Source organism: Siniperca chuatsi, linkage group LG18, assembly GCF_020085105.1.
Source record: "Siniperca chuatsi isolate FFG_IHB_CAS linkage group LG18, ASM2008510v1, whole genome shotgun sequence".
NCBI lineage: Eukaryota > Metazoa > Chordata > Actinopteri > Centrarchiformes > Sinipercidae > Siniperca > Siniperca chuatsi.
In genome coordinates this window covers 14282838-14351893 of record NC_058059.1, presented here as the reverse complement: position 1 = coordinate 14351893, position 69056 = coordinate 14282838, and the positions used below count along the sequence as shown (strand labels likewise).

General features: G+C 39.2%; 7 protein-coding genes across 11 annotated transcripts; 4 read left to right on the top strand and 3 right to left on the bottom strand.

Moving 5' to 3' along the window:
* Positions 1-1697: 1697 nt before the first annotated feature.
* scarb2c (scavenger receptor class B, member 2c) lies at positions 1698-13508 on the top strand. The gene is made up of 12 exons (XM_044175214.1): positions 1698-1940; positions 2600-2757; positions 4441-4585; positions 5466-5657; positions 5870-5961; positions 6761-6880; positions 7401-7579; positions 7742-7860; positions 9617-9690; positions 10153-10204; positions 11499-11651; positions 12153-13508. The coding sequence occupies exons 1-12, from the start codon at positions 1818-1820 to the stop codon at positions 12189-12191; spliced, it is 1446 nt and encodes a 481-aa protein (XP_044031149.1). The 5' UTR covers positions 1698-1817; the 3' UTR covers positions 12192-13508.
* Positions 13509-18317: 4809 nt separating this feature from the next.
* Positions 18318-19989, top strand: LOC122866067 (liver-expressed antimicrobial peptide 2). Its single transcript, XM_044175213.1, has 3 exons — positions 18318-18475; positions 18631-18770; positions 19139-19989. The coding sequence occupies exons 1-3, from the start codon at positions 18410-18412 to the stop codon at positions 19170-19172; spliced, it is 240 nt and encodes a 79-aa protein (XP_044031148.1). The 5' UTR covers positions 18318-18409; the 3' UTR covers positions 19173-19989.
* Positions 19990-21363: 1374 nt separating this feature from the next.
* Positions 21364-33521, top strand: LOC122866065 (iporin). The gene is made up of 10 exons (XM_044175209.1): positions 21364-21675; positions 24931-26296; positions 26611-26905; positions 27043-28059; positions 29213-29289; positions 29437-29611; positions 29751-29856; positions 29963-30009; positions 30645-31314; positions 31522-33521. Exons 2-10 carry the CDS (start codon positions 24986-24988, stop codon positions 31631-31633), a joined length of 3810 nt encoding a protein of 1269 aa, XP_044031144.1. The 5' UTR covers positions 21364-21675; positions 24931-24985; the 3' UTR covers positions 31634-33521.
* Positions 33022-38209, bottom strand: fam166b (family with sequence similarity 166 member B). 2 transcript variants are annotated; one of them, XM_044175210.1, is made up of 7 exons: positions 38058-38209; positions 37782-37904; positions 36978-37186; positions 35859-36013; positions 35203-35329; positions 33872-34084; positions 33022-33729 (listed from the first exon to the last, which is right to left on the bottom strand). In XM_044175210.1, exons 2-7 carry the CDS (start codon positions 37844-37846, stop codon positions 33635-33637), a joined length of 864 nt encoding a protein of 287 aa, XP_044031145.1. In that variant the 5' UTR covers positions 37847-37904; positions 38058-38209; the 3' UTR covers positions 33022-33634. The 2 variants fall into 2 exon arrangements, with proteins under 2 accessions (XP_044031145.1, XP_044031146.1); XM_044175211.1 differs by having other exon boundaries at positions 33860-34084; positions 37782-38194.
* Positions 38210-39619: 1410 nt separating this feature from the next.
* Positions 39620-44318, top strand: si:dkey-106l3.7 (golgin subfamily A member 3). Of its 2 annotated transcripts, none has more exons than XM_044175206.1 (6): positions 39620-40400; positions 42429-42590; positions 42745-42925; positions 43043-43125; positions 43307-43404; positions 43703-44318. In XM_044175206.1, exons 1-6 carry the CDS (start codon positions 39753-39755, stop codon positions 43791-43793), a joined length of 1263 nt encoding a protein of 420 aa, XP_044031141.1. In that variant the 5' UTR covers positions 39620-39752; the 3' UTR covers positions 43794-44318. The 2 variants fall into 2 exon arrangements, with proteins under 2 accessions (XP_044031141.1, XP_044031140.1); XM_044175205.1 differs by having other exon boundaries at positions 39627-40400; positions 42429-42581.
* Positions 44319-45034: 716 nt separating this feature from the next.
* Positions 45035-54007, bottom strand: rnf208 (ring finger protein 208). 2 transcript variants are annotated; one of them, XM_044175207.1, is made up of 2 exons: positions 53259-54007; positions 45035-47248 (listed from the first exon to the last, which is right to left on the bottom strand). In XM_044175207.1, the coding sequence occupies exon 2, from the start codon at positions 46171-46173 to the stop codon at positions 45397-45399; it is 777 nt and encodes a 258-aa protein (XP_044031142.1). In that variant the 5' UTR covers positions 46174-47248; positions 53259-54007; the 3' UTR covers positions 45035-45396. The 2 variants fall into 2 exon arrangements, with proteins under 2 accessions (XP_044031142.1, XP_044031143.1); XM_044175208.1 differs by having other exon boundaries at positions 45035-47244.
* Positions 54008-60403: 6396 nt separating this feature from the next.
* slc5a1 (solute carrier family 5 member 1) lies at positions 60404-67720 on the bottom strand. Of its 2 annotated transcripts, none has more exons than XM_044175204.1 (15): positions 67479-67720; positions 67049-67120; positions 66623-66727; positions 66339-66398; positions 65934-66038; positions 65712-65817; positions 65197-65277; positions 64849-65042; positions 64108-64243; positions 63480-63587; positions 63225-63375; positions 62950-63118; positions 62034-62249; positions 61799-61904; positions 60404-61697 (listed from the first exon to the last, which is right to left on the bottom strand). In XM_044175204.1, the coding sequence occupies exons 1-15, from the start codon at positions 67614-67616 to the stop codon at positions 61483-61485; spliced, it is 1962 nt and encodes a 653-aa protein (XP_044031139.1). In that variant the 5' UTR covers positions 67617-67720; the 3' UTR covers positions 60404-61482. The 2 variants fall into 2 exon arrangements, with proteins under 2 accessions (XP_044031139.1, XP_044031137.1); XM_044175202.1 differs by having other exon boundaries at positions 64849-65057; positions 67479-67719.
* Positions 67721-69056: the final 1336 nt, after the last annotated feature.

The following is a 69056-nucleotide window of genomic DNA, read 5'->3' as shown; positions in this document are numbered from 1 at the left end:
CCCACTGTTCAAGGCGGTCCAGTAGGATGGAGTGGTCCACAGTGCCAAATGTCGAGCTCAAATAAAATAAAAGTAAAGGTACATTTATGTGTCAAATAAAGTAGAGACATTGTTGGATTTACCTGCTGGGGGCCCGTATTGACCCCGGTTTGTGGTAAATTTTAAACACCATTGTAGGCCTCTCTACAAGTCATATAGACAAGACAGGTAACAATGCAGGACCCCCCTGGAAGGCCTTTCAGAGTGGTCCTTTGGGGGCCACTTTGCTGGTTAGGCAATCCAGCCTTAAACCTACACCACAATGCAATAGTAGCAGAATCTGTTCTTTTAAAGACACACACGTATGGCAGGAGCTTCAGTCGCAAAGACTGCTCAACTGGCTAGAGTTTCAATAGCAACTGTGACTAAAGTGACTTCTGCATTTAGATCTATGGGAAAGACATCAGTAAATAGGAAATCGTGGTCGACAGCGCACATTTGATGAGCGTGATGCTCATGCATTAGTGCGATATGTAAGGAAAAACAGAAGAGCAACTCTTCTTCAGGTGACTGAGAATGTCAATGCGGAACGTGATCAGACTGTCAGCAGGAACAGTCCGTCAACAATTACATAGAGAGGGATATTATAGTAGGGTTGCAGTGCACAAACCCCTCATAATAAAGATGAATGCACATTTCAGTGGTGCAAAAACCATAGGCACTGGTCTACAGAGATGTGGAAAAAAGTGATAAGGTCAGATGAGTCATCCTTCACCATATTTTTGACATGTGGCGTACACCAAGAGAACGGTACAGACCTGAATGCTTGACCCCATACAGTGAGGGGATCCGGTGGCTCTGTTATGGTGTGGGGGGCGTTTTGCTGTTATGGTTTGGGTCCACTTGTCCCCTTAGAGGGAAGGGTCACTGCAAATCAATACAAAGTTGTTCTGAGTGATCATCTTTATCCTATGATGAAACATTTCTATTCTGATGGGAGTGGTCTCTTCCAGGGCACGAGGGGTCACTGAATAGTTTGATGAGGTTGAAAATGATGTGGATCACATGCTATGGCCTTCGCAGTCACCAGATCTCAACCCAGTCTAACACGTTGGTTTTGGACCAACGTGTTAGACAGCACTCTCCACCACCATCATCAAAACACCAAATGAGAGAATATCTTTTGGAAGAATGCTGTTCCATCTCTCCAGTAGAGTTTCAGAGACTTGGAGAATCTATGCCAAGGAGCATTGAAGCTGTTCTGGTGTCACGTGGCGGCCCAAAACCTTACTTTATGTTGGGTTTTCCTTTAATTTGTCACCTATATATATATATATATATATATATATATATATGTGTGTGTGTGTGTGTGTGTGTGTGTGTGTACAGCAATGGTTTATAGTCTATGTTTGTAACACAATGGTCTACAAAAGACGAGGTTTCATGATTGAGGTTACTCTCAAAACAAAGAGTCTTAATCGGCAAGACATATATTTTCCCTGCATTTGGGCTTCAACAACCAGCTAATGTGGAAAAACATAATTTTGTCTACCATCTAATGAATGTTAGAGCACTGTCACATTTTAGCATTATTTATTACAACTTGCATTAATTTGCCTATTCTAAATATATCACTGAATTCATCACGGCTGCGTGCTCCAGAAAGTCGTCGACTCTCGAAGAAAGCGGAAGTGGTAATACATAAGTGTTTCATTCCGGATGTGTGTCTTTGCTCCATCTAGCAAGTTCCTGGGCGATCAAAACAAACACAGCACACACAAACAGTAGCTGATGTCAGTGAAAGCTACTGATGTTAGATTTTAGTCTGCTGTTTCATCATGCTACTGAAATCATGTTGTATTTACAGTATCGGAGTTTTTTCCATACTGACTTTGATCGTGGGTATTTCTTTGGTCTTGTCTAACGTGTTTCCACATTTCGTACAGTCGATGGTTAAAAAGGTAAGCATCTTATTCAGGCTAACGTTTTATAACAACTGTTAACGATGGATAATCGCTAAATAAGCTAACGTTAGACATTTTGGTGACCGCTAATGTTAGCTAGCGTGATTTGACAAAACAGCAAAGACAGTCTGCTGTGTTTGCAGACAGCTTTAGGTCTTTGGCTGACTTACGAAGCTCGACGTTTTACTAATGAGTCACATTTAGGTTAGTTATTTCAAACGGCTCACTATGTTCGGCATGTTGTGAATGCTGCTGCCGATACTGACATAGACTATAAATACATAGTATGTAGTCAGTTTAATGAACTAACCTTAATTTTTTAGCTGCTTGGGGGGGATGAAATGGCTGATGAAATTCTGTCACTAGCATTCGCATGGTTATCATAAACTCTTTATTTTTTTTTACATATTCAAAGGGGTATCATCTGGCATAGTTTTCACAGTTATTTTCGTCTATTCCTGCTCTGTGATATCCTCACCTCATTGGCCTACTTTAATGCATATCAAGGCATATCATGACAGCTAATCCAGTCATGTCACCACTTGGTTTAATGCGGTTTGTGAGGAGCTTAGTCAGCAGCAGACTAACCATTCCCCTAAGGTGACACATTTTTCACTGTGCAGGACACTTAACCCACTCCCCTTTGTCCCACATAGGAAGTCGTTTTGAAGAATGGCACAGAGGCGTTTGAGGCCTGGGAGAATCCACCAGCCCCTATTTACATGCAGTTTTACTTCTTTAATCTGACCAATCCCCTGGAGGTGCTGGATGGGGAGAGGCCCGCTGTGGTGGAGATTGGACCATATACATACAGGTGAGAGAGGAATAGGAGAAAGACCTAACTCTCATTTCTCTATTCATTTGCTCTATAAAACAGAAGTGCCTCACAGAACTAAAGGAGGGGGAGGGAAAGGCCATGGCATTCAAGATGCCTCCTTCTAAACTATTAATATAATACATGAATATAAATAAACTGAATAAGCCAAATTGTCAAGTCAGTAAAAAATGTAAAAACTGAAAAGCCCCTTACTTACAGTTCTACGGGTATTTCTGGGGTGAGTACAAAGCTTTTTTGGCTGTCTCATAGCCAACCATGTTGCAGTTGCACATTTACAGCTCATACAATGGAAACAAAGTCTGTCATCCCTCAAGGTAGAACGGTGCCAAAAGCTGATGATTAGATTAACTGAAATTCAAAGAGGAAAGAAAGGATCCATAGATACACAGGGCAGTGGTGCACATGAATGCAGAACATGCACAAGCAATAGATTATAAACTATAACATCTTTCGATTGATAAAGAACTTAAGTCCACAAAGCTATTAATTATCTATTAAGAATTGTTCAGAAAGATTTAGAAGTTTTGAATGGTACTCTTGACTTGAAAGAATAATGGTGAAGGTGCCAAGTTGAAAGAATTACAACAACAAAGTTTAACATAGTAAATTTAGGTTCACATAAATAATGTGACTATAGTGCATCTTGTTGGGAAAACCACCAAGCAGATAAAAACACTAAAGCTGCCACACACAAAATATGTTTGATTCTGCATTTATTTTGGGGTGGAAAAATTAAAACCATGTTTCTACCATTACTAAATGTATTGTCTTTTCAAAAATGACAGTGACAAATTGCAGAGACAGAAGCAGAGAGATAGTAGCGTGGTCCTGTCTCTGTTTGCGTCTCCACTCTCAGCACTGACAGACACATTAGCTTTGTACAGCTGCCAATTTGTCTCACTGAGAAATCAGAATTCTACTGCTGACATATTTCTATTTTTCCTTCCTTCTTTTCTGCCACAAATCATTGTACTGTGCCCATAGGCAGCTACAGACAGCTACTCCAATACTTGAAATACCCTGTGGTACATTTACATACTTGTAGAATCTTGAAGTTCCTATTATTCTTTAAACCCAACTTTGGTAGATGTCTTACCACACACCTAAAAGATGGTTCTCTTATTTTTTTTGGCACTGAGCTTCTTTACAGTCACGCTGGAAGCTGAACAGTCACACATGTTCTGCTCTGAATCACTGATCAGCACCTCATGTCGAGTTGTTGAGAAAAGGCCATTATTACCCACTTCCTGACCTAAACTTTCACATTTATATGTTTATATGTTTAAAGTTACAAGAAAATGATAATCAGCTGTGTAGAACAGATAACCAATAACGTTAAAGGACACCTCTTCTTCCTGCATTATGCCATATTTAAGTCTAGTATATGATTTTTTATACATAATTTTATAATTATTTAACAATAGCCCTTTCTCTGCAACCTGAGGTGCAGATACTACATGTGTAGTAAATGTGAGATTCTTTGTAAGTTGTAAAAGGCTTTACATGATGAATAATACCATCCTATTTTTGTGTTTTATTTGGTACTAATATAATGTTTTGTTTAATATTGCAAATGGGATATTTGGCTGCAGCTCTGTAACAAGGAACATCATTTAACGTCTTTCAACCTTAACCCAGTTGTTCTGTTTTTCTACACAGAGAGTACCGGCCTATGGAGCATGTGAACTTCCAGGATAATGGCACTAAAGTAACAGCTGTCAACACTAAGACTTATATATTCGAGCGTAACATGTCCCGAGGTCCAGAGAGTGACCTCATCAGGACAGTCAACATCCCTGCAATGGTGAGCCACAGAAATCCATGAATTACTAGTGTTGTTTGATGATACATCATTGAGTCACAGTAGTATTATTTTCTAGTTTCATTTATTTATTTTATTGAGCAGCAACATACAAACGAGGACGTTGTGTTTTATTAATATTTTAAGTAATATTTTTAAAGTAAGAGATCAAAGATCAATAGATTAATGTGTCTTCCATGTAACAACAAGGAGTAACATTACTTTTGAAACAAATAAGAAGTACTTCACGCTATGGAGTAACAACACACTCAGGTTACAGCTATTTATAACATAATAAACAGTAAATATCACTGACTCTTAGCCCAGGCGTTTTGCCTCCCCAAAAGGTTATGAGATGATTTTGGCAGCCACAAAAGAATAAAAGGATTGTCTAAAAAAATGTGCAAGTTATTAAGTTTATATCGTTTATCATTCATATGATGCATGTTGTGTAATTCTTTCCACCTTCTACTGATAATAATTCAACTAACTTTACTTGGCACAGGAATTGAATAGTTTAATTGTACACTTTACAGTTTAGTACATGTTATCGAGTAGTTTTTATCTAATATTCTTATTCTGTTCTCTCCAGTGTTAATATTTATTTTGCTTTATTAGATGTGATTTCCTTTTACTGTTACAAAAACATAGAAGTAAACGATGTATCACAGCACTGAGACTGATAATATGGTATGTTCTGTTGTAATGTGCTACTGTAATGTGAACTCTCCTATAGATTATTTTTTATTTTTTTTACATGTTACTAATACTTAAATAAATGATTCATTCTATTACGTAGTCTTCTTTATTGAACTTATGCAATTAAGTTCTTTACATAACTGGTTGTCTTTAACAAGATCCCTTCCCTTCGTTCTCCTGGTAGACGGTGATGGAGAGATTCAAGAACGACTCTTTCATGGCCAATGTGATCTCTTCCTACATGCGGGGCACAAACGAAAACCTCTTCACCACCCGCACAGTGGGAGAGCTGCTGTGGGGATATGAAGACGGCCTGCTCAAAGCCCTTAGAAATTTCCAACCTGATCTGGATGATGTTTTTGGACTCTTCTATAAGGTCTTATTTAAGCATATGAATACATTATTGTATACTTTGTACAGACTGGAGGGTGTATATTCATAAAAAGGTACACAATATATCAGAAAACAGCACAGAAACTTAGAATCACAGAAAATCAAGAGTTTCTGATTAATTATAAAGAAACTGGGTTTTTTGGACTCTCTTGTGTGAGAGCTGTTTGTTGAAAATATTCATTTTTTCTCTTACAGAACAATGCTTCCAATGATGGCGAATATGTGTTCTTCACTGGCCAGCAAAACTACAAGGACTTTGCTAAAGTGGATACATGGAATGGTGAAAGGTAAATAAGTGATACAACAAGTGATTGTATCAGTACCAGACAGGAATACGATCAAGGCTGGTTTCATCCTGTGTGATAGCATTAAGGGATCACAAAGTCAGTTTCCTGTTGATTTTCACTGCCATTGTCATATCACTGTCTATGTAATGTTTAATGAAATGATTATTTATGTTAGTTAGTTATCAGTTACTCAGTTGGTTATCTGTGCCACAGAAAGCTCACTCACAGGCCCTGTATCCTTCATCAGAGCTATTTATGTCAAAAAGCCACACTATCTTTGTCTCTCTTTTAAAACCTGTTTCAGACTCTTCTGTTGTGTCTGTCAGTACGGTATAACGATGATCTTCTATGCTTGACTTGCTAGAGAGCTAACACTGCACTTTAAGGAGTAGTTTGACTTTTTAGGGAATACACTTATTTGCTTTCTTGCAGAGATTTGGATGAGAAGATCAAAGCCACTCTCATATCTGTCAGTTATATATGAGGCTTTAGCCAGGAGACGGTTAGCTTAGCTTAGCAAACAGACCAAAATGTCTACTATTGCTTAAACACATGAAGGACTGCTGTTCAGCAGCCGCAGCCACAGCTTTAGCCAAGCCTTTTCTGATCTACAAACATTTTCGGTCTTGAAGCAAGCCCACACTGTTTGTAACATTTAAGAAACACATTTTTTGCCTAACAAATTGGTTCGCAGTCCTTCATTTGAGCTGACAAAGGAAACGTGATTAAATACATAAATGACATACTGATAAAAAAACAAAAATATTAATAAAATTATTTTTTGCGTGTATGCATGCAGCTCGCTGAATTGGTGGACGTCTGATGAGTGCAATATGATCAATGGAACCAATGGAGCATCTTTCCATCCAGTCATCACCAAGAATGAGACGCTCTACATGTTCTCCTCTGACCTGTGCAGGTGAGTCGACTGCCAAGTGTTTTACAGACAGCTAAGGACCATGCTGCTGGAAGACTATATATGTCCACAAAGATAATTGGGCATGCACCAAATCATTATATATAGTTTTCTGCTTCCTCTTTTGCTGAGTCATCATTTTTCTGGTCCTACCTGCCTGGCTTGAGTTGCCTAGTGAAATGTCTCTCCCCTCCATCATCCTAAGAATGTCTTCCTAAGCCTTTTTCCTCAGCATTATTCATGTCTGGTAATGGGATTAATGATACAAATTTAGCCTGGCTGTTTGCATGGCTGGTCAATGTTGGCCTCTTGGTATGAGCTTACTACCTATTTAGTGCTGCTTAAAACAACTAATATCAGCTCACTTTGACATCAGAACTGAGAGTGTAGCATGTGCAGGTCAACTCACGGCTGACTGAGGTTGTGAAAAGACAGCCAATGGTTATGAGGCAGTAACATGTCAAAGACCAGCACAACCTTTGCAGCCTGCAAAGATTAACCAGCATCCGACTCTGTTTCCAAGGTCTCTGTACGCTATGTACGAGGACGATGTGACAGTGAAGGGGATCCCTGGGTATCGCTTCAGTCTCCCTAGCAACGTGTTTGCCAATATTACCCTGAACCCAGCCAACGCAGGCTTCTGTGTCCCTTCTGGAAATTGCATGGGCTCTGGCGTGCTGAATGTCAGCCCATGTAAACAAGGTGGGAAGTGCATTAAGCAGCTGGTCTGCATGAAAAAACACAAGAACATCATGAGTGAAATGCACTCTTGGATCTTCACCAGAACTGTTGTTTTTTTCTGAATCTGCTCTGCTGAATATCTTTCATAATGTTATTCTAACTGAATCTTTTATGTGTTTCCAGGAGCTCCCATCATAATGTCCTCACCACACTTCTACCAGGCAGATGAGAAATTTGTTCAGGATGTATTTGGCATGAGGCCTAACAAGGAGCAGCACCAGACTACGATTGATATCAATCCGGTAGTAATTTCAACTTTAATTGTTAAAGATCCCCTCCAGACATGTTTTTAAGACATATGAAAATACTCTGTGTGGAATAATAATTTGTGTCTGGTATTTTTCCCTCAAAAAAAGTTAAATCAACTAGTTTAAAATTCTTAAAATTACATCTACTCCTTGACTTATTGAAAAATCCAGAATCTATGAATATGGAAATATATTTTTTATTTCTCTTACTTCACTGTAAAAACCATTCATGTTTACCACTAGATGGTGAACTGTCTCAGCTTTGTTACACACGAAATAGACCTTCTTTTTTATTTTTTTAACAATGGTTAAAAATTAAAGCAGCGGTACATGGAATGGAGCTGTCACCAAAGATAAGCTCTAATAGCTCTTATCATGTGCAATACTGTAATAACTTGGCTGAGCCTGTGGTAAATCCTTGGGAAGCAGATAGAAAAAAAACACTTCCAGGAGCACATTGTGACACTGGACATCTGTTCACCCTTATACATAGATTTGGTGTAATTTTAATCCTGTGAAGATGTGGAAGTGAGGTTACTATTACTATAATGTAGTACATTTGAGAAAGAAATACAGAGCCATATTCTGTGATGCATCACATACCTTAGTGCAAGATATATACAGTATATATTTATACAATCTTTTTTTTTTGCCAGTGTTTCGTGTCAGTAGTGGTATCCATAAGAGAAATTGCTAACAACATTTGACAGATACACTCTATAATGAAACCAAGGGAAAATGTACTGTAAATGATTATGTAACCTGTCAAAGGATTTTTTCTAAGTTTTAAAAGTAAAGTAGGAGCTAATACATTGCTCATAGTGATTAACCCTTGTTACAAAATGTGTATCATTTTCTTCCGGTCCTGAATATGACACTAACTGCTGCAAGTAAGCAGACAGACTACAAAGACATAAACAGTGAAGAAGACATAAATAAGTTAAAGTTAAATTATAATACAGAGTTCTGTTTTGAGTCTTTCAGATTGTTATCTTTCGTTGGCAGCCATGCAGTGCTTGCTTTGCATTAAGACTTTATATAACTCCCTTTGCCTTTTTGCTGTGTATTTTTAGAGGTCTGCATTGGTGCAATTAGTCTTACATAAGCAAAATGAAAAATGGATCGTGATGCATGCATATCAAAGATGGTAAAATATTTAAGGAAAAGGTTATTGTAAATTACTAAAAAATATGTGGACAAGAACATTTTGTCTGTTTGCCTAACCAGTCATGCAACTGTGACACATACACTTTCATTTCATACTTAGTCATGTACACTTCATTAACACCAACGTGTAAGGTGGTGTTATCAAAGTTGAGATCAGTCTTTGAAACCAGTAAACAAGCTACTGTTTTGTCTGTTTTATCCTTCCTCCTGTACTGTAATCTTCACTGTGCCAATGCAGGAGATTATTGAGACTGGTTAAAGTCCTGCAACTTATGTCATAAACACTGGGTTGCGGTGCCCTGTACAACTTCATGGGTAGAGCAAACCGCCTTCACTGCCAGCTTCAGGACTGTGATTTTCACTTGGGCTGCCTACAATAAAGATGTACGCAGATACAGCTCTGTTGCAAAATTCACACAGTGTCTTGACAACATGTGGTATTGGTGCTGAATATGCTATAATGAGGCATATATGTTCATACATCAGGAGTGACAGGTGTGCGTGTAGTTCTGCACACAGGTCAGCGCTCTTAAGTTTGTCTTAAACCACGTGTTCGCTAACAAAGTTTAATTCTGTTTTGCAGCTAACAGGTATCATCCTGCAAGCAGCAAAGCGATTGCAGGTCAACGTGTATGTCGAGAAAATCCCCACCTTCAGGTAATCAGCTCATCGCCTTCATCTGTCTCTGTAGCTGAGATACTGCACCTTTTGTCATATTGGCTTTGATAAAGTTGTAATAGCTGTATGGCTATGGTTGTCAGTAAGATAACTGTAAAGAAATTTTGCCACCATCATCATCATTAATGGACCCTTGGACAGTCACGGCTCACTTGTTATGCATCTATTTGGCATCTGAAGGAACAAACACTGATAATGATCTTGAGTCCAGACCGAACAGATGTACATGTTGTCAAACTACAGGTATATATAGACAAACTAAATGTACACTATATTATGTACACACTGAACAGCATGCCCAGAGAGATTTAGTCGTTCAAAGACATTAACAGTTTTCTGCATGTCTCTTTGTCATTTATTTATTAACTCATAGGCGAATTACTAATTATTATTATGATATTAGGTAAGAGATTGTGAATAATTAAATTTTTTTTTTTTTAGTCAAACAGGAACCGTGAGGACAATGGTCTTTCCCGTGGTTTATCTCAATGAGGTACAAAAACACACAAACACACACACCGTTTTGTCTTAGTCATATACTGAACACTGGTTGCCACGTGGAACATACACCCTCATCAGCAATCCAAACTGAATCCATATTTACACCACATTCAAAGGGCAAAGAGTTTCAATGACCTTGTTCACACTTGGTTCATCCACCTGTCTGTCACAAGAATGTGTCATACATAATATCCCAGACACCATTAACATGATTTCGAAATGATACATCTCATTGCTGAATTCCACCATTCAAACATTACACTAGTTGGCCCACTTTGAAATGCATTTATGTTAAGAACAAGATAATGTTGAGTATGTGTTGCAGATTGGCTCAGACAGTGATTTGTTTATGAAGTGGACTACCAGTGTCATTTAGCCTGTGTACTTAGTTAAAATTTGTCCCAGTCATTTTTCAATACACACTTTACTTGTTTTTGTCCTTTTAAAATTTGAACCTTTGTTAAAATTAGCCGGAAATTAATTGCTGTTCTGTCTTGTAAGACATACTGTAGATGTGGCAATAAAGCTTTTTTGATAGTTGACAGTTTGTAAGTAGAGCCTAATGTGAAGCACACACTCTTATGAGAATGCTTAACCTGTATGGAAGCAAAGAAAGGTCAAAATAATTTTATGAGCAACTGATTTCCTTATTGTGAATTTTAACCACTACTGAGTACTTTTAGTGTCATTGAATTCATAGCATTAAAATATTTAAATTTATAAGCCATCTATATGAATTTATGTGGTTTTGTAAATTCAGAGACTAGATTTATTTATCAGGTTTAAAGATTCAGATAGAAACTGAGTGTGCAGGGTTATCAGTCGCTCTGAACTTCTTTTTCTTGGATCATGTGATCGATCCTTAGTAGCTCAGATGTTCCAAATTGAACTTTTCATCGTGAACTTTGGTGTATGAATTTGACTTATTCAAATCTTATTTTTGAAAACTCCTTAATGTCAAGTTTTGGAATTTGCACAACTTCAAATAAACTTCTGGAAATTTCAAATCAGATCACATACATTCAGACAGATGGTTTTCAAATGAAATACTGTGCTATAAATTCAGTTACAAATTCAACATTACATATCGAATAGTGGTTAAATTTCAATTCAGTTGCTTATAAAATTCTAATCCTGACAACCTTCTTTGCTTTCAAATTATTAACAGACATGAAATGCAGAATAACAAAGTATAAAGTTTACTCTAATAGATAATCTACCTCTGACAGTGTGTTTATGTTATGCTGAAGTCTACCTCTAATCTCGCTCTCCTGCCATCTTCTCAGAGCGTCATCATCGACGAAACGTCAGTCCTGAAGCTGCAGATGATTGTTGCCAAGCAGAATGTCGTGGTGAACATTCCGTTCATGCTGATTGGTCTAGGCATCATTCTGGGAGGAGTCTTCATGTTTCTGATGTGTCGACAGAAGGTCCCTGAGGTGAGATAGTCATCAATGGGTTTGCGTGGTCATTAGAGCTGCAACTAACTATTGTTTTCTTTTTCAGTCAATCTGTTGATTTTGTTTTCCTTTAATCAATTAATTGTTTATGAAATGTCAAAAATATTGTGAACAATCTTCACATTGGACTGGACCAGACAATATTTGCCATTTCTGCTTGACTAAACTACTATCACGATTAATCGATTATCAGAATTGTTATTAATTAATTATTCATATTAATTAATAATAAATATAATAATCAATTAATTAAATAATCATTTCATCTCTAGTGGTGATATAGAAAATTCTGTTCTTGTGTAAGTTTTGATTTTCTGTTGTTTATTTTTTGAAATATTATTCAGAGATAATGTTATAGTGACAAGTTAAATATGTATATGTACATTAAATATGTTAAATATTTATGTACATGTCACTTAAAATACATGTTTTTCAGCACTTTCTTAAGGTAACGTTTTTGTGTCTATTTTCATTTTTCAGAGCACTGCTGCTGAACGACAGCCCCTGCTCTCTTCATAGCACAAAACAGGATGTGAAAGGAGGAGAATTGCCATGTTTGCAGTATAAGTCAATATTTCAAGGCTTCAACTGATCTGCAGTATTTATCATCAACTCCAAAGTAACAGTTCCCATTGTTAACCAGAGTTCCACCTTTTAATCAGTTTTTTTGATCTATTGGTTTTAGGAAACAAAGTGAAGAGGACTGTGTTACAGGGTTGGGGTTAATGTCTTCCTTTCAAGTCTGTTGTAATGATGCTAAAATACCTTTTTAAATTTTTTTTAATGAAATCTTAAATTGAAAACGTCAGGGCTTGGTCTGACTAATTTATTACTAGCAAATGTTAAAAGTTGGTGTGAAAACGTTTGTAATTATACCTGCACTTAACACACACATGCTTTATTTTTTATGTTATGAATATTATTTCTGTTGCCTAAAATTTGTTGTTCTCAGAAAAAGTTTCTCAAGTCATTTTGACATATAATGAGTTGGATGTTGTGAGAATATCACATTTGATGGTTTTTGTTCAGACTTTTCTTTCAGTGTCTTGGGCTGGCTGGAGCTCTGAACCTATAGTGAACTGGAAAAGCTTCCTTTTTAAAACCATGTACTTTGTCGTAGCCTTCAATGGAAATCCAGTAATCCACAATACATGTAAATAGTATAATAACATCCAAGTAGTATTACTTCAACAGTAGTAGTGTAAAGGGAAGGTTTTTCCCTGGTGTGGAGTATGATGTTTTGTCTCATGATGGTGTGAAGCATATTTTCCCTCATTCAGTCATTCATTGAATTTCTACTGATATTATGCTAAAATTAGTGTATGAACAGCTTCATGCTACTACTACTACTGATAAATATTTGACCAAATGGAAAATTGTGTTATACCTTTTAACAACTAGGAATTGTCCACGATTTTCATGGTTAAATTCTGCACTCCTAAACAAAATATTATCAGATTATTACAACTTTATCTAAAGATTTGGGGGGCAAAAGACATTGTTTTTTATTGGGCTACAGCTGATTAGGTTACCCATTCTTAAAATGCAATTGATTTTCTGTCCAGCACTACACAGAATGTCATTAATAATGTGTAATTTTCTTTGAATTTGAATAACCGCTGTGTCAAACACATCACTAACAGGTTATCTAATTTTGTTGTCGTCTTTATTTTATATGTAAAAAAGAATGTTGTTTACACTACTACTCCTACATAGTAAAATCAATATGAAGTCACTGTTTACATACTCTCAATAGGTTACGTACAGTATCTAACAATTTGCACATTGTCTTGTCATTTGCTACAACTTCAATAAACCTGCTTCATATTCTCTGAAGGTGTGTTTTGTATTTCCTCAAATGATTTGATCAAGTACTGTATCATCACTTACCTTGCTTTTTCCTTTTTGTATAGAGGTCACCAGTAAAGCATGAATTACCTTATGACAAACTTCAGGGGTTGGTTAGTCTGACTAAATTATTATTGGCAGATGTTAAAAGTTGGTGTGAAAACTTTTGTAATTATACCTGCACTTAACACACACACACCCCTCTTGATTGCAACATCAATCAGTAAAACTAAAAGTTGTACAGAGCAACAGAGCACTGTAGTATTTTGAAAGACACTAGTAAAGATGCTAAAATCCCTATTTTTTTAATGAGATCTTAAATTGAGTATATTTTCCTTTTTACTTCTAAATATGGGATTTTGAAATTAAACAACAATTGTCTGGAGTCAGAACTGAACTAATCAAACCTTAATTTAAAAAATACTCCAAGTGTCATTATTTGAACATAACCCATATTTTTATGTGAAGTCGCTGCTTTTCTGTGTGTGTGTGTGTGTGTGTATTAGTGTGTCTATACGACAAATGGCTATAGAATTGAAATAGTGACGAAGGAATACTGTCACCGTGTGTTTTTAAAGGTTGGCCAATAATCTGTTTTTAGCACGGTCTGGCGTGATTGTTCAGGCATCAGTAAGGAGAAAGTTTATACAGTTGTTTTAATGCAAGAGAAATTTGTAATAATTTTGTAACAATCATTTCTAACTTTTTTATTGTCGCAAAGTGAATAACAGTCAAGCTGTCCAAAACTCCAAACCTACAAACCTGCTATATAATGTATGTAAATAATGAATGTTCTTCTTTAAAACAAAATTATCTCTTAAGAGTAGTCCACCGATTTAGCATTACACTCCTATAACAACGTCTGACTTCCGACATACAGTTTTTAAAAAAAGGATAAAAATCGATGTAACAGAACAAGAGATATTGTTTTTTTCATTCCATGCATGATTTGACCTCTGTCAATGGGCAAGCAATGATCCCCCTGTGATCAGCCATCTACCATCTGAAACAAGGTGAACTTTGGCTCTCTGAAGACCGGGCTGATCCCCAAGTGCGTGCACTGGGACTGCTGTGGAACTGAAAACCTGACCTTTTCAAGTACAAATACAGAACCTTGGAAGCACATACCATAACAATGTGTCACATCTACAGAGTCCTTGCTCATCTGTATGACCCATTAGGTTACCTCCTACCTTTCACAACTCGTGCGAAAATTCTGGTTCTTGGAGAAAGGAACGAGAATGGGACGATCCTCTACTTCCACATGACCTCTTAACAGCTTGGAAATCCTGGGAAAAGGAACTCCAATACCTTCCTCAAATCACCATCCCTCGCTGTTATACTTCCAAAGAGATGGATGCTCCCATCACGGTTCAAGACATCCACATCTTTTGTGATGCTTCCGAAAATGCCTATGAGTTTCATACTAGCTTGTTCATGTGTCTATCCAAAACGACAGTTATCAGTACCAAAATTGGAACTATGTGCAGCATTATCCAGTGCAAGCTTCTCTGTCCTAATAAGAAATCAACTGGAATCTGAGTCAATCCATCCAATTGTACTTGATCCTACTCACATGTGGCAAATTTGATCATTCAGGATTATGATAAAAAACTGCACCACATTGGCTCTGAAAGACTGAAATATGTGGGAAATTTTGGATCCTGAGAGGACGAGACATCAGCGCAACTGTGTTTCATGTCAAAAGTGGAGAGCAAAACCAATCATCCCAAAGATGGCTGATTTGCCTGCTGCTCATCTCTTAAACCTACTTAAACCTCCCTTCTACTCCACAGGAACAGACTATTTTGGACCATACAATGTCAAGATTCGCCACTGATCTGAGAAGAAGTGGGTTATAATATTCAAATGCCTCACAACACAATGTCTAGATCTTGATCTCCTCAGTAACATGGATACTGATTCTTACCTCATGGCCCTTCAATGATTCACTTCTCAGAGAGGAACACCAATTGAGATCTTATGTGATCAAGGACCAACTTCAAAGGAGGAGAATTACAGGAAGTCTTCAACAACCTTTCTCCCACTCTGTCAGTAATGGAAAATTCACTTTCGTTTCAATCTTCCACAAGCATCCCAATTCGGTTGCGTCTGGGAACGGGAAATACGCTAAGTAAAGAATGCTCTGAAGGCAACCATTAGTGCACAAATGGTCAATGAAGAGGTTCTGAGAACAGTGTCAACTGAAGTTGAAGGCATTCCTAAATCAAAACCACTTGGCTATGTATCTTCTCCTTATTTAATTCAAATTCAATTCAATTCAATTTTATTTATATAGCGCCAATTCACAACAGAAATGATCTCATTGCACTTTTCCTATAGAGCAAGTCTAGACCGTACTCTTTATAATATTATTTACAGAGACCCAACAAATCCCCCCATGAGCAAGCACTTGGTGACAGTGGCAAGGAAAAACTTCCTTTAAAGACTGCACTCCCTTTAATTCACTTTTTTCAACTTTGCATGGGGCGGCAGTTCTGTCCATGTGCTTGTCCTCACTTTTTGCTCCCAAATGCGATTTCTTTGAGTTTATGGAGAAAATAAACCTTTGTTCAGAGGACTGAAGTTTCCTGGCATTATTTTATGCATTCTGATCAGATGCCCATGATGATAGTCAACTTTTCATTCTGAACCTCCCAGTTAACAAATGATATTCTCATGCATGCAGACAAAGGGGAATATTCAATATTAATTTTACTTGACCGCCTTTGACTCCATTGATCATGCCATTTTAACTGGTGGCTTACTAAACTGGGTTGGTATGTCTGGAACTGCACTCAACTGGTTCTCCTCATACTTGTCTGACAGACACTGTTCATATTAACAATTACATGTCATACTTCGCTCCTCTTTTATGTGGGGTCCCACATAAGAGACCTGTTCTGTTTTCACTGTATATGCTACCTCTGGGTCATCTACTTAACTCCTCCAGTGATGTCTCTTACTGTTGCTATGAAGATGATACACAACTTTACTTCTCAGTTAAACCCAGTAACCTCAATAAACTTACCACCCTTCATGACTGCCTAGATTCTATTATAAACTGTCTCATAATTCCCTCCATCTCAATTCTGACAAAACTGAGGTCCTTGTGATCAGCCCTGATTACTTTACTAAGGAGGTCAGTCACTATATTGGGCCCCTTGCTAACAACATCAAGACTGCCTCCAAGAATCTTGGTATTCTTTTTGACCAACATTTTAACTTTAAACCCCATATCACTGAGCTCTTTCAGTCTTGTTTCTTTCAGTTGAGAAATAATGAAAAAAACGAACCTATGTTATCAATCAAAATCATGGAACTTCTAGTACATACCCTAATATTTTCTCATTTAGCTTACTGTAACTCCCTCTTTAGTTGCATAACTCAATCCTCTTTAGCCCGTCTTCACTTAGTGCAAAATGCAGCAGCGAGACTGTTAACAAATGCTAGTCATCGGTCCCACATCACCCCAGTTCTTTGCTGTGTATGTGTGTATTTTATCCTATGTGTGAAGTACTTTGTAACTGTGTGTTTTAAAAAGTGCTATATAAATAAAATTATTATCATTATTATTATTATAAGAGTCATACTTACATTATAGAGTATTTTCAGCATCATGCTTCAGCATCAGAACATGGTCACTCCATGTTCTGCTCCATGTTTATGAAGGCTCGAATCTGTTTTTTGTTTTGTGAAATAGGCGTATTTACTTTCTTGTCAAGATGAGTTAGATGAAAAGCCACTCTCATGCCTGCAAGTTATGCTAAATATGAAGCTACAGCCAGCAGGCGATCAGTGTAGCTTAGCATAAAGACTGGAAACAGCTAGCCTGGCTCTGTCCAAAGTTTGAAAAATCTGCCTACCAGCACCAATAAAGATGCCTAATTAATCCCTAATATCTGTAAAAATGACATGTTTTACGTGGAGATACATGCTGGAACTATTTCTTGGTCAGGTGCAGTGAGGTTGCCAGGAAACCCGAAGAGGCTCCTGGAGATCATTGGCCCGGCCAAGAAATAGTTCCAGCTTGTAAGTAGACAATTAGTCATTATGCACAGATATAACATGCAATTTTTTTTTTCACTTTGGCTTGAGCCAGGCTAGCTATTTCCCACTGCTTCCAGTCTTTATGCTAAGCTAAGCCAACTGCCTCCTGGCTATAGCTTCATATTTAACGGCCATATTTGAGAGTGGTATTGATCTACTCATCTAACTCTCGGCAAGAAAGCAAATAAGAGTATTTCCCAAAATGTTTAACTATTCCTTTAACGATGTACGCTTAGTGTCTGGCCCAAGGGAAAATCAGTGGTCATTTTTGCACCTCTAATTTTCTCAAACTTCATTCACTTTCATTGGACAGAAATTCTCAGCCATTCTCAGTATCCAAGCTAGCTCCTCTCTTAAAGGCCTTTAGCCTTTAAGAGGAGGACCATTCATATATCTACAGAGGCAAGCAGTCACCTCTGAGCATGGAGGTCCTGGGATCAGATCTGAATTGGAGACTCCAGGGGTGAAGTAAATGGTGGATGGATATATTTCTGCAGTCCATGACACATGTTAAGATTTCACTTAGATACCGATGACGTGGAATTGTCCTCAATTACCAGGTTAAAGTGTACTTTGGCTCCCTACAGATAAACTTTGACTTCAGTTGTCATTATAAAACTGATAAGTACCACTGTGCAAATGAGTTTGCATTGTTGGCTCTGACTTGAGATCAGCTTCTCTGCCAAACCTTTAGTGTCAGTCATTAAAGTAGCAAACTGGAGAATGAATCAGATTTCAAATCTGTCAAAGAGTAACTCCTCCCCAACGCAATTAAAGCCTTTAATACAGGTGGCATGGGACAAAACACAGAACAGCTTTTCTCTTGATCTGCAAACAGCATGAGGACTCTTCAGGAAAAAATCATTGTGGTTTCCGTTTTTCTGTCTCTGATCTGCACCATTCAGGTAAGCTAATTACCCTTCTGTTGCTGTTTATGTCCTGGGAGTTTGCTTTATCTCTTTTGTGCTAATAGAGAGAGCATCATGGCTTTTCGACGGAATATAGATTTTATCACCATAAAACATAAGAGTCATCACAGTTCTTATATTTGCCTCTACAGGTCGAGTCTCTGCCTGTACCTGAAGACTGGAATGGTTTGCTCCAGCGGACCAAACGGTCACTTCTGTGGCGTTGGAACAGCATGAAGCCTGTGGGTGCCAGCTGCAGGGATCACTTAGAGTGTGGCACAAAATTCTGCAGGTACAGCAGAGCTTCTCAGAAATGTTGAAACCTAAGTCATCAGACCCATCAGTCTACATTCACAGAAAACAGTTAGAAGATTGTGTTTCTGATAATGATTTCATTTCCTACTTCAGGGGCTTTTAACATTAATATCTGTATCTCTTAAATGTTTTGTCATTAATGTAAAACAGATATGCAGACATGTTCCTTCAAATAACATTTCATGATATTAAATAGACATAATGTTCCTTTTCATAGTTTTCACAGACTGTATCTCTGCATTTTATTTGTGTAGTGTGTGAGGTTTTGTCCACGTGCATTTTGCATGTTGTGGACAAAGTCAGAAAGTAATGACACTGCAATAAAGTTGCTCCTTATCTTTACAGGAAAAATAGCTGTTCCTTCTGGAACTCCACCTGAAGAAGAGATACACAAACATAACTCCATCAGGGTGACTGTCGACAAAACAAATATCTGCCTTATGGACCAAAGCGACCTGTCTCAAAATTAACCCTGTATGAAGTTACTGTTCTGATAATCTGGCTTGAACTGAAGACCTGCTGGTCATTTATCAGACTCTGTGCATTCAGTTAAAGTTATCTGATCTGGCACTGCACTGCAGTAAAGCAAAGCCATAAATGATGGGTTCACATGAACAGTCAAATAGCTCCATCTCGGGCAATATTGATTTTTGAAACTTAATTTGTCTAAAACACTTGCAGGACATCAGACAGGCTGTAAAAAAATGTTTTTAATAAGAAAATATAAATATTCTTGCTCTGAGTTTATTGGTTCATGTTATTATTATATATATTTATTTGTACATATTGTAAATTATGTAAATGTTCAAATATACTTTTTTCAAGAGGTTGTGTTGCCCAAATTGTATTTGTCAACAAGTTCAGAACAAATTAAAATATTCCTCACAGTTCTTTCTGATCTTTCAATGCAATGGAAAAAGATGATAAAAAGTTTGATGTTGGCTGGTAAAAAAAATGACTGGGATTTTTTAAATTGAATTTATTTTTCAAGTACAATATTTCCATATTTATTCATCCAAGGCCATGTGATCCTGTGATTCTTAACTCTTCACCCACCAAGGGACAAGCTTTGTCTTACTGCTTTTGCATGTTTTGAATCATCATTATTCTTTATTGCTGTTTTTCCATCAAAAGCTCTTCTGATTAACAACAAAAAATATTGAAATTCAAATAAATAAGCCAGGAAATTGGCCATAGTCACTGTGTCAAAGGTCCTGAAATGGATAATAGGGGTGGGAATTGTGAGGATTTTTTTGACCATGTTAATATGTCAAATTCTTCGTAGTGTGGGGTTTGGAGAGAACAGATGTTAAAGCTGGTCTCAACTTTTTTATGTCTTGTGTTGGTGAGGAGAAAAGATGGTTGACCTTTGATATCTGTCCACTACAATACTAATGTTTGTGGCTCAGTCCAGCACTTAAACAGGTTTAACATGATAGACCTCTCTCTCTCACCTTGCTGGGATATATGCTCAGATGCAATGAGTTTGATGCTCTGGATTATATCCCACGTTGAGGTGGGGCTACTCTCAGACTTCCTTGTTCACATCCAACAGGCCTTCAGGCCCTCAGCTGTGGAGCAGCTCAAATAGAGGGAAGCCAGTGGATAGCGTGGCTTATTCCTGAATGATAAAGAAGACGCAAGTGCACCTGAAAGACCTCAAGGAGCTTGCACCCATCTGCTATGAACGAGGAAACAAACCCTGTCTCTTGGTTAATAAGGATGCCTTTTTTGATACCCACAGAACAGCATTACCACCATGTGGATTATGGATTTAGATGTGAAGTGTACCTAGAGTATATAATAGAGAGGGAACCACATGATACATAATGTACAACCGTCCTTGAAAATGGATGCATCAGTAGCTGAACACTGACTGCTCATTTTGGCCACTGGAGGGCGATCCGAGCCAGGGTTAGTGAGATGAAAATGCCACCAGCACATTTGTGATTTGACCAACTGTAGTATTTTATAAACTAATTATTACAGCAACCTTTCAAAGTCTGCAACTGTTTAGTTTAGAGTTACACTCTGGTGGCTTTCTGCATCATGTCTCCATTGTTGAGGCATTCAAACAATTACACTGATCAGTTCTACATGTATGCAAACATTATTTGTTACTGATGTGGGGATTTATTATTATTATTATTCTATATTTTTTCTTTATAGTGAAAATGATGCTTATTTTAGATTATAAAAGGATGAAAAGTTAGGAATGGGAAAAATCTCTCATGAGTAATAATATGGCTATAATGTTAATTCGGTATAATTAAGTATGTTTTTTTTTCTTAGTAGGCTATAGGCTATGTCAAACTTATGATACAGTATCTCATATTTGTGACTCATCACTACGAGATACAAAGTCATAACTTTAGGCACTGTGCTATAACTAGGCCATAAGCCTACGATGTTTATTTTTATCATTCGTTCAAAGAAAAAAAATATTTATAGGCTTTAATAATGAACTCTTTTCCTACCAGATGTCTTGGATACTTTGAGTGGCAGGCACTTCTCGCTGTTCATTGGTTAAAGCCACCATGACGTAATATCTTCGCTAGGCTGAGCGGTGCTGAAGTGGCGGCGTGGGGACCGCTGTGTCTACCAGGACCTCAATGTCGGACCGGTTTCATATTACCCAGTAATATAATTATAAATTCCGGGGATAAGCCGCAGATATCAGGTAAAAGGGCTGAAAATATTAGCTTCCTAAAGCACCTTTGACGTCAAAGGTGCGTCGAGCAATCTCATGATTTAAAAAAACAACAACTAATGTTTGGTTGCATGATATTTTGGACCCAACCACGTATTTATGAGACACCTGAAAATCAGAGTCACCTGGAAGAAGAAGATGGACATCAACTTTGACTGACGAATGTTTTCAAGTAGGTGTTAATATTAAAGGGTTATCTGGAGAGTCGCTGGTGATGCATGAAAGCTTGTCTTTTTATGTGCTTTAGCTGTTTTGCCTTGAAGTCAATTGTTCAGTTGTATCTTGATTCTACTCTTTTGTCTCACTTTATCTGCTGTTGAAGTCTGTCTGTCTGTGCCTGCGTGGTAGTGTATGTGTGCGTGGAAGAGAGAGAGAGAGAGAGAGAGAGAGAGATGCCACTTCTGTCATGGGTGGTTTTTTGGCATGTGTGTACACTATCTCTTGTTGTCTAATATGTTGTCCTACTTTAGCCACTTTAAATATTTCATTTTCATTATGAAAACCAACACACACATATACACACAGACCAGAGAGTACAGTTCTCATCTATAACCTTCCTCCTCTCCCTGTCCAAACATGTCTTTTACTTTTTAGATGCAGGTCGAACATCACATCTGATCATGTTGAACTATTATGGAGTTCTTACTGAAACTTTTCCTCACATGAGTATAGACCAATATGAGCTGTAATGATGTTGCCTCATTACAGAGCGACATCCCTGATAACAAGCTGCATCATCATCTGAGTCAGTGGTCCTCAGACTCTTTGCTTTCACACAACCACACAGTCCCATCCCTCATGTGAGCTGGCTGACTTGACCTGACAGACTTTTCCAGCAAAACAGTTCAGTTAATCACAACCATCTCAGTGTGCTCCAGTACCCAGAGGACTGAGCATAGATTTCTGTGTGTAAGTTAGGGGACTAACGTCGTATCTGCTTTGCAGTGAAATTGTCTGCAGACAGCTAGTCTGTCACACTGGCCTACTTTCTTGTGGTATTGAACTGTTGAAAATAAGCAGGGACAGGATAAATCAAGATTCAATGAAATGCGGCCCTGTCGAGTATTATATTATCCTTCATATTACATTGCCAGGGACATTAATCTTAATAATCAAATGACAAAATATTGATTTAAAACAATTCAGTTATGTTGTGTATGATTGCTTCTTACAGATTTACTTACTTATAGGGATAATGTCTTTTTGGCTGAAGGTGAAAATCAGATGGTTTTGTCCACAAGCATTTCCTTACATTTCTTCCTCACATCTACACATACATTGGGAGCAGTTGGAGATTCAGTGTCTTTCTCAAGGGCAAAACACCATTCCCATGATTAAAGGCCTGCTCTTCCTCCTGAGCTTTGCTGTGGACTAATGCAGTTAGGTGCCAAACAGTAGTCTGTTTTTTAAATGACTTAATGACTAATCAGATTTAAAATAAAATAATGCAATGTAATTAGATCATATCTGGAAATACTAGACTAGAAATAGACTGACTATGAAATATATGCAATATATGGGTGTGCCAAAATAACAACCTGGCTCTGGTGTTGTAGGACAAAATTATACGTCTTTTAAAATGCTCATTTTTTACATGTTATTGTTTGAATTAGGGCTCTGAAGAAGGTTCACCAAGTCCCACAGCCAAGCCACATCCACTTTTTATATTGATCAGATGTAGCAATGACCATTGCTGCACCCGACTGAAACTGCCCCTACATGTTTATACCAATGCTGAGCCCAGAACATCTTGACCTATAACTTCCAAACCAATAATCACCATCACTGGGTAAATGGAGATGAAGAGAGGTCGTCCCTTCTGGTTTGAAATTGTTACCTCTACAATCAGAGCCTAATAGATGATGTTGTCCTGTCTGTAAGCAGCTTGTTCAATAGCTCAGAAATCTTTATTCGACCAGCTTTAACAGGCAAGAAGAGAGCACGCTGGACGTATGACATAAAGCCCAAAACAGGATGTTGCATCTAAAATATAGAATTTTCTGAACATGATTTTCAATCTAGTTTAAATTCACAACATTGTGCCAAGACTATGTAACACTGCTGAGGGCAGATATCAGTAAATGGTGTGTGGTTGTATCCTAGCAACATTAATTATTACTGATAATTTAAATGGATTATTTAATCTTTATTCACTTTAGTTTCTTCTTCTCTACGATTGAATGTCATCAGGACGCTACTGTGTTTAGATATTTTATGTGCAGATGCTTTGTAATCACTTTGCTTTACTTAGCAACAGTCCTCATAGTTGTATTTCATGAAGAGATGATGATCATTATTATGCTTGCCTGTGTACAGATTTTTGTTTCAAGCTTGATGTCTGTAAAATCAGGAGCAATGGGTCTGAGTATGGTAGGACACGTTGAATTAACTAAACTGATGTGAAAGTGTATTTACTCTTAGCAGTGCCAGCGGAGCATCTCTGCAGTGCAGCTGCCCTAGTTACAGAGCAGCTGAGTAACTGTGAGAGACTGTGGTTGGCCCAGGCAGAGAGAGGAGGAGTTTGTAAATGGTTGACTGAATTATGGAGGGTAGGCTGTGCTGAGGTCCAGAAGCAGACAGCAGAGTAGGACGTTGACTTAAGCACCAGTAGTGTGAAGTGAGGGAGCAGACTCTGCCAGCAATAGCCTGCAGTTGTGCTTTATGTTTTTATCTTTTTCTATTCTGCTGGGATGCTTTTACCCCAGAATGTAAGATGTATTTTTTAAAACTAAAATCTGTAATTAGGTCCCTGAGGCTTTAAGATTGTCACAGCATTACAGCTAGAAAGGCCACTGAGGCCAGGAAACAGAGAAGAATCAAGAAGCAGATCCACAGGGAGATCAGCACAAACACTTCATATGCAGACACCAACAGCAAAGATACATTTTATCCAGATTACATTTACATGCAGCATTAAAACATGTCACCATGGTCCAACTGTGCAAAATTGAAAACATTTTTACTCAAATACAGATGGTCCATAACGGTACCTCTGCTCTTAGGGCCTGGCCTAAACTTAAGTCTAACTGTCCCAAGACTTCCCTTACATAACCCTGTATAGAGTCTAATACTTCTCTGTTCAACTTTATTATTACATGAACAGTTTTTGATTTGTGTCAAGGAGCCATAATACTTGTGACTTGTTTAATGCTTATTTAATTTATTAGTGCAGTCTCATGAAATTAGTTCAATGCATTTTTCATCACCCTTGATGACCAAACTGTGTTCGGTCTGAATACACAGTAGCAGTGGTAGTAATATATTGTTTTATGTATTTTGTATATCCATATATATATATTTTGTATATACATATAATCTACCATTTTACTCTTGTATGCATCCCCTTGCAGTGTAGTGAATATGTTTCTGCACCACTGATACCAGCAGATTCATCGCACTTAAAAGTGATTCTATTCTATTCTTTCAGGACTTAATTTTAGGAACATGGAGACAGTTTCCATGGTCCAGCCTTATCCAGCAGCATGATTGGAGCATCCAGTCTCTCAGGGGACACCCTGATAGCGTGCCACTTCCCTGTGGTTCAGCTGCCCTCTTGGCAACTTCCTGTCCAGGCCCTGTGCAGCTCGGCCAAGAGGCCCGGCCGGCTGTGCTCAGTGGGCCTGACCCGAGCTGTGTCCCTCCCGGAACAGGACTCGCTGAACCGAGATCATACCTTCACCGGTGGCCGCAGATATTTCTCCAGCAGTTACAGTAGTCTCAATGAGGACCGAGCGGAGGAGGAGGGGGGCAGTGACAGCAGTGGGAGGTACGACTCCACCTCTTCACCAGAGGAGATGAGTTCCCATCTGAAGAAGGAAAGCTCTGGAGCTAGAGGCGTTCTGCGGTCACATAACTCATTCCTTCCCAGCACAGAGCTAGATGAGGATGAGGAAGATGAAGATAGTGATGGAGGTAATCTACACAGATATCATGAGGACTCATCTTTCGTGTTGCATGGAAATTCTAACTGGCCTCTAAGTAATGGTGCCAGAAATTCTACAATGTCCCATGGGGACATGGAGAGCGAATGGGGCGATGAAGGGACTGTTTTGGGTACTAAGAGTGACCAAGAGTCGCTCTCTAACCAGCCTAACCAGCCGGACTCACTGCAAACTGAATGCCAGTGCTTTCATGTGAGCAGATCTGGCATCACGATGATGGCTTATGGAGAGCAGGACTCAGACAGACTGAAGGATAACATGTCCTGCTGCATCCACAGCCAACACAAATGTTCCCCTGAGCTGTTCTCCAGCAGTCACACAGGGAATGTCAGTGACTCTTCCTGTAACAGTTCTGATGGCGTCTTGGTTAACTTCTGCACTATCTATAACAGGAGCAACAACCCTGCAACTCCTCATGACCTCAGCAGTCCTGCAGTTCACCCCTCTCAGTCATCTGAGGGATCCGTGTTCCTCAACCTCCAACCTGTTCCCAAGACTCCAGCTGAGGGCCTCCAACATTATGACATGACACCCTCTGCTTCCTGCTGGTCTCCTCAGGGCCTCGACTCTAACTGCAATCTTTACTCCCTGGAGCCGCTACCCCCCGGTCTCTCCTCACTGGAGGTATCAGACTTAACTGCCTGTCTCCAAAGCCAGGCCACCTTGGCCATTGGGACCAACCAGAAGTACTACAAACTTGTGACTTGTGACCTTTCCTCACAGTCACCCAGCCCAGCCTGGTCCAGCCTCACCAGCTGCCCTGAGGGTCTGAGCAGAAGTAGCCCCTTCCCTCCCTTCGAGCACCTCTTTGTTGATCATAAGAAAGAAGGACAACACAAAGAAGTCAAGAAGGTAATATTGGAATAAAACAGCTCTTCACTTAGTACTGAATGAGATGATATAGGTGTGCTAAACATCAATTTTTACAGGGAAAATGCTGAAAAAGAATGCATAAGTATTTAGAAAATAAGGTTGTCGCTGTCCAATTAACATGGCTTACAACAGGTCTATAAAGAATTAGTAAATGATTGATCAGTTACAGTATAAACCCCATTATAAAGGGTTTCTTGTAAGACAGTGGTACCAACATCTTGTGTAAATAATAAATGCATATGTGATTTGGTTGTGTAAACCTAAGCACCTAATCTTTTCTTTATCATCATCAGGCGAAAGAGGATCAAGAAAAGGAAAAGAGGTTCTCAACTGCACAATGCAGTGGCGGGTCTGACTGCTCTCAGTTTCAGACCTATGATTACCAGGTTGCCACCTCCTCCACTGAGAAAGCCCTCTGCAGGAAGAAACATACAGACAGTATCCAAAACTTCTCCCACACGCCCTGTTTGCTGTGCCCTAGCCAGTGTAGCCCACATAGCAGTAGATGCCAAGGCACAAGCGCTGCATCCACACAGCCATCTGTGATTCTAGACCAGGAGCACTGTGATACTGATGCTGCTGAGAAGGGTAAGGCATTGAATAAGATTTTTTTTTCTTTGTTGCTTGGTTTTAAAAGTGAGAGAGCAAAATACACAAAGATACAAGTGTGAAGTGCATCTAACATCTGTTCCAACTATTTTTCTTACCCTCTACCTCCATCTCAGGAGCATGTTCTTTGGAAAATGCAGTGGTGCGCTACAGTAAGGCCCAGAGACCAACCTCGCTGCCCATCCAGCCCTTTGTTCTGGTCCCCACAGGCAAACCCCAAGCCCAGCACTTGGGCTGTCTTCTGGAGCAGTACATGAATCAGAAGAGCAGCAAGTCTGGTAGCTCCCAACCAGGCTTCAAGTTCAAGGGCAAAAGGAGTCAAGGCTTTTCTGATCTTCAGCTATCACCAATGGGCAGCCACTATCCCATCTTCCTGGAGGCTCCTTCGAGCTCTGATACATGCTCCACCTGCACGCCGAGTCCAGAGTGCTTCAGCCGCAGACACACATGGAGCCAGTCCAGCAGAAGTCAAGGACTCCCTAGTCCATGTACATCTAAAAGCAGCCTGGATCCAAGTCACACCAGCCCAAAGCCCAGACTGGTTCAGGTGCAAGATAAAACAAGCCCATACTCAGGAAAAACTCAGACTAACACTTTTTTAAATCTGATCCCAGCCCCAAAACAGTCCAACCTTGTTAAAATTCCCACCTACCAGGACCTTATTAACCTCAGCCCTGAGCAGAACCATGCCAACACTGAGCCCAAAAGTCCCAGTCAGTCCCAGACCCACACCTCCTACCATTCAATATTCTCTCATACACCACCAACATTACCCCTAACCACTGACACCCATCACCCAAACCTGCAGGTGTCCCTGTCTCCTCCCACAACCTTACAACCAGAAAAGAAGTTCCCTCAGCACCGGGCTGCACCTGCAGCTGACTCTGGCTTTTTTCACGGTAGTTTTACAGCTGCCCTCTCCTCAGTAGCTCCACTCTCCTCTTTGAGTTCTCTGCTATCCTTGGCTGCTTCTGGGCTGCACCCACAGCATATCCAGGGCTCTACTGGGCTCAGTGGGACGCAGAGTCAACACACTGAATCTCTGATCCTGAGTGACAGGCCGCCCACAGAGTTCTGCCTCTCACCTGATACATCTTATGAGTCCATGTCTATCAGCCATCTTCAGAGAAGAGGTGAGGCCAATAAATGACTGATACACTATATCAGTTTGTATAAAACATGATGTTAAATACAGTATATGCCATACATTGAAATCTGAATGGAGTAAAAAGTGACCTAGTAGCAGTAATGACTGGATTCCTCCTTGATTGGATTGTCTATCCAGTGATGAGCTGTTGAGAACAGCAATAAAAACTCACTGTGCTGCAGCAGTGCCTTCAATACCCTGAAGGGGCTTCCTCTCAAACATGACCTATTTTTAACTCTCCCTGCACGGGATTGGCCGAGCCTTCTGCTCTGTAGCCTATGTGTGTGCGACTGCAAGCTCCAAGAGAGGATGAGAGAGAGAATGATGCAGTAGAAACAGTGCTAATGATTTATAATACACCCAATAATTTTGTTTTAGTGCTACCATATGGGTCACTTGCTGCAAATTTAATTATATAAATATGGATAATCCATGATGGAGACATTTGCAGCATTGGTGAACAGTAAGTGTGGTGCAGCACTCCAGGCAGCATCAACATGCATAAAGAATTTACCCTGACATTTGCAGAGGCTAGCCAGTGTGAGAAGAAGAAAGAAAGGCAGGGGGAAAGAAAGTCAATGAGGACCGCTGCTAAACTGGAAAATGGACTCTTTCATCTTCAGTTTTTATTCACATTTACATTTCTGCAGTATGATAATGAACCCTGAAAGCATTCTTTCATTTTTCTATGCATTGGCCCAGTTAGTGAGGAGAAAATCTTATCAAGTAATATCTGTTTATTATTGAGTCTTATTTTCTTAAAACAAGTGAAAAATCTGCCAGTGCTGTGACATCATTTCAACCTGTTTCCAGTACAAATCACCACGTTTAAAGAATTGTCTCGAAATGAGTGTCAGTATCTCCAAACAAGATAGACAGAACAAGGGAAATTACTTCAATAAACAAGTTGATATTTACTAGAAACAGGTTAGTTAGAATCATTCCACCACACTAGCAGATTTTTTTGGCTTATTTAATGAAAATAAGACTTTCAGCAATCAATAATACACAGAACTTACATAAAATGGGGATTTGCAATGTAACATGTACAGTGTATATTAATATATCAACATTTTGTATCTGCCCAAACAAAATATGAAGCATTAATTACAACCTCTTTCCTTGTCCAATGTCTCTAGGTTTGCTGAGGTCTGTGAGCAGGGCGGTGGATTTGATCATGGCTCATTTTGGCCGCAGCAGAGACCCTGAGGAAAAGGTATGAATTGGCAGAGCTAAGCAGCTTCAAAGATGTGTCACAATGGAAAATTGCAAACTGATATTACTTACATTCTTGAACTGGAGTCAAATAACTGCTATGTCAACAGGAATAATACTGTATTATATTTATTTCCTTCTGCGACAGATGCGTCTGGGTAACAGCTCTCGCAGTCCCACAATCGCCAGGCTGGTCCTGAAACATTTGTGTCCAACGATCCAGAATATTTTAGAGGACGGTCTTAGGGATCACAAACTGGATCTCATCATCGGGCAGCGCCGCAACCACTCCTGGAGTGTTGTGGAAGTCTCTACTAGGATCGGTAAATGTGACTAGTGATCATGATTCAAAGGAAGTGTCATTGGCTTGATGTACTGGTGGAGCAGCATTGCTTGTGGTACTGTGGTTTGTTTTGGGCTCTTTGATGAACTCTTTCTGATCTCTGTCCAACTCCGCTACAGGTCCATCCACCAGAGTCCTTCACAGCTTGGTCTCCAAAATCAGACAGTGTCCCCAGCTCACCAGCCACTGCATGAGACTGAGAGCCTTCATCATGGGCCTGCTTAAGTAAGTACCGAAATTACCTTTGATCATACTAATGATGCTAAAGAATGCTAATGAAATTACTGCACATATAAGCATTTATCTTAAGTGGTTATTGGCTCTCTTTCAGCTTGAGAGCTTTGGAGTTCTGGCTCAGTCACCTTCATAGTCAAAAAGGTGAGTTGCAATTTACTGTTTTTTTTTTTTTTTTTACCACACTAGCAGCGTGGCCAAATGTCAGTCGGTCAGTTGGTGTACCACTTTGGTCCACACTCAAATATCTCAACAACTGTCATTGAATTTGGTACCAACATTCATGTTTCCCACAGAATTAATTGAAATAATTTTGGTGACTTTTCATTTAGCGCCTTTATCAGGTAAAAATTTTGATTTGTCCAATACTTTCCAATTCTTTGGTCCAATACCTCTGGTTAAGAACTTTGTGTTTAGTGCTAATTAGCAAATGTTAGCATGCAGATATGATGAACAGGGTAAACATAACCTGCTAAATACAAGCATGTTATTTTGACAAAAAAAAATCTTATCTCAGTTGTCATCCATGGCAGGTTAGGTGATCTGCTAAGGAAAACTGTGAGATGTGGTTGAAAGGTCTGAAAAAGTGGACCTTGAGATAAGATTTTTTTGTTGCCCGACTACTGTTTCCAAGGTCAAGAATGAACTTTCAAAATCAGCACGTTAACATTGTTATTGTGACTAAGTTAGCGTGCTGTTGTTAGCATTTTGCTCAATTACAGCCTCACAGAGCATATGTTCGGATATTTATGTGTTAACACCCATTACTGTCTCCACAGATGTGGTGACAACACACTACCATTCTTGGGGGTTCCTGTCCATGTCACTGGGTCAGTGTCAGCCTTTGTTTCAGGAGCTGCTACTTCTGCTGCAGCCGCTCTCTGTGTTGCCCTTTGACCTCAACTTGCTCCTGGAGCCCCGACTGTTGCGTAACAGACACCTGTGTTCGAAGGAGGAGGGTGTTTCGCCACCTCCACCATGTTCAGCCCTCCTAGTGACCAGCTGGCCACTACTGCAAGCTGACAAAAAGGTAGACAGCAGCTGCAGCGGTCAGCAAACTAAGATTTCAGGTCTGCATCACCAAGAGTCTCTAAGTTCTCAGAATTGCGTCAAGTGGGATTGCGAAGGGATGCAGGCCAGCAGGAGTCCACTGTTAGCTCCTATTCCAGAGTGGTGGCCGCAAGAGCCTGACCTTATGGATGGTGTGGTTGAAGGGGAGGACTGTAGCCAGAATAATATTGCAGATACTTGGTCTCAAATAAGTATGGACAGCAGGCAAGAAGAGAGGAGGGGAGAGAAAGATAATGAGACCCCAAATGCATCAACCTGTGTCCAGGCTGAGAGTCCATGTCAGGGTGGGCTGCGCTGGGCCAAACTGTTTGGAGCAGCTGATGCTTCCACCAGGACAGAGACAGTTTCTCAGAGTCACATTGGAGCACAAACCAAAAGGTAAGAATCAGCAGAAAACATCAAAACAAGTACAGAGCTTGTTGTTTGATTTGATACTTTAATGTATTTTCTTAATCTTGTTTGATTTTTTTCTTTGTGAGAATGGGATTGACACTGATCAACCCCAAATTGACACTGATAACTCAGTGAGATTGACACTGTAACTCTCTACTCATAACTAATAGCTCTTTATCATTGCTTTCATAGGTACAGGCGGCCATCACAATGGCTGCAGTTGGACAGATTACATCTTGGACTATTGGCTCAATCCATCAGGTCAAGGAAGCTAGGAGGAGCTCAGACTGACAAGGACTCTTGAAAACTAAACCTTCTGTGGGTGGACGACAGAGTGGAGGCTATTTACTGTAATAACAAAAAGTCTTAACTGCATGTTAATAGATACACAGTGCTCGATCGCACTGCTGAACTGATCAGAAAGCACAAAAAATACAGGATTAAGAGCTATGGCAATGGCCCGTATTCATCAAGCTTTGTGTTGCACCAGCTATTCGTAAATCCATTACTTGTTTGTGTATCCTTTCTAATTTTTGAACTATCAGCTAGGTTCAAAATAAATCAAGTCGCACCATTAAAACTTAAAGAATGCCTTAACTAGTAAAAACCTTAGTAATATGTAAGGAAACATCTGTAGCGCTGTCCAATCAAAAGCAATCACCTATCTAAACAGGAAGTTGCTGTAGCATGACAAGCTGTAGCATAATTGCCAAAAATAACTATTTTAGGGTCCAATCTATATATTAAATCTAACTGCTAATCCTTTGTAAATGTTGGTATTACTTTGTTTTATTTATATACGCATACATGGAGAAATGTTTAGAGTTAGTAGTATTTATATAGTTTAGAATGAGTGGGAAATATCATATTATGCTAATCTAACATGCTATTTAGCCAGTCAATTCGTTTGACGTTAGCATAACGTTTTGTAATTTGAGGTAAGTATATTCTGTTATTTTTGTGAAATGTAATTTAAAATCTTCCCAGTGTATGTCATTATTTAACAGTATTTTGATTAACTAAATTTCATATTATCTCCTACTTTTCAATCTAAACAGGGCATATGTTAGCAAGCTAACGTTAGTTGGTTAGCTAATGCTGCAGTTACACCTAGAAGTTACTGGCTGTAAATATGCAGTGACAACTAATCTCTAATTAAGAACCATGATGCATAAATCTCCACTTTGTAAACACTTAGCCTACATTGTAACTGGGCTTAGTCTGAACTTTCGAACAGCTTGTGCAACCGGCTCCTGTGACCAGCTCCTGATCTTAAAATGTCCCTCTGTTGTTTTATCACTGCACTTTTGTAATTTGTTCTCATATGATCTCATATAGATAAAGCTTCATGAATGCGACCAGAAGAGGCTGGGTCACTTTCATAGTAGATCCTGAGCTCTTTTCCAGGAAATAGCTTGAAGAATGAGGGCCTATTTGCAATTGCACTCTGGAATAATCGCAAGTGGGTACTTCTGTTACCTGTTACTCTTCTTTGTATTTCCTGTAGGCGAATATCAATCATAAAATGCTAATATAGACCTGCTGTAGACTGTTGGATATTCTTGTGGTGCAAACCTATCCATTTCTCATATGTCACCGTCATTCTCTTCATAGCTATACCTTTCATCTATAGGTGGAAAAAAAAATCAAGCTATACACTCTTATTAGTGCCAAATATGCTACACACCAGCCTTGTGGATTGTCAATGATGCTTTATTTCCAGTAACTTACTTTCTTGAGCAGATTCCCAGCATGGATTAACTGTAGGTGCATGAGTTAACAAACATACAGTAGGTGCTTCAGTACATACTACATCATCTTCCTGATAATGTTTTTATAGCTGTAGAGTTTTGGTCGTTTTCTGGCACTAAAAATTTAAAATGTGTGGAATTGTTTGGTATATACAGTAGTATGTCTTCCAGTGAAGTTTGTTCAGTTGCACAAATATAAGCCATCTTGTGGCTGTTTCAGGTATTTAAATGTGTGTCAGGTATATTTTGATAGACTGGTGGTTAGATAAGAGGGAGGAAAGAGCAGAAAATGTATTCTCGTCATTTGTTAAATAGAGAATTTGTAATGTACTGCAATAATGTGAAGTCTGTGAAATTATTCCACCCAGCATCATTTTCTCAACCTCTGCTTCCTCGAATGCCCAGTGACAATCAAAGTCTGTCAATAAAGAATTAACATATTTACCTGTCTTCTTCCTGTATGCCAACAGTGAACAGTTGACTCAGTACTTGACTCATGTCACAACCTCATCTTGCCAGTAATGATCATTTTATTGACATGTATGACACGTGTTTCACGACTTTGCCTGAATGATCCTCTTGATGCCGCTCTTTTCCAGTGCATTCTGGGAAAGTTGACCAAAGGTATGTCCATACATGAACTTGTATCCTGTGGGATGGTATAGAATTAGACATGCTTGAACTTGATGTTAACCCCTGGCAGAGTGATTAATTTCATTTCAGTAACTGTTATAAAATAGCTGATCACAAGGCTTTGTAGTGTGAAATGTGTTGCTTACACTGACACAGACCTGGGATGTGTCCTGTGAATGACGGCACCACACCTCTGTTTGATGGATAGATAGTGGGCAGAGTAGTTATTGTACTGTCCTTCCCCTTTGGGATGTCTTGGTATGTGGGGTGACTCCGCTGCTGCTTTCCAAACTGGATCAGTGCCTGGTTGGTAGTGATGGGATAACCTTTGCCAATTAGGAAGCGAGATTTTGGCACATGCCCTGTAAAACCTGTAAAAAGACATCATTCAGTGAGCTGCTGGAGTATTTTAGGAATTCTTTGATATGCAAGAGAAACAAGTATAAAAACCAGTATCAATATTGTTTAAATTAATCTAAATAATAATATTCAATGTGCCAAACTCTCAGAGAATATCACTCATTGCTGCAGTTCGTTGTTTTGGTTTAACAATCTGCAGGGTTGCAATACCGGCCACATCAAGCAGCTATTTTCAGCTAAAATGCTCTAAAAACCAACTGTATGCTACCTGCCCAGCACCAAACTGCAAGCAGACAAAGTTAACAATACCTGGTGAGTAAAGTCGAATATCTAGCACCTAAAGACGCAGATAGTTTTCTCAAGAGGCAGGTGAATATTACTTTGTATTTGTCAGGAAAACAAGAAACATCACTTCAATGGGATGACACTGTTGGTCTGTGTTTGATGGATGTTTTTAACTAATTGTTTCTAAAATGTTAGCCATAGCAGCTTTATAAGCCTATCATATTTCAGGACCGTGTGTCTGTCAGCTTGTTTATGCCCCCTGATGGTCAAAAGTTCATTAACAGCTTTAAAGCAGCAAAATAATCAATATTTTTAACTATGGAGCACATGACTACTTGTATGTGAAAGGGCTCGCTTGTGGTGATGAGCCCACAGAGAATTATCATCCAATCAGCAGTTAGCCTCAGCTCTACGGAGCATTTCAGCGTCTTTCAGCTCATTATTTTGTTTTTTTCGGCCCACAACTTTCTGTTTTGGTTCAGTCTCACTGCTCTCAGCCTGCTGTTTTCGTTTTTTCGGCAAAAAAGCTCTAAAAATCGACTCTCGAATCTCTGTTCAGCACCAGCAGACAGACGAAGTTAGTGAATAGCTGGTGAACATGGTGGAGCATTTAGTAGCTGAAGAGCCACACGTTTCCCTCATAATTGAGTGGCGACCAAAACAAGAGCTAAAAGCTAAAACATGTCTCCAACTGAATGCTAATTTTACTCCATATAATTTTATGCTAATGCTAATTTTACTCCATATATGCTGAATGTGTAAATAGGCAACTGTTAACACGTTTGCAGGTTTGAGGTCTAATGAATTTGAATGGAAACAGCTGTTCAAGTTCTCTCTGGTGTACCTGAGATAAAGTACTTGTGTGGGTTATCATCATCCAAGAAATATGGTTTTCCAGCGGGGGTGAAGGACTTCAAGGGCTTGTAGGAGATCACGTTACTGGAGATTGCTGTCAAAGGGGGTTTCGGTCTCTGGGCCAAAAGATAACAGAGAACCATTAAAACATGCATGACCCAGAGATCATACAATCTCTATGATCAAAAAGGATCATATGACAAACCTGTTTATAAGCCTCAACAGAAAGTTTATAAAGGCAGCAAAGATTCTACATAACAATACATATATATAATACCAATAACCATATGTTTAATGTAAACTTATTCCAGTAGAAATGACACCAGTAACTTAATGCAAGTGAATGAAAATGTGTGCCATAAGAAAATCGATTATACTGCTGACAATTCCTTTTAATTATCTAAAAAGTGAAAAGTGAAATTAGTGAATCTGTGGTTGGAAAGCTGACCAGTTCTGCCTCTCAGTCTTTTTTAGGGTGGATTACATTACAGTGAACTGACACTGGAGTTCCACCATGGATAATTAAACAAGAGGGAACCTATTCAGAGATGCCATGTCAATATGTACGTGTGTGTGGGGGGGGAGACAGAGAGAGAGAGAGAGAGAGAGAGAGCGGTAGAGCCAGAACATGTGTGTGTAGGTTACTTCAAACTGTCGGTTGGTGTAGTTGACAATAGCCGGCAGGTCTGTTGATTGCTGTTGGATCTTCGAACGCCCCTCCTGGTAAAACTCAGACAGTGCTTTATGACATGTTTCAGAGTAGCTGCAGGCAAAGTAGTTTTGCCTTTTTGGAATGAAGCCTAAAACAGCAACAAGCAACATCAAAGGATCAGCTCACCCGAATTTCTAGTGGTGTTTAGCAATGAAGATAGTTTTGGGTTTTTTCTGCTCAGGTTTTGAGTTCTGTCTCTGCGATCTCTGCCTCCACCTAAATACATTGGAGGTGAATAGATTTTTTTCCTGGTGCTCACAGTATTGAAAAATGACACCAATTTTTTTTTTTCCAAAAACAGTGTTACTGTTACTCTTTATAATCCACAGAACACAGTGTGAAGAGTTTTCAAAGGGAGTATTTCTTTGGCACAAAGTATTTCCAATGAAAACAGTTGTCTGTGGATCGGGACATTGTTTTTTAGAAAGATACATTGCTCTTGATCCATGGAGCAAATAAAAACCAAAGCAATCTGAATGGCTAGATGTTGCTAGAAGAAAGGGAGAAAATATGTGCTCTGCAAAATATGTGCCAAATATTTCCAGAGGGTTGGGAAAAGCAATGTAAACACTTAGAAAAAAGGGACTTTGAAATCACTGCTGCAAACACTGCTACAAATATGTTTGTTTTTTGATTTTCAACACTGTTCCACTTAACAGCTCGTTTATACTTAATAATTTATCAAGTGGACACAGATTATTCTCATGTTCTCACGGTCTCATGTTGTTGCAACATGCGCTTTCATAATTTAACTATGAAAGCAAAAACGGCTTTTGCATAGTGAGTCTTTGATGGAAGTGAAAGCCTTTGAAAGAAAAGGACTAGTGCTGTGAAAACTCACATATTTAAAGGCTTATTACCAGTTTTCAGTTATAAATGACATATACTGCTGATTGGCATTTAGTTATTTTACATCATAACACTGTTAATAATTAACAGCTTGTAAATTTAAATGTTACCAAATGTACTAATGTTTGTCCCCAATATGAAATAATTTTCCATGAGGTGTTCAGTTACTTTGTTGACCCCCCGTATTAGTGTGTGATACCTACCTGTGTATCCTGGTATCATCTTCTTCAAGTTACTTTCAGGGATGGTTCTCAGTGTCAGACCAGTGTCAGACTCTGTGGAGGGGACGTGACCCCCGTGGAGGACGAGACAACTGGAGTGTTTCACCTCAGGACTGGTCAGCAGCTCAGCTGTGAGCTGGCCGTAAGACTTCCCCGCATTGTACTTCAGCTGTGGACAATACCCTGCATACCTGAAAACAATAGGGATTCTGGGGTAAACACAAACTCCAGCAGCTATGGCGCCCAGTAGCAGCTTTTGAGTTTGAAACAATACGATATACTTATGAAAATGTGTAGTATATATCACTTTAACAGATTTGACACACAAATTCTGAGAAAGTCATTAGGATTCAGAGGAGAAATGCAAATTTTTGCTAAATGCTAATTACATTAAATTCATATTTTGTGTAGACAAAATACCACAATGGTGCCATACAACAGTGAACAAAAGGTTTACTGTTGTCTTGCTATTGTACTGTTCTGTTCTGTAAGGCTTCCTTTAATTTTGTGGACAAATAAGGCTGCAAGGCATACCATATTTAACACTACTCTGATAAAACTTAAAAAATAAAAATAAAAATAAAATAACATTATTATAATTTCAGTGTTTCTTTTAGACTGTTATCACATTGTATTGCATTATATTTGACACGTCCCTGTCTCCTCCTAGTGATTTAACAGTAATAAGGAGCGCACGCCCACGCACTACATATATTGTTTTATCTTCCATAATAAAAGGATATAGTTATTTCTCACCGAATCTCGTGTCAGGAAGCATGTACTTACCCCGGTATATAATGTGGATCAGGTGTCAGCAGAACTTTGCTAAATTTAGGGGCGTATGTCTCCATATCGATCCTGCTAAAGGCTGAAGCAGGTCGCCTTCCTCACCGCGGTGTTTGCTGGTTGCTACAGACAATCAAATACAAACACACTGATGGAGCTCAATGTCATTAAACTGACGTGTGCACCCAAACTTTTTCTGCTGTAAGACTGACTGTATAGTAGGGGAATTTGTAGTCTGTGGTAGTCTAATACATTTACAGCGCGTATAGCTCTCACCTCTGTTAAAGTTCTCTATGTTGCTCTATATTCAAATTAATTGTCTTTATAAGGTTTAAAAAAAAAACAGCCTAAACGAGGAAGATGACCGCGAGAATCACATAGCGAACATGAAGCGTGTTAAAAAGGGAGTGGGTGTTCTTGTCTTCAGTGACTTTTTGAATAGAAAGGTAGATAGATATTCTTGAGAAATGCTCAACTGCGACCCCTAGCGACATTCTGCCGTTCTTTGCTCATAGTATGAAGAGGAGGAATGTTCACAGTGACCAATGTACATACTGTAATTATGAATCAGAAATACTGAGGTCAAGTAAAAAATACTGACAAAAATAAATCAAAGAATACTCAAATGAATGAAAATATGAATAAAAATTAATTAATAAAAATTACTTCAACTCCACATTTTTTATCTTAATTATTAAAAGGATATTGTTATTTGTTAATAATGTGTAAAGAGGCATATATTTAAAACAGTGTTAAATTACATATTTTTATTATTAACATTTAACTGTATTATTGTTTAATTATATATTCTGTAAAATCTTCCTTATATAAAGGTGTAAATAATATTTGAAAGCCTTCTTCTACTAGAATAAAATTCTACATATGTGTATATTTTTGGTGTTCATATTTTTTCCTTAATCGTACAATATACAGTAACTCCCACCAGATTCATCCCACAAATTTCCCCGCCATAATGCAGAGGACATGACCTCAGTGTCCTCAATGACAGCTATGACCCTGATACATGTGTGTAATGCATTAAGACAGACTTGCAAAAAATCTATCCTATCCTTTAACACAGAAACAGATACAACAGATACATAATATAAGCAGCGGGAGTGGAGGAATATTTAAATCATAATTAACATTCATCAGGACTACAACAGATATGACTGTGGGCAAACTGTGCAGCGACTCAAAATAACTTGATTTTGTTTTGTGTTTCCAGGATTGTGAATGATCCTGTGTGTTTGATCAGATGCTGCCACTGTTCACCTGGGGAATGTAGATCAAATCAGCAGACAGGAGTGTCCATTCTCCACATTCCTACACTCTCAAAACATCTTCCTGTTTACTGTTTCAGCTTCTTCTTAGAGTTTGTCTTTTCATACACATACCATAATACTGTGTATCATTTGAGGAATTTGTACATATTATGTTACCCTTCTCATACTAACGCTCATGAATAAATGGGTTATATTAATGCATGAGTTTTGTTTCCATCTCAAGGCAGTTCTGAGACTTTTTATGTTTTATGTGATTTTACCTATCAGCATTCCTTCGTTTTTCCCTTTACAGCACCTCTGTTTTCCTCTGTAAGTACTGTCTGTAAATACTCAGAGTATCCCAGCGTAAATCTATGTGACCGTGTCATGGCTTGTTCTTGTCATGTCTTGGATTTCTTACAGGTGTGAGGACAAAGCAAACATTTCAAATAACACTGGAGATGAGTCACTCTTTTTCCCAGGATTTAGTGACAAGGAAGGAGTGGGTATCAACATGCAGCCCTGCACTGTGACAGGACAGATGATGGGGAGAGGCGTGGTGAAGGATCAGAGGCGGATCAGAGGGGATGTTTTGAATTCTACGTCGCCAGTTCACCTCAGCTAATGACTGTGTGGCCTGTCTAAACTGGTGTCTTGTTCATTTTCCTGTTGCAGTTCAGCAGCAGAGGTGTGAGGGACGGAGGGGATGAATCTATACAGGACTTTTGGAAACCTCATGGAGGCTTGGGTACGTGAAGAAGGCCAGTGTTCGGACTCAGATTGGCTCAGAAATAACGATGAAGACTCTCCTACACCTTCCTCTGACACGGGGACAAACCTGCGCTCAGAATCGGTGGACTCTGGAGTGGAGACAGCCAGCTCTGACACGTCCTTTCCTGCTGCATCCTGCTCTGTCTCAACAGATAATACAGAAATAGACACATTTACACCAGAAAGAGAAGGTGACAGATTCACTCCAGCCTCAACATCACAATCTCCTGTCTTCTCCTCTCCTGTGCCTTCCTCATCTTCCTCTTTCTCCTCACGCCTCTGTCCCAGCAGAGCTCAGGAGGCCTCCACCATATTACACCAAAAAGTGGAGCAAACACTACAGAGGACTGACTCTGAGCATCTAAAGGACAACATAGAGCCCCTTACAGTGGATGAGGTGCTCAGGCGACGTCCTCAAGCACCTTTTTTACCCAAACGACACTATTCGGAGTTAGTGAGAGGTCAAAGGTCAGACAGTTTTGGCCTAAGGAGGACAGTCAACCCATCAGTGCCCATGAGGCAAATGTGCAGACGACCGATGTCTATGAGTTGTGACAAGCAGCCAGCTCAGACAAGATTAGAGGTGAGATACTGTTTATGTCACAAACCAAACTGTGTTCAAATTTCTAAGAATTCTGCATTTTTGGAAAAGCAGAAAAGATACAAACATTTCCATAATGTTTCTGTTTTCTGCTTGTGCTTATTTGGAACTAGTTTCAGGATTACATGAGTTTCACAGTAACATGCATGGTCTTGTAAGGGCTTGTAAATGTAAAAAGAAAGCCTGGAAAGAAACTCCCAGAAGTGTAACAAAGCATCTACTTTTATCGTATAGTTAAAGGGTTGCAACACACCAAGTTGCTCTCAAATTTAAAGTAGGACAGGCATGTCATTACTCATACAGGATCTCTTTCATGCTCGCAACCCGTCACAAGTCTGTCTGTGGTGTAAGGGATCATAAACCAGTCTGCCCAGGTGACTTCACACCCACAGGCATGAGAGGAATGGATGGAGACATGTGGGGGAAGTTGAGCAGTCTGTGGGGTTTTGGATAAATGACAGACGTGTTGTTAAGCAGATTAGAAAAGATTAGTCTTGAACTGAAATTTGATTTTGACCAACAATGTAAAAGAACACTGGAAATGATCCTCTTCACATTTGCCAAGAGTTAGTGTGAAAATCAATTCATGCTGACAGCACACAGAGACGTTGAAACAACTGGATTAATTGTACCAGTTGTATTTAACTCCTCAATGTTTTTTTTAAATTCCTTGGGTGTGTATTTATATCTTTGAATGTGGGCCAGGCTTAAAAGGCTTTGATGAAGGCAACACTGAGAAGCCACATAATGCCAAGTAGACATAATTACTTTCATTATCCTGTTCAAAAACTCATGTGATATATGCAACATGCATTAATAGAAAATGAGAAGCAATTAGTCGGTCAGACAAATCTGGATATTCTGACTAAACAGGTCGAGGATTTCGTTGTTCAAAGGTCATCTCAAAGTTCGGAAAGGAACAAGTTAGTAGTTGTAACATAATGCACTCTTTAATATCATAATTTACTGTAATCCATATTACAAATATAAAACTCCCATACAATATCTATTCTCAGTATAATTTGATATTATATTGACATATTACTTACCTGTAATTCTGTTCTATTCAATTCTAGTTTGTGCTGAATGAAGTTAGTTGACCAACATAAAATTGATTGACAAAATGCTTCTTAAATGTGAGAATGTGCTTTGCATCATATCATTATAAACTGATAAATTGTTTGGACTCTTGGTCAGACAAAACATTGGACTTGGACCGTGATGGATATTTTTTTTGCTATTTTGTAGACAGAACGATTAATTGAAAACATAATAAACATTAATTGACAGTGAAAGTAACCTTTAGCTGCAGCCTCAATTCTATTCATCAATAAGTCTACAGCCATGCTAGCAGCTCTGTGAGGCTGTGCTTAGGCACAGCTGTGCTCTGACCTAAATGCTAACATGCTAACATGCTCACAATGACAATGTTAACATGCTGGTGGTTACCATGTTCACCATCTTAGTTTAGCGTACTTGCTAAGTAACACTAAACACAAAGTACATCTGAGGCTGATGGGAATGCAGTTTTGCAGGTACCTGGCACTAGATGAAAAGTCAGAGGATCAACAAATGTATTACAATTCATCCTGAGGGAGACATGACTGTCTGCACCAAATTTCATGGCAATCCAACAGTTTTTGACAAATTTAACTCAAAACCACAAATATCTACCATGGCACCAGCAGGGCGCTAGAGGAGAGTCAGGGGATCACCAGAGTCAGTAGGATTAATTGTCTGGGCATCATGAATGTCTGTACAAAATGGCATGTCAATCCATCTGGTAGATGTTGAAATACTTCAGTCTGGACCAAAGTGGTGGCTCGACTGACCGACAATGCCATCACGCAGCTAGCATGGCTAAAAACTGCGACAGGATAATGTCACCTATGTGTGTGTTTGCAGAGCAGCAGTGAAGAAAAACTTGGACTTTCAAGTTGTCTAAACTTGTATACATTGAATTTATATTGTATCCAAGGTGACACTTTTCTTGCTTAATGATCTGTGCAGGACCTTGGTGAGCAGGAGGGGAAAGGACTGAGTCCTGGGCTCAGCTACTTGGAGCAGGTGTGCCAAATGTTAGAGGAAATTGCCAGACAACAGATGCACACCCTAGCGTTACAAATGGAGACGAATGCCCTGCGGGAGCATCAACACGCGGAGGTGAGCCAGGTGAAGACATTCATGTATTGCGTCTTTGCAAGGCAATTAAGAAGTTGTCACAGTTGTCAAGCTGCTGATGACAAGATGTCTTCTTGCAGCCCAAGGGTTCATATGAAATAAACCCTGACAACATTGTCTTTCCCATCACTTGGCTCTCTTTCAGGCTCTTGACAACTGTCAGAGTGACTCTAAAGTTGCTGAGGAGGATCTGTCTTCTTGTCAAAGGCTTGAAAATACAGAAAGTGCAGAGCACAGTTCCAGTGAACCACAGCAGCGGAAAGATTATCTTCACAGACATCGGCAGAGATCAGCTTCAGACACAACTATTGCAACACTGCATTTAAGTAAGTTTCTTTCCATTTTCACCTTTTGTGTTGATATGTTTTCTATTTTAAATATATTCTTATATGGAAATGGATTGCCAGTCTGTAGCTATATGATTGTGTGTGTCTTTGGCGCAGGAAAGTTGAATGCAGACTGCAGAGGGCATCGTCTGAGTACAGATAACCGGATGGAGAAAGTAGAGGAAGACCATGAAAAGCAGGTAATGTACTCAAATACAACACATTATTTGTACTTAAGTAATAGACACAATCAAAATACCAGCTAAAGGATATGTAATTTGTACTGTGTTATAGTGAGTTTTATAAGAAATATGTTATTTCTATTTTTCTTCATAATCTTCTATTATTTTGGTCCATCATTATTTAATTGTGTCTTTTCAGGAGTCTGAAAAAGAGGAGATGATTAAAACTAAGAAGAATTGGAAGTTAAAAATTGGATCTTTGAGAAGAGAGGAGTCTGCTGTGAGAGATACAGATGGGTGAGACCTTGTGTTTATAACTGTAACCTCTAGGGGGGCAGAATTATTAATCTCTTATGATGCATGATGCTCTGAGGAAATGTGCTGCTCCAACATAGCAGCCAGCCACACTGATGCACTGGTCCAGAGCTAATGCACAGTAGATGCAGAGGCTTTGGTGGGAGTTCATTTTCAGTCTGTGCTTCTGTTCCTCTTGAACATTTTGTCCTGTTTTTCATGAACTGTAGCTTACATACCGCTCCCAGTTTTCTACAATGGCTTACCTCAGCTCTGTTTGATGAATTTTTTATCTATACAGCCAACAGATGCAGCCATCTGAGAAAAACTCGGCCCGGCGACGGTTGAGCCAGCTGTTCAGGAGGAACAGGAGGAAAACTCTGCCTGTATAAAGGGACCACAGTGTGTCTGTCATGATGTTTAGACATTTTTGTTTCACTTCTGAAGAAGAGAAATCTTTCTGAGCTCTATCTCTGTTTTCAAACTGACTTCCTATTCAGCCCATGTGATGTAGCAATCTGCCATGCTTATTTATTGTCCGTTTTATACTTGCCTTTATTATTTATCCTGATAAATAATATGATTTTCTATAAAATTGTGATGGAAAATTAAATTTCTTTGTTATGTAATGTAAAATTCAAAGCTTGATTTTACAAACTTCAAACTTCCCCATCAAAGCTGCAAATTGGTAAAGAATACTTGTGTGCACTCTACAGTATATTCCACTATAAATGTCAAGTAATATAATGTAAATATAAATATATCTCGCTTTGTCTTGGTGTACTTCTGCAACAACAAGAGAAACATGTTTCATATCCATCAAATACCCCAAATGCTGTATGTCCACACTTTCTAATAGCATTCTGCATGTGTTGGCTCTCCTTTAAATATGAAAATATATCTGTACCCCAGAAGAGGCAAATGTGTATTTATTAATTAGGACAGCAACCAATGGCTATGTGGATTATCATTTAGTCTATAAAATGTCCAGTATAAAAACTGCCTCAAAATGCCTGTTACAACTTAAGTCTCCAGAGCCCAACTTGAAATCTTAAATCACATCACAGTTATGTAAAATCCTCCCATTTGACAAATTGGATCCAGTGAGCGATGTGTATTTTGCTTGATAAATGACTTAAACAATTAATTAATTATCAAAATTCCTGTTGATGAATTTTCAGTTGATTGATTAATTGATTAATCAACTAATTGTTTCAGATTTTGAGTAAATAGGTTAAATAAAGAGATTTTTAAAATGGGTTTTCTACATGAAGTAAAGGTTTTGAAAGGGTTAATAAATGACCAAATACCATGAAAAGCATCCTTGACTTTGATTTTCATCTTAATTGCAAAAAACAGGATGGAATGGCCTTCTTGGTATTTGGTAAATTTCAAGGTTTTTTTTTACAAAACCATTTAAACCCACTTAAACTGTGCAGAAAACCCATTAGAAAATACCTCAATGTATTTTAATGCATGAATAAACCCATTAACTATCCCCTTAAAATCTACATACAATATTTAAGGCAAAAAATTAAGGGATCCAGTTTCATAGTGCACTAGCCTAAATAGACTAAAGGGATTCTGAATCCTCTCTGCATCTTGACAGATAACAAGTGCAGGCCACACAGAGTTACTTTTATCATTTATTTAATCTTTATTCACCTAGGTTGGGGGGATAGACCTCCCCTGGCATTCCCATGTAAAGAGATGTCAATGACAAACACGTCCAACCAAACGAGAGAGGGTGAATAGGATTCCAGTCCATACATAAAATACATTTATTTACTATTTATTTCACCACCAGCATCCATTAGTCCCACATAGCATCCATCTGTGCTATTAAATATATAGAGATAACATCTGTGGAGGGATTTATTTACTGTATGTGTTGGGGGGGGGGGTTGGCAGAAAGGGTAGAGCTTAGACGAAAAGAGTGGTGGTGGTGAAGTGGGTGGGGCAAAGTCGAGTCATGCCTGCAGTGTCCCCCCTTGTCTACATGATGCCACAGGAGGACAAGGGGTTGGCGATCTGGCAGGTGCAGGCTGACTGGCAGTATTGGCGCACAGTCTGGTAGCAGCTGCGGTCGGCGTCCCCGCCCCACTGCACGGGCCCGTTGGGGTCAGAGGGCAAGCGGCTCAGGATGCTGGTGTTGATGGCCAGAGCAGCCAGGCCATAGTCAGTGAACAGCACTGTCTCGCGCCGGCACGTGGGACAGGAGATGAACTTGTACTTGGGACAGGACTCGTAGAGGATCTGCAGGCACTCCTCACACACTGAGTGCAGGCAGGAGAGGATGCGTGGACGCTTGCCGGCGAAGTTGTAGGTGTGACCGCAGGTGGGGCAGTCCAGGGGCTCGCAGGGCATGACGGGCCCCGAGGAGGAGGAGGAAGAAGTGGAGGATGAGGTGGAGGAGGAGCGCAGCACGTACTGGTTGACTATGACGTCTTCCATCTTGTAGTGGAACTGGTGGTAGCAGATTTCGTTGGCACTGGTTTTGCGCTGCGCCAGGAAGCTCTGCTCCCTGCATGTCACGGGGGCTGGAGTGGACACCATGGGCCGGGGAGACCCTGTCATGTCCAGGGTCAGGTCGCTGCAGGCCTGGTTGACGATGATTTCGCCTTCACCTCCGCCGTCCCACGCCACTCTGGGGGGCGGGGCATAGCGTGGCTGGGTGACGGGCACAGGGCACTCTCTGGGGAATTTCTCCGACTGGATGATCTTGACGGTGTCCATGGGGATGGTGACGGGCTGACGCCTGAGGCAGGACATTCGCACGTTTTTGGAAGTGGAAGAGAGAGGGGCTGTGGCTCTAATCAGCGTTGAACACCCCTGCCTGGTTCTGGGCAAGGGGAAAAAACTTGGACTCTTTCTCCGAATTCAGCCATTCGAAGGGACATGGGGACGGATGGTTGCCTCCATGTTTCCCTCAGAGATCCCCCCTCTGTTGGGCGCTACTGTCAGCCTGAGTCTTTATGAGGGGAAGACAGATGGAGGAGCTCAGCCAGAGCACCGCAATATGCAGATCTGTCACCGCTGATATGTACAGATGATTTAACAGTCCAGCTTACAGTATTTGACCAGTGTTGACTACTTAAAGGTAGTTTTTTGTTGTTGTTTTTACTCACTTATGCTGTTGTTCCTGTGCTGTCTCTGATGGCTATTTGCAGAAACATATGTATTCACACACAAGGACAGGTAGTACTTAAGCACAAAGATATATTCTCATTCAGTGGTAACACCAATAAATAATCTCATATACACACAGATGCTCACATATATAGGCCTACATACAGTACAGACTGGTGGATTTCTGCATTCACAGATTGAGTGAGGGGGTTTGAGTTCAGGCAGTTCAGAAAGGTCCAAGAGGTATTGTCTTATCTATATCCTGTGGCCTGCCAAGGAAACTCTTGCCTTCTCAAACTAGCCCTTATGTGTGTTTCTCGCTTAAACGCCCGCTTAACTTCCTGTTGTTGGCTGCGGGTGTGTTACACATCGACTCGAGAGCGTGAGAAAGAAAGAATAACCTCCAGTCTTTCTCTCTGCTCTTGGTCCAGTTTGGTCAGGTGAACCTGTGTGACCCCTCTTGGTGGCTGGTTGATAAGAAAGAGGGAGGAAGTCTTTTTTTTGGGAGTTGTCCTATTATGCTCTGTTGGAATCACTCCTTCAATCTCCAAGGCTCCTGAATTCCTCAGAGGTGGGAGTGAAGGGTTTTGACTTTCAGACAGTCCTCATAACTGAGCAGAAGATGTGATAACAGTCTGAAGGATGCTTCTGTGCTTGTCTCCCTTTTTCAGTGTCTCAGACTCATAACGTGTCTTCAGGATTCCTTTGGTCCATCTACCTATGAAAACAGTAAAGAGATTCAGAAAATACATGAGTGCTCTGATAAACACATTGTTTTTAAGATTTTGTGAATTTTACTGACATTTAATATGGAAAGTAAATGGAATACAAGTGGGGAGAACAGGGTCAGCTTCTCACAAATATATAAAACAAGTTTTATTGAAATATGCTTTTTATTTTTGGAAAGTAGGTGTATGGCATTTTCATTGTGTTTCATTGAAAGAATATTGGCTGTGAGATACTGGTTTGACTATTTCTATAATGAGAACATTTGAAATTCACATACTTCTTCGAAATGTTCTTCTGCATATGATTGAATTTTTTAAAACCTGGAAAGAATCAGCTTTAAAGTCTACTGTAGCTGCATGAAGATCAGTTTCTTTGCATCTGATGACAGAGGCTACCAGGAGGGCTCACACGGGGAAAAACTCTTTTGTCCCTTTTGCATCTTGGCCTCGGCCCAGGTGTGTCTCTTTTTAGAATGAGATAATTGTCATGTCACCACTTGCTCAGGGGCACAGCACAGAGGATACGCCCTTCTTTTGACTAAACACAGTCAGTGTGCTACAAAGTCAAACGATTATGTTGATATGTGGTGTACTTAGGTGTAAGAATTACAAGCACAGCTGCTACTGTACACCTGAAGTTTGTGTGAGTGTAATTCAGAACACTTAAATAATTTGCTTTTATTTATTAATTGGCTATTAAAATTGTTAATTTCCTAGCGATTGGTCGATCAAGTAATCGTTTCAGCGCTAGTATTATTGAATGCCGATAGAAGAAAGGAACTTGTATGTACACTCAGTGTCCATTTTATTAGGTACACCTGTCCAGTCTAATGCTATTCCAGTAGAACTGTTCTGCCATAAAGTTTGCTTTTATTATCCCTATAATGTTCTGTTTTTGTTGTCGCTGTTAATTAGATTATATGTTTTAGCACAAAGGTCATAGTTAGTGATGGTGTTATACAAATATATTGTGTGTTTCTAAAATTCTGCCCACCTCATGTATGTAAACAGGAGGACAAAAACTCAGAAACACCTCAATATACTGGAGTCCAGTAAAACACCACCTGCAACTATGTTCTCAGTAATAAACATATAATTGAATTTACACATTTCCAACACTGTCACTAAAAACATGAACTTTGTAAAGATGGATGTTATGGCAGGGCTGTTGTGTTGAGTGTATATACAATATGATATATGTTTTCTGACCTTTCTTTATACATCTGAGCTTTTATCATCACAAGTAATTAAAAGCCAAAGCCGAGCAGGTGATTGTGAAACATGTTGCGGTCCTGCTCTTGTCATGCTTCCTGTTTCCTGTCACCACTCGGTCATCTTGTGAGTTGCGTCAGTTAGACTCCTAACATGCGTGGAAACAGGTTACAATCTGCATTGAGGGTTTGTGTCATATTGTGTGTGGGTTTATGAAAAAGAACAAGTGTATGGATAAAAATTTGACCAAAACAATAGCTGCCAAACTGTAGAGGAGGGAGGATGACACATCTTTCATTCTCTGCACAGTTGTCAACAGCAATGATTCATTAGAGGACAAAAAAAAGAAAAAAAACTGAGCAGAGGAGGTGACCTACATGGTGAGGAAGAGAGTGAGAGAAAGAGACGAGAGGGAGCACAGCGCTGGTCCTGGTTTCTATTTATGGTTTGTTTATCTATGCACCTCTCAGTGGTTTCCTGCCCCCAACCCCTGCCAAAGATTCACACTGAATGAGAGAAATGTATCTAACAGGCGGAAGTGCTTTAGCCTATTACTTTCACGTGATGTAGTGAGCCATATTTGGCATGCAGGCAGACGTTTGTTTCTCCCCTTTGTCCTTTCTCGATGAAGCTGTTGACACATTTGTACACCCCACACTCACAGTGCTGCAACACTTCCCCCAAAATATCCTTATCCTTATCCTTATCCTCTTGGAAAAACACAATATGCATTCATCACTTTTGATGAAGCTGGGCGTTAGCAACACAAATAAATCATCATGTTATTTTCATCCAAACACCTTTATAGTGATAGATTTAGGGGGCGATGCTTGGTACTTTTAGAAGATATTTCTGCAAGAAATATCTGAGAAACAATCATCATGAATGTGTATATAATGGACTTACAGGTGCAGGCATTAACAGCAAGAAGGAAAATTGTAATAAAAAAATAAATTAAAAAAACTCTTAGCAAATGTAACAGTTAATAGTGACTCAGCCTGTAAGATCAGGAAAAGACAACCTTTTTTCTATATCACATTATTATGATAACCAAAATCACAGACAATATCATGATAAAAACGCTGAATGATATGGCTGCAATCAATATCAACATATTAATAAGCATAATTGTGATATTAATATGGCAAATGTATGCAAAGTTAAAAATAATCAAAATGATATTCAATACAATGCAGTGTGTTCCACTTATATATGAGTTATATATGTTATATTTATATGAGACAATACTCTTCACAAAAATGTAAAACAAAGGTTTTTGCTACTAATTTTGTTAGCTTTTATGTACAAATTCCAAGTACTTAATTTAGACATTATGAAAGAAAATACACACAATATGATCATATTGTCATGATTACAGCTGGATATAAAACTTATATTTACTGGTTTAAATCATTATTTTGCCACTTTTAGACTGTGTTTTATTTAGGCAAAGTTCTGCTTGTGTTTAAACAATATTTAACATTTGATTTTTGTCCTCCTTGATTTTTAGATTTTTGGCTTCTTTTTTAAAATAAAAAATGTTATGTATAAAAACATTTTTGTATTCATTAAGGTAAGGTATCGAAAATTTTCGTATTAGTACCTCAACTCAGAAATAATATCAGCATCAAACTATTTTAAAGGTTACCCCACATGGTACTATATTATATTGTGCATTGATGTTTCCCAGCTCTATACATTAGGTTATATGAGTGAAAAAGTGTGACTTTAGGCCTGAATTTTGAACTGAATTTGAATCAGCCGATACATCTTTACCAGTTTTTTTTCAAATAACGATACTGATCTAAAAATTACAGTATCAGTTGGGCTATTATTTAAAATTCTAACAATCAGCTCCACTTTTCACATATGTATGTTTACACACATTTTGTGGATATAAACAGCTTGTAGAAACATGTCTGCCTGGTGGTGGCAGGGGTCGAGTTGATAAAGCAACCAGGCTGCATGAGGAGCCTTTGAGCCTGGGGGAGATGAAGCAGCTAAAATTACCCTCTAATTTGGTGACAGTGCTATGAAAAGGGCTGATAACTGATGCAGGCTGCCTGCATCCTGGGCCAGCTTTGGCGCAGCCTCTCTTCTCCGGTTATGTAAGGAGCTCATCTCCGACCCAGCCACCATATTAACACAGTGCTGCAGCGCTCCCACAGTCTTGACATTGAGTGTGTGTGTGTGTGTGTGTGTGTGTGTGTGTGTGTGTGAGAGAGAGAGAGAGAGTATACATAACTCTGGATCCTCTCCCTGCAGAGGAATTATTACACTAATGAAATCATGGCAGGCATTTGACCTCGTCATCACAAGCAGGAGGAGGACGAGGAGAGCTGACCACAGAGATGTCAGAGGAGTCTGTCTCAGCAGCAAATTCCTCATACCATTAAACACACACAGAGCTGCACACACAGTATAAAGTCACACACACACATATCCTAGAACATTCTCACCCTCAGATGACTCCCCATCATGTACTCGGCTCCACCCTTTACATTCCAGTGGACACACAAACAAACAGATAACAAACAGATATGAGCCACTAAGAGGAATATTTGTAAATGTATACTATCAGGCATGCTAGATTTATCTCAGACTGATTAAACTGACACACAAACACACACCTGAAGACAGAGGAAAACACGCAGCCCCCACACAAAATAACATTTCCATCCTCTCACACTCCCACTATGTTACTTAATCTCTTTCACACACACACAACACACAGCTCAGGTCCTCATGATCAAACTGACCTGTGCAGATTGGAGAGCAGGAGAAGGGCACCATGTTCTGAATGAGTCATAGAGATCCTGCATCAGGCTGTCTCCCTGCCTGTCTTTCTCTCTTTTCTATCAATGGAAATCTGTCTGTCTTTATCTATCCATCTCTCCCTCTTGCTGTCCATCTATCTATCTATGTGAGCAGTCTGTCGGCCTGGACAGAACAGACGGTCCAGGTCTTCGTGCCCCTATGCCACATACTAGCAGTATGTCAGGTATGCCAGCTATGTTGAGATGTGTATCCACATTCATGCCTTGGCTGGAGAAAAATTCAATCACCCCATCTCTCCTCGGACCTGTGTGGGATTTTATGTAGTTATTTTCATTACATAACGTGTTATGACCTTAGCGTGATCTGAAGACAAATCCCCAGATTTACTGTATGTTTGCTGGCTGCAGCTTCTCTCTGGAAAATCATTGCACTTGCAGGGATTCAGTGAAATCTTGTGAATGATTTAAATGCAGGAGGATTTGCTTCTGTGGCATATTTTACAACTAGAAAAGTATATTAAGTGTGGTACTGTATAAATGCAGATGACAGATGCAACTCTTGTTTTTATGTTCCTGGTGTTTTATATTTGTTTGTTAAAGCCATAATATATAAAACTTTAAATGCCAAAATTTCCTTTTTGTACAATAATAATGTAAAAGTCATGCCTTTCTCAATGGGCTTTTGTTTACAATAATTTTCTGAATAAAGGAATACATTTCATTCACATATAGCTGTAGGATCATGTCAGTCATGTCAATTTAAATGCCAAGATTTAAATACAAGATTTAAATATATGGCTTTAATTATTTTATATACAGTCAATCCATCAAGCTGTGATTACATGCAATTATTACACTTGCCACTGTCTGATGTGTTTTTGCATGGGCAGAAAGTGCTTAGTGAGTATGTGGGGAGGTGTTGTTTTTAATAATTCAGCCCGCTGTCATTCAAGGAAGACATCGGCCATTTTGCTTTGCAATTCATTACAGCCAAGTGCTCTTTGTTCTCGTCTATGTAGCTCCCACAGCAACATGGCAGAGCTGCACACAGGCAGAAAAATAACAGCAATGACCATCGTCGCTCTGCCTGACACAGACCTCATAGAAGATTTATGAGGGAAAGGTTCAGCAAAATGTCCAGCTCTTCAATAACAACAGTGGCTTGATTGATTGATTGATTGATTTTTCTTTTAAGGAGGCTGTCTCAACGCTGGGTTAAGGTGGACGGCATTGTTGATGTGTGAGCTGAGACTCGAGGGAGACTGAGAGATAGAGGTGAGGTGGCCACAATATTTGGACCGTGTGAGATGGAGCGGCTTTAGCATGTGGGAGGGGTGTGCGTTCTTGAGCAGCAGTTATGCAATCGCAGCATGGTGTACCCAGCACTCTCACTGCAGCGCCAATGTATGGCCAATATGGAGATGCCTTAGTGCTGCTGACAGCTACAGAACAGGTCGTTCCTGCCCGGTCCCTATCACCCCCACTCCCCCTCCTCCTCTTCCTGCCCCCTCTGCCTGTGTGTGCAGAGGTCTGTGAAATGTCATAACTGCTAGAGACATGACACCCTGAGGAGACCATCTACACCCAAACTCGCACATCATTGTGGTCTATTTACAGATTCAAATCATTGTTTGTGGTCAATGCAGATAAGTATGCATGCAGGTGTTTCTCTGTGCACATATGTGTGTCTCCATTCATGCATCCATTTGTGTGTGTGTGTGTGTGTGTGTGTGTGTGTGTGTGTGTACGTCTGCAAAATGGATGGCCATGATGCAACAACCATGTAAATCCCAGCTTAACGTAACAAAGCAAAAGGCAAAGACCACCTCTGTGCATTTGATTCTCGCACAAAGAGACCTAGAAAGAAAAGAACATTAGCATGAATCCCACATAGAGGAGCCACACCTCACAGACCTGAAACCTACAGGTACAAAATATGAAGATTAACGCACAGAAAACGCCTCTGTATCTTCTCTATGAAACAGGTGCAAAGCTTTTCTCTCATCCTCACCTGTCTGCTTACGCACTTCTCTTGTTCCAGTCCTTTCTCGCCTCCTCGCTCCTGTTCCAGTTGTTGCTGTCGACGTTGTTGTTGATGCGGCTTCTGTGAAGATAAACCAAGCCGCTCAGTCTCTTTGTTCAGGGGATGTTCTCACCAGAGGGAGGATGCTCTCTCCTGTCCATTTGATTCCAGCAGGATGAACAACCTAGCACCAGTGAAGGGAGGAAAACATGGAGGAGATGTAAGATGGAGGAAGCTGTTACAAGGTGGATGCGTCATGTCTCCGGCATCTTTCGTCGAGCTCCGCATCACTCCTTCCTCTTCTCCTCTCCTCTCCTCTGGTACCTTTGTCCTTCACTCTCCCACCCCTGCTTCTCCGAGCTGTGGCTGAGCGTCTCCCTCTGGTCTTTCTTTCTCCATCCCTCTTCCCAAACCTCTCAAATTATTCAGCTTATTCTGTGCAGTGACCTGAGCTTCGGTGCTGTGTTTCTTTGCATGTACGTCCCCTTCTCTTTCTTTCTTCCTTTCTTTCTGTGCGTCTCTTTTTTCTGGTCTTCAGGTAAACCCTCTCTTCTCCTTCTTTCCCTCTCCTCTGCTGTTATCTCTCTTCTTGTCTCAGCTGCCGTTCATTACTCCTCTTTCTCCTTCTCCGTCTGCTCCACTCAGTGCACCTCACAGTCACACATGCGCAGTGTTTTCACACATACATGCACACTCACACACTCTCTCTCTCTGTCTCTGTGCCTCTGGCTCCCTCCTTATGCATGTGGCTTGTTGTGCCTGCCCCCCCCTCTGTCTCTCTTTCCCTCACACACACACACACACACACACACACACACACACACACTCCTCTCTTTCTCTCTCGTTGCTCTCTCTCGCTGCAGCACACACTGCAGTACCTCTGCAGGCAGGATCACGTTTTCTACTTACCAGAGAAAATATTTCAGCACATTTATACACAAACATGCACCGAGAGCCATGAATCACACTGTATATGCAATATTAATACACACACGCACACACACACACACACACACACACACACACATACTGACACACACATACATACATATGGTTAAGTACACTAGCCAGGCACACAGGAAATACAGGAAGCTGTTGCAAATAGATCTAATCTAGGCAGTGCAGCAGATCTGAGAAGGCAAAACAAAGCATAAATTCACTCAAATGAGCACATTTATCTCACTCATGTCTGCAGAAATGGATTCAGACAAGCACAGCCTTAAAAAATGTTAACAACATAGCAGAGATATGCTATTTGTATTCATTCATTCATGCATTCTTCCTAAAAACTTGACTGCTAAATTAGACACAGCTGAGTTTCTATAAATTTACCCAGAAACTTGAAGGCAGAATCCTAAGCTCCCACCACAGATTCATCACATGCAGTGATGTTGCATAATGTGGATTTTAATACGTTTTGTATCTGCTCAAGCCTTCGCGCTGACCAATAAATAATCCTCAGATCAAAGTGGGAAAAAACATGATGTGAATTTTCAATCAATGTAAGAGGGTTATGCTTACATAATGCGGGTGTCAAATGCATAATGTAATGAGAAGCAATGGTGCAATAAGTCACAGAGTGTAACGGCACATCTGAACACCAAATAGCTCTTGTTTGAAGGAGTTTCAGCAGTGAGTACTGTATAAACTTCTGTAGATCTTCTCAGAAGTCAGAAGTTTGAGGAAGATTCACAGCATGTGCTCAACACATGATGCAACATCAATTCCTCAAACTAAGGCTATTTGGTGTGCAGTCTCATTTCTTTTAACCAGCACCCTTTTTTAGGCAACTGGGTGTGCATGTCATGTTCAAAATCATGTTGTTCAGCTCATGAAAACAAATATTTCGCTATAAAATTAAATATTCATGACCAGTGTTGGGCAGTAATTAATTACATAGTAATGTGTTACAGTAATGTTTTTCAGTAACGAGTACCACAAGGGATTACGACACTTTACTTTAAGTCCCTGTGTTTAACATTCATGAGCAGTATATAAACATTTAATAAATGGCTTATTACATGCTACATAGTTGTAAACAGATGCAAGTTTATTAATGCATTTGTCAACAGCTATAGCTCGCTAGCTAGCTATAACTCCTCCTGTGGGCACCCATAGGCGGAAGCTGGTGGTGTACAAACAGATAATGAATGAGAATATAGTTGTAGTAGTTGTAACAATATAAAATGTTTTCATACTGTAAGAGAAGTTATGACAAGTACTGTACATCAATAAGCACTTAAAAATGTCCTTATAGCTGCATACAACTACATTACAGTGTTATAAACCATTTATTAAATGTTTGTATCCTGTATATAATTGCTAAATAGTGGAAGTAAAGTGTTAGTGGGATTACAATTTAGAATTCAGTGAATACATTATAATTACTAATCCCAGTAATGCTGCATTACTTCCACATTTATATACATCTTTGCAGTCTTACCAGGAGTCACGGCCTCAGTTGGCCTTAAACTAAAGTTTATAGTGTGTGAGTTGTTTTTTTCCTTTAAAAAGTTTCCCATTGATGTCTTAAGAGGTGAAGTGCAGTTCCAAGGTAGCTATAAGGAACTGAAAACCTTTATAACTGTTGCTGCTGGGACAATGAGACCTGTCACGTGCAAAGAGGGCCCAGCATGCCCTGAGGCATACTTCTTTTAACAAGGCCTGAGTTCTACTTAACCTGTTTCAGTAAGCCAGCTGTCAGGCTGAAGAGAATAAGAAATCATATTTTGTCATTAAAGAAATACTGGTTAAATTTAGATATATTGGGTATGTTGTCAAGGTGGAATCTAACATTGGTAGCAGAGAGACTTTTTCAGAACTAAACCAAGACCAAAATATGCAATATCATAGCTGAATTAATTTGTACTGTACATTTTATATATTGCTGTTTTGTATATATCACACTTATCACAGTTACATACCTGCCCACAATAACTACCTCTTATTGTTCATTCTGTACATTTGTTTTTTTTAAATATATAACTACATGCACATTTGCTGCTGATTAGATGCTAAACTGCGTTTTGTTTTTACTGTGTGCATGACAGTGAAGTTGCACCAATTTGCACCAATTTCCACTGGGATTGTCTCATTTTTATACAAACTAAAAACCTTATGTCCTCACAATAATTTGAAACATGCTAAATCACATGGAAATTCTACATTAACTAATCACTGACCATGTTTAGTACTTTTTATTGTTTTAAATAGACAAAGAAGATGTCAACACCCATGCTGACACTAAGTCCAAGATATAAGTTTTGCAGAGTAATGTATTATCTTGTCCTGTGTAATGAGGCTCTTGTGCCACTAGGAGGCAACTGTGTTTTGGCTATCTAATGTGCTGTGTCCTACATGTTTTACATGATAAAAAAAAAATAGTTGTGTGTTGTGTTTATTTTGTAAAAAGTTTTAAATGTTGCTTGTGTTATAACCCTGATGGTGTTTTTTTCCCCAAAGGTGCTTGTTGTCAGACAGAACAATCATTACAGCAGTTAATACAATATCACGTGCCTGTACAGTTTCATGAAATTCAACACAAAGTCCTGCAACAAATATTAACTTTGCAAAGCGTACTGTGTTACATTTTTGATGGTACTGTGTCTGAGAGCTTAACTGGTCATTTTTCGTCTCACACAGTTTGTGGAGTCATTATCTTTATAATTAGTTGGATATATACATATAACACTGTGAGGGATGTTTAGGCTAACAAAACCTTTACATTGATTTTGCATTCACGTCCATCTTATATAATTGTAGGGCTTAGGGCAGGACAGGAGAACTATAAGAAAAATATATAAATGTGCTTAAGTAATCAGGGGTTCATACTGTAGTGTTATTTGTCTTTTAGCCTTACTTCATGTTTTAAAAGGACATTCTGCTAAGACACTTGTGCTTCTTTATAGTTCTTTGTTGTATTTTACTCTTTTACAGAAATGCTTTGGATGCCATATTTTGTAAGATGTTACATGTTGAAAACGATCGTCTCAAATTGCTACTGTGAATGAGACAGCTCAACGTCTTTCTCAGACTGGGTCAAGTACTAATAATAACAGTAAACTTTATTTGTATAGTACCTTTCATACAAGAAATGCAGCTCAAGGTGCTTTACAACAAAGACATCACATGCACCAGGTGCTTCACATAAAAAAATATATAGAATGAACATAAAAACAGGGATAGAATAACATAAGTAATGTAAAATAAGATGAAAAAAACCCCACTTGATAGAAATAGTAAAAATAAGATACAGATAAGAATAGAATACATAGAATGCATCTTTACATGACAATAGACACAGGATGAGATTAAAAACAGGGATAGATTGCCATAATTAATGCAAAATAAGATAGTAAAACCCACTTGATAATAATAGTAAAAATAAAGTTTAATAAAAAAGTTTAGTACACAGAATGCATAAAATCAAGTAAAATATAACATTTGAAAATAAGTGCAGCAGTGCAGCAGTGCATAAGTGCGAAGCAAATTGCAAAAAGAGTTTCATGCCTGTATCAGGAAAGTCATAGCTAGTTAAAGGCTAAAGTGAAGAGATACGTTTTTAGCTTTCTTAAAATATTTAGCGAGTTGGCTTCCCTAATATCTACAGGTAGTGTGTTCCTTAGCTTTGGACCATAACTGACAAAGGTTACATCCCTGATTTTCTTTTGGCTGTTTCTGGGAACCTCCAATAAACCAGCAACAGATGATCACAGTGTTCTTGGAGGCAAGTAGTGAACAAGAGAGTTAGCTATGTGTGTTCTGAATTCCTCATCTTTCACCAGTAGGTGGTATCATTGCCTAAAGTGTAGTCTGGTAATTTGCTCAGGCAGTGAGTAAAATGACTAAGGGGGCCTTCTGGGGGTCCTTTACATGTGCTCTCTCTGTGGTAGTTTTTTCTATCTGATCTGGACTGTCATGTCTGAGCCCAAATGTAAGTAAGTTAAAATGGGTAATTAGTTAAATCTACCATTATTGTGGCTTAGCCTGTACCCAGTTACGACGTTTTGTTGATTTGGGTTAGATACAAGAAAGATTTATTGATAATTTTACAACACAGGGTTGTATAATGGGATTTTGTTTTGTAGTTCCCTTTATTCTACTCAAAAAAAAAGAAGGTTCCGCTGTTGATCATTCATTTGTCATTACCACTACATAAATAATTATAATGCCACAATGTTGAAGCTAATGCTAATTGCTAATACTAGTGTGTGTATGCTAATATCTTTATGTTAATTAATACACTAGCGCATAAATGCTACTATCATTAAGTTGATAGTAATGTGTTGCAGCTAGCCATTTGAACTAAGTGCTTGTTGTGTGCTGACTCTTTTATTTGTTGAGTTATAATTCCAGAGACCACATGCCCAGTAAAAAGCGCGTTACAGTAATCGAGTCGGCTTGAAATAAAGGCATGAATCAGTTTTAGCATGTTTTTGATTTATAAATGGTTGCTTTAGCTATCTTTCTAAGGTGGAAAAATTATGTTTTTGTCACTTTGTTAATGTGGGATTTGAAGCTTAGATCTGAATCTAAGAAAACACCAAGATTTGTAACCTCAAATTTAATCCAGGGAATCAATTTCCCAGATTATTAAACAGCATTTCTCTTTTTGTTTTAGGGCAGACTAGTAGGATTTGTCCCTGTTTAACTCATCCATTTATTTATTGCCAAAAGACAGGTAATGGAGTTTATAGCTGCAGCATCATTTGGTTCAGCAGAGATGTATAGTTGCGTGTCATCTGTATAACTATGGAAGCATACATTGTGGTCTATAATGATGTCACCAAGTGGCAGCATGTACAGTGAGAATAGTAATGGACCAAGACACCTCCCTTGTGCAACCCCGAAACAGATGTTTCTCAGACACATGATCTCCAAGACTGACATAAAACTTCCTCCCTTTGATTTATGTTTTGAACCCATTTAGCACACAGTCAGAAAGACCAGCCAACTTGTCAAGACAATTGATTAAGATTTCACGGTCAGTCGTATCAATTGCTGCACTTAGGTCTAAGAGGACAAGAATTGAGAACTTATTTTCATCAGAATTTAGTCTGAGGTCGCTGATTAGCAGTTTCACTGCTGTGATATGTTCTAAAGCCTGATTGAAATTCCTCCAGGATATTGTTTTCTTTAAGAAAGGAGTTTATTTGCACTGAAACTACCTTTTCAAGTGTCTTACCATTGAATGGGGGTTGGAGGTTGGTTATCGGTCTGAAGCTGGTCAGTTTGTTATCGTCTGGGTTGCGTTTCTTTAGTAAGGGTTTCACAACAGCTGTTTTGAAGGCATCTGGGAAGATGCCTGTTTGAAGAGATGCATTTATAATCTTTAGGACGTGACTTGAAATGCTATACAGTTCTATCGAGGTACAGGGTCAATACATGAGGTGGAGGAGTTACACTCAGTGACAGTCTTGCAAAGTTCATTTAATGTAATACAGGTGCATTTTTAGAGACAGACTCTGCTTAGACAGCAGCCTGGATTAACAAAGCCTAGAAAGAAAATTACAGTACATAAGAAAAAGATGTAAAAATAATAATAATAAATAAATAAATAAATAATATATATATATATATATATAATAATAAATAAATACATTTCTTCATCAATACTTAATACTTATACTTACTTATTTAGGCTCTTCTTCAAACAATGACTAACTGTTGCACTAGGCTATCTATCACAATCGACTCTGTTTGCAATTTTCAAAGATTTCAAAACATGTCTTGTCTCTTCGTTACTCATCACAGTGGGTAAAAGTGGCTGACAGATGGCGTTTGGGTTCTAGCACTAACACAAAAATGTCTCGTCTGACTGTTGAGAGTGAGACAAGCCTCCATGTTGACCTTTTACTGTGATTTGTTAGTCACCATGTGGGCCAGCAGAATCACTGCCAGACGTATGATTCAAACAATATACAGCTGATGGATAATTAGGCAGTGATAAAAGAGATAAAACTGCAGAGAACAAAACATGCAAGTCCAAGGCAAAAGTCATAAATCATTCAACAGTGGCGCACCTATTCAAGGCCTACATTACTGCCAAGTGTACATTAACCACAGTTAGTGATAAGAGCGAGAAAATGAATGTGTCATAAGTCTTAAGGTAAATTAAAAACAGATCATGTGTGTTTGTCTTTAAGAATTTATTTACCAAGTACATAAAATATATAATTTACCTCAGTATGAGCAGATTTGACCAGAAATTTAATGTGTGATAAAATAAACAGCAAACCAGTTACATTTCCAGCTGGAACAACATTGAACCACCAGAGGGAAGCAAAGGGAGCCAGACAGTGCCCTGTGTAATTCACACCCCTTCTTCCCTGAGATGTTTTTATTCATTTACACCTAAAACAACAAACAGTAAGGTGTATAGATTTAAGAAGTGACAGCACTCATGGACTTTGAGCACACATAATGAGAAAAACAAGGCTTAGGTAGAATGAGGTAGCAAATACATTAATTACCAGTAACCAGAAACCCACATCTGTTATGTACTACGAGTACGTTTCTGGCATTTTGTTTATCACGTGATCTCTCTTTTTTTATGATTTAAGGCAGCGCACTGAATTAATACACATAAAAATTAACCTGGGTCAATTCACTTTCTCGTCACTTATATGTAAACTAGAAAGTCAATGAGACAATAAAGAGACATTTATTTGAGTTGAGTGAGAATAAGTACCATAGTCATTATGATCAAATAAAATAAAGCAGTCTGATTATTTTAATCTTTGACCTTTGTGATTGCTTACAATCACAAAGGCAACAGTAAAGACAAGGACGAAAACTCATAGTTAACACTGGAAGACCTACAACTGTGTAGGGGGTCAGGACAATCTTATTATTATACAACATTAACGTGTTTTAAGTGTAATATGTGTTCATATATTACAGTATGGTTTACTTTAGCTGCAAAACAACAAAAACAGAAATGGATTATATACCTTCAAATTTTTTTACACCTGACCTGTGTACAGTGTTGAACTATGTTTAGAGTTTTAGACGGGCAGGTACTTTACAAAATATAGTTTATGTCCTGGAGGAGTTCAGTAGCCATACATGACATACAAACAGAATGATACAATATAGAAAGAGGGTTGCGGGCTCCTGAACAATTCATGTGGTCATAAATTACATTCATAAAAAATCCTGGCACTTAAATATAAATTACAGTATCCGTGAGCAATTGGGTGTTCGAGATTCTTTATGCGAAAAAACCATGACAGAAAACAGCCACACACAGGAGGATGATGGCGTTGCCGTTGACAACGTTCCTCCATAGAGGCACCTCTGTGGTGTCTGTGAGCTTCTTCTGCAGCTCCGCCTGCTCCTCTGCACTCAACTTGGGGGCTTTTTGCTGCTCCAGGCCGCAGAAGCACATCACTGCCTTCTTGCACAAGCCTGGCTCCTCCTCAGGTTCTGTGGTGGAAGAGACAAAGGCGATGAAGAAAATCTGCTTGGGTGTGTATACATGTGTGAATGCATCTATATTATGTTTATACTGTATGTCTGCTGATGACCTTCTTTGTCCATGTCGTTGGAGTCTTTGTTATCAACCCAATCATCCTGTTCAAGGTCCACCCTTTCCTCCGTACAGTTCCTGAGGCTCCAGCACAGCCGATACAACTAGACAAACGACAACACGTGGGTTGAAAGTAATTATTTATAAAGTTGGTTATTGCAGTGTCTTCCAGTGAGTGGTCATGTTTGGGACATTAATGATTTATCCAGCCCTATCTCACAGCAGTCACGTACATGCTTTTCGTTGATGGGTTTGGTCATGAGAGAGACTACCAGGATGATGATACAGGACACAACAAACAGGATGATGGAGAAGTAGAGGTAGTGGACTCCACATATGATGGTGGGACAGTTACTGGGGTTAACACAGCTGCTAGTCCCATAAGAAAACTCAGCAATCATCCTGGACAGGCCAATACACAGGCCAATTGTGAGGCCATAAAATGCACCCTGAGGAAAGAAATAGGAAAAGAAGAAGGAAAAACTGTCAGTTTAGACCATAGCAAGACTAAGTCTATAGCCATGCTAGCGGTAGGCTCTTAGTCTTAGTAGGTAGAGTGGTGCTTTGAGCTAAATGCTGACGCTAGCATGGCAACATGCCCACAATGACAATGCTAATATGTGTAACAGTGTAATGTTTACTATGTTCATCATCTTAGTTTAGGCGTGTTGACATGCTAACATTTGCAAATTAGCACTAAACACAAAGTACAGCTGAGCTGTGAGTGAAATATCTCAACTATTGGATGGATTGCCATAAAATTTGGTACACGCATTCATTTCCCCCTCAGGATTAATTGTAATCAGTTTTGAGATCCCCAGGCTTTTCAACTAGGGCCATCATCAGATTAAAATTTCAATTTGTCCAATACTTTGGTTCCCATCAGCCTCAGCTGTACTTTGTGTTTTGTGCTAATTAGCAAATGTTAGCATGCTAACACCTGCTTAACATCAGCATGTGAGCATTGTCATTGTGATACTGTTAGCCTTCTGATGTTAGCACTAAGCTTAAAGCACCGCTGTACTTAAGTACAGCCTCACAGAGCCGCTAGCATGGCTGTAGACTCTTTGACTTGTTTATATGGAAACGGCCGATTTAAGGAATGCACTTAAATGTGTACATAAAGAGAAAAATGAAGTGGAAACTCACTGACTCATTGACACGTTTGCAGAAGATGGCAAGCATAAAGACAGCTGCAATAGGTGGAGTTAGGTAGCTGGTGATGGACTGGATGTAGTCAAAGAGCTGACCACTATGGGCTGACTGCACCACAGGGATCCATGCTATGCTCAAACCAATCAGGGCCAAGATAAACACTCTATACACAGTCAAACACACATATGGAGATAGTGGTAGTGAGGCATAGGCTATATAAATTCTCATCAATAGAAATCATATCAAACTGTACCCCAAATGTGTTTTACCTGCCGGCAATCATGAGTTCCCTCTCATTGGCCGAGCGGCGAATCTTAGTGTAGATGTCCATTGTGAAGAGAGTACTGGCACTGTTGAAGATGGAGGTAAGTGAGCTCATCAGAGAGGCCAGCATCACCGACAGCATAAGACCGCGCAGACCTGAAATAGATAGAATAACAGATTACAATGGGGAAAGTTAACTTGAAGAAAAAGGCTGCTGTTTGCATTCTCAGCACATAAGACAAAGGTCTTTAGTCACCCACCATCAGGCATGAGATCCACCACCAGTTTGGGATAAGCGATGTTGGTGCAGCCCACACTAGCCCCACAGTATTTTTCACATTCAACTGGGTCCACACATGCCACCACATCTAGAATAAAATGAATAAGATCAGCAGGATGTTAAGAAACATTTAAATCCACCATTATGTCTATGGTAAGATGTGCATGAGCCACAATAGTACTTTCAGCCAGTGAGCATGCTTCAAATCAAATCAAGCTTTATTTATATAGTTACCTTCATGCAAAATTGCGATACAAGGTGCTTAACAATACAATGAAATACAATGAAATATAACAATACAATGTAAATACAACAGTACAGTGAAAATAAGTGGCAATATAAGGAAATAATACATTTATGGTAGAACATAGAGACCAGTGTGGCACAGCAGAAGAGGGTAGATTAAAATAAAATTAATCAAGGGAAAGCTAAGCTAAAAAGGTATGTTTTAAGATTTCTTTTAAAGGTGTTTAGAGAGTGTGATGCCCTCAGGTCCTCTGGCAGGCTGTTCCAGATGCGAGGACCATAAACACTAAAAGACGCCTCCCAGTAGTCCTCACCCAGGGAACAACTAAAAGGCCAGCCTACACAAACAACAATACACTCACCAGCATAGAGGATCCTGCTGATCATCCCGGGGAAAACCATGAGAAACATGGGCAGCAGCTTCAGGTAGCCACATAAGATACAGCCTGCCTTAACGTGAGATAAATTCTTAGCTGAGAGGCAGCGCTGGACAATCACCTACAGAAAAACAATAGTTGGGAAAAGATCAGTAGTGCCACGATACAATCTGTAAACGAGATGGGTAAATTGATGGAAAAATGGTTATAGTGGACTATATTACTCTATTCTCTCTATTTCAGGTTCACCTCAAAATATTTGCAGAGTAAATGCAACACTTAAGCCAAAGAAGCCAATTGGATATGCTTGCTGATAAGTATTCTCCTCTGTTAACTGAACAGGGAAAAAGTTGGCTGACTATAATGTGTTTATGTGTGTGTTGGATGTCAACATTTGACTTAGCATCTCATTCTTCCCTGAGATCCAGCATTAGTCTGCCTGTTAATCTTATCTCAGTCTCTAGGAGTGCATTAAGGTCTAACTAAAAGCATGTCTGTCCTCTTACAGCAGGCCACTTTAGGCCGCTTGAGTAAGTCTGGCAAAAGCAGGCAAGATAAAGGTGCATAAATGTGTGTACAAATGTGTGGGAATCAATTGAATGAGTCTGTGTGTGTGTTTATGACTATGGATTGTTGCTAGTGTTTTCTAATAGCTGCTTTTGAGTCAGTACAAGTAAAGTCACAATTACAGTGGTCATGTCCAACAGTGCCATTTGCTTGACTGACCTGATCAGTGCACCAGTACCAGGTGGCCTGAATGGTGAGTCCAAACACAAGGCCAGGCCACGGCAGGTCTCCTGTGATTGCATTCCTAAAAATATGGAAGGAGTCTGGCCGAGGCTCGTAGCAGGTCGCACTAATGTTAGCCGTGATAGAAGGGATGGCCTCCATGTAGAGCTCCTGGAAGTTTTCATAACTTCCTACCTCATGGAAACCTGAGGATGTTAGATTACCTTACACAGTCATATTTACTCCAACAATTTGACATCACAAACAGGATTAGTCTTGTCGCAATAACTAATAGACGAAACGAGCAAATGAGTATGAGGATAAAAAAAGAAAATACCATATTACCAAAGCCCATAAGGATGAAAGATCCAACAATCATGATGATGGTCTGTAAGGTGTCTGTGTAGATCACTGCAGCCAATCCACCTGGGATACAATATGTGATGTTATCAATCTATACATTTTTCATTCAAAATGAACACACTTTATTGTGTTCATTACTTTACTAACGCACACAACTGAACTTATTGGAGAGAATAAAATCAAATTAACTTCGTAAAAGATCCAATTCATCACGCCAAATTAGGTATTCAGGGTTTATTTATGTAAGTGCTCTTTCACTGCTCATCCTGTAAAACTAAAGTTCAGGTGTGGATGCATTATTACAAAAAAAGCAATGGAAGAGAGAGAGAGTGTGTGTGTGTGTGTATGTCTACATGTCTACATATGGCCTTGAGAAGACTTTACCCCCAGTCGTGGTGCCATTCATCCAGTAAAGTAGATAAGACTTCTGGCTTTAGTTTATGAGTGATCTGTGAGTTCAGTGGAAAAGGAGGTGGTTGCATCATAAGGGGACAGACCTGTGACAGTGTACAGTGCAGTGATCAATAGTAGCATGACAACAGCAAGGTAGATATTCAGCCCAAGAGCCTGGTTGATAAAAATGGCGCCCGAGAACATGTCTGCCTGAGTGGAGAGGAGAATAGAAAACACATATCAATCAATAATGTACCATACTGGTACAATGTTGAAATAGAGGACATCACTACTGAGGGTTAAGATGTGGTGTCACAGTGACTTACTGAGATCTTGGTGAAAACATACAGGAAGAGGGACAGCACAGAGAGATAGATGCGAATACGCTGTCCTCCAAACCTCTTCTTCAGGTACTCTGGCATTGTGACCACCTAAACACATCCATAATAAATAAGATCTTTATTTGTGTTTGCTTTACTTACTTTCCTCCGCTAAATGTTGCTTTTTTATGACCTCCCACTCCTATTTTTGCTGGAAAAGTAAATCATGCATTGCAACAAATACCCTATCATTCTGTCATTAAATATATATATATAGAACAGAAACTGTAAATTAAGGTATAAGTTCACATTGCTTATGAATGCATATTTGGATAGGTGAAAAGAATATGTATATGTATGCAGAGTAAGGTGTTTTATATGTCTAATATGTGGCCTGTGTGTTCTGTTTACCCCAGCTTTAATGTAGATGGGCACAAAGAGCCATCCCAGAATGACAACCACTATAAGAGCCTGAAACACACAAAAACACAAAGACACAAACAATAAATAATCAACGCCACCATTTACTCAAAATGTTCCTTTAAAGATAAACTTGACTTCTGTTTGCTTCCATCCATAATCTACAGACTTATCAGCTCCCCCGACAGAGATAACTGATCATATCTGTGTCACAGGTTAGAAATACATTTGTGTAAGAAGTGATAATGGTATAATTTGCAGACACGATTACTCACATTCCATTCAAATCCACCAATGGCTATTCCTGCAGCTGCAGCGGTCCCAGCGATTCCTACAAAGTGGCCACTGCCAATGTTGCTGGCAAAGAGTGATGCTCCAATCTGTGGAGTGCATAGTTATATTTATAAATAATATTCATGCATCATTTCTAAAACTCTCTTAACGTTTTTGGAATGCATTTGATAACAAAGGCATTGAACAGATTCCATCTGACTATGCTTTTATGGTATGTCACGTAGTCAGTATTATATCTAAGTACTAGATGATTTACACATCTAAGTACTCTAATAAAACCTAATGGTTTTAATCAACAATAAAAATGTCTCCGCCACTTGCCCCTTATTACTGTAAGACTGGAAAATTAAGACAGAGCTTAATTTCAATAAGTGTGAAAGTGTTATTCTGAGCAATAAGATACCCACCGGCCACCACACCATACTCCTCCCTGCAAGGAAGTAGCCACCGACAGTGGCTCGGTTGGTGCGGACCATAGCCTGCAACAGGAGAAGGGCACATTTTTAGAAAATCCATAAACACATTTGTGCAAACATCTCACACACTTTTCAACAGTCACAGCATATTTGTTAATGATTACATTTCATTTTATGTACAAATTTAAAATGCACTCCAAAGTGCTGCTGTAAAGATGCTATAAAACATTAATTATTATATTCACATCTCCAACATATAAATCTTTATTACATTTTTTTTTCATGGCTCAATGTAGACAATTTTTTTAAAGTTCTTAGATTAAAGTAAAAACAAAAATTACAACTCTCACAACTATAAAATTGGTGAGGAACAGGGAAGAAGGATTTAAGGAATGGACAACTGAAAGACTGAACAACTCACCCATACTCCAACAGCCAAGACAACCAAAAAGTAAATCACAATAACGGAGATATCTGCTGCGTTGTTAAGAGCGACGGTGGCTGTGCTGTTTCTTGCACTGCTCCTTATTGAGGAAAATCGAAAATAATCACGAGACATTTTGCTGAGAGGGTGACCACAGAGCAGGAGGGTTGCTGGAGTTGCTTCTCTTTGACTGAAGCACCTGCACAGACACTTATTTACCTTTGGTGTCAGTGTGTGTGTGTGCGTTTGTGTGTGTGTGTGAATGAGTGTGGGAAATATGGGAGGGTGGGAGGGGAGAAAAACAGAGAGAGAGTGTTTATCTTATAAATGACCAGATATTGTGTTTGGTTGAAAGTGTATCTGGATGCGCAAATAAACCTTGCTGATACAAGACTGTGGATGTGAAAATTAATGTGTTGAAATGTGAAACCTTTTAGCAAATAATGTTGTTAATGATCAACCCACACGGAAATACCACAAGTAAAAAACCAGGTGTTCCTTTTAAAAGAAAGGATAACAGATAACAGATAACAGATAAACCCAATCTCCACTGGAGCTAAATTCAACTCAATTCAGTTCAATTAAATTCAATCAATTAATTTCACACATATACGGTGACAGATATAACACTTTCCATAACTAAAGCAGTTTACTCTAATTTTAAAAAAGTTATATCAAATAGTGCAAAATTTAAGGTATTTTTCAAATACTATTTTGGAAACACAACTGCCCTTGGATAGGAATAAGACTAGGTTACTGTATCTTAACCCATAAAAGCTCTGTTACATAGTCCTCATTTGCCCTCTCACTGTCCCCTCATATTGACTTTGACACCTCTGTTAATATGTAAAACACGACTATCCAGTAAGTACAGCTGCTTAACACATCTCACTGATATTTTGAGTGTCAGAGGACATTTTTGGCCATTTATGTTCACACACAAATAATCCAAGAAGAGGCACAAATGACTAACTGTATATATTATTATTAATCTTGTAAAATATCAAAGTGAGCCCTTCACTTTTGATCTCTAAATAGGTCTACCAACAAGGAAATATTTTCCCATTTACAGTAAAAATAAAAAGCACTTAACCTCGACTTCACCCCACCCACACATGTGAACACCAGTCCACGTTTCTTTTTATCCTTAAAGACATGAGTGTTTATATGCGTGTTAATCATTAGTCAAAAGGCCAATGTTAGACACAACAGAGACTGAAAAATAGATGGTCAACAGTTGCTACAGTTGATGTCATGTTATACTCCCTCCAAAGGAAGGTATGTATGGTTCCTGTAAAACAAACAAACAAAAAGACATTACTGTACACATATAAAGAAAGTACTATGAGCAGCCACTATGTGTCGCTACAGGATAGTGAATGTAAAAGGATTCAGGTGACTATGAGCTCATACAAATGAGGTACAGATATTTAAGGGTTTAGTATTCACCTGGTTTAAAAATATGTTTTGTTCCCAATAGTGGAAAGTAACTGAGTATATTTACTCAAGCACCATATTTAAGTACAGTTTACTTGAGTATTTCTACTTTATACTTCAGCTCCACTACAGAGGGAT

Coding starts and splice junctions, on each gene's coding strand:
- rnf208 (XM_044175207.1), bottom strand. CDS start 46,173: ATGTCCTGCCTCAGGCGTCAGCCCGTCACCATCCCCATGGACACCGTC.
- LOC122866065 (XM_044175209.1), top strand. CDS start 24,986: ATGATTGGAGCATCCAGTCTCTCAGGGGACACCCTGATAGCGTGCCAC. Junction 30,010..30,644: donor TCACCTTCATAGTCAAAAAG/GTGAGTTGCAAT, acceptor CTGTCTCCACAG/ATGTGGTGACAACACACTAC. Junction 31,315..31,521: donor ATTGGAGCACAAACCAAAAG/GTAAGAATCAGC, acceptor TTGCTTTCATAG/GTACAGGCGGCCATCACAAT.
- fam166b (XM_044175210.1), bottom strand. CDS start 37,846: ATGGAGACATACGCCCCTAAATTTAGCAAAGTTCTGCTGACACCTGAT. Junction 37,187..37,781: donor GATCCACATTATATACCGGG/GTAAGTACATGC, acceptor TATTGTTTTCAG/GTATGCAGGGTATTGTCCAC. Junction 33,730..33,871: donor ATTCACAGGACACATCCCAG/GTCTGTGTCAGT, acceptor ACCATCCCACAG/GATACAAGTTCATGTATGGA.
- LOC122866067 (XM_044175213.1), top strand. CDS start 18,410: ATGAGGACTCTTCAGGAAAAAATCATTGTGGTTTCCGTTTTTCTGTCT. Junction 18,476..18,630: donor CTCTGATCTGCACCATTCAG/GTAAGCTAATTA, acceptor TTGCCTCTACAG/GTCGAGTCTCTGCCTGTACC. Junction 18,771..19,138: donor TGTGGCACAAAATTCTGCAG/GTACAGCAGAGC, acceptor TTATCTTTACAG/GAAAAATAGCTGTTCCTTCT.
- scarb2c (XM_044175214.1), top strand. CDS start 1,818: ATGCTACTGAAATCATGTTGTATTTACAGTATCGGAGTTTTTTCCATA. Junction 5,962..6,760: donor GATACATGGAATGGTGAAAG/GTAAATAAGTGA, acceptor GTATGCATGCAG/CTCGCTGAATTGGTGGACGT. Junction 7,580..7,741: donor TGTCAGCCCATGTAAACAAG/GTGGGAAGTGCA, acceptor ATGTGTTTCCAG/GAGCTCCCATCATAATGTCC.
- slc5a1 (XM_044175202.1), bottom strand. CDS start 67,616: ATGTCTCGTGATTATTTTCGATTTTCCTCAATAAGGAGCAGTGCAAGA. Junction 66,039..66,338: donor CCATCTACATTAAAGCTGGG/GTAAACAGAACA, acceptor GGATGTGTTTAG/GTGGTCACAATGCCAGAGTA. Junction 65,058..65,196: donor TTTCATCCTTATGGGCTTTG/GTAATATGGTAT, acceptor TAACATCCTCAG/GTTTCCATGAGGTAGGAAGT.
- si:dkey-106l3.7 (XM_044175206.1), top strand. CDS start 39,753: ATGAATCTATACAGGACTTTTGGAAACCTCATGGAGGCTTGGGTACGT. Junction 43,126..43,306: donor AGGAAGACCATGAAAAGCAG/GTAATGTACTCA, acceptor GTGTCTTTTCAG/GAGTCTGAAAAAGAGGAGAT. Junction 43,405..43,702: donor GCTGTGAGAGATACAGATGG/GTGAGACCTTGT, acceptor TTATCTATACAG/CCAACAGATGCAGCCATCTG.